This window comes from Pristis pectinata, chromosome 39 (genome assembly GCF_009764475.1).
Source record: "Pristis pectinata isolate sPriPec2 chromosome 39, sPriPec2.1.pri, whole genome shotgun sequence".
In the NCBI taxonomy this organism is placed as follows: domain Eukaryota; kingdom Metazoa; phylum Chordata; class Chondrichthyes; order Rhinopristiformes; family Pristidae; genus Pristis; species Pristis pectinata.
In genome coordinates, this window is record NC_067442.1 from 2514995 (window position 1) to 2585945 (window position 70951).

Sequence of the window (70951 nt, forward strand, 5' to 3'; positions counted from 1 at the left end):
CATGTGTCAGTGATGAGGGTTGAGAGCTTCAAGTTCCTGGGAGTGAACGTCACCAACAGCCTGTCCTGGTCAAATCACATAGATGCCAATGCCAAGAAAGGCCCAGCACCTCTACTTCCTCAGGAGGCTAAAGAAATTCGGTTTCTCCCCTTTGACTCTCACCAACTTCTAAGGGCGCATGATAGACAGCATCCTATCCGGATGTATCATTGCTTGATACGGCAACTGCTCTGCCCAGGACGGCAAGAAACTGCAGAGAGTTGTGGACACAGCCCAGCGCGTCACGGACACCAGCCTCCCCTCCATGGACAGTCTTTACCTCTCGCTGTTTTGGTGAAGCAGCCAGCGTAATCAAAGACCCCACCCACCCGGGTCATTCTCTCTTCTCTCCTCTTCCATCAGGTAGAAGATACAGGAGCCTGAGGGCACACACCACCAGGCTCAAGGACAGCTTCTACCCCACCGTACTGAGACTATTGAACGGTTCCCTTATACGATAGGCTGGACTCTGACCTCATGATCTATCTTGTTGTGACCTTGCACCTTATTGCACTGCACTTTCTCTGTAGCTGTGACACTTTACTGTTATTGTTTTTACCTGTACTACCTCAATAAACTCTGTACTAACTCAATATAACTGCACTGTGTAATGAATTGACCTGTACAATCGGTACGCAAGACAAGTTTTTCCACTGTACCTCGGTACAAGTGACAATAATAGACCAATACCAATACCACAGAAACATCATGCTGCACAGTACCGTCCTTCTCTGTGAGCAGTTACGTTCAGCACTTTCATGCCCTTGAGGAAGTGACTGTGGCTCTGGAGCAGGTCTACCTATACTCTGAACTATGATTCCTTTGCAAATGTGTCTGTGGGTAAACACTTACTGGACCACAGAGGGCAGCTTCCTTGCAGTCAATTCTGCCCACACCCAACCTAAGTTTCACAGAGTCAGCGGTTACAGATTAGGAAACTTATTTATTTACCCAGTTCGCAAGATCTTTTAACTGCACCCAGATCATAACCAGGATCTTGGTTTCTGCATTCTGTGTCACAGTGCATGGTTTTATATATCCACTGAGCTACCAGCTTCTAACCACGTTTTCAATGACCAAAAAACTTAAATGGTTGCTTGTTGACACTGCTGTTAGTAATTATATTCCATAAAATATTATGATACAGGGTTGTATTGCACTGGTTAGCTGGTGGTTACGTTGAGTGTCCCTGGTCAGCTGCATTGTGTGTGCTACCATGTTCTCGACTTGTGCACCCATACGCTGCACTTCGGTAAGATGGAAAGTGTGAAGGTCAGGTCTGATGGTATTCGACCCGCCAGCATCCCATGAGAGGTGAATGCAAGGCAATAGGATGGGTCCGGCATGATCAGGCTAATTCAAAATAGGACTATTACATGGAAATAAGAAGCTCGCTGCAAGACTGTAACATGTGAGCAAATTATTCCCAGATGCTCCTGTCCAGTTGTCCTCCAACCCTCTTTCCCCCCAAAGTCTGGGTTCGAAAAAATCTAAATTGTAAACATTCGGACCAGAACGTGTAAGCCAAAATGAAACTCAACTCAGGCCCCTTGCTGACACGGGACTGAACGTGGAGATCTGTCTTGCTAGTATCTGACGATAACTACAGGCATTAACGATTGGAGAGATTGTCTCCAGAGGTGAGGGACCATCCTGAAGCAAGATTCATGGAATTAAACCCAAACAGAATGACCTTGGCCAAATCATCTCTCCATAATGTGAGCTCTGTAGAATGGGGGCAAATTTGTCAAAAAGTTTGAAACTTTTTATGGGGTGAATTCCATAGAACCATAAAACAGTACAGCACAATACAGGCCCTTCAGCGCACAATGTTGTGCCGACCTTTAAACCTCACCTAAGACTATCTAACCACTTCCTCCCACATATCCCTCTATTTTAAATTCCTCCATATGCTTATCTAGCAATCGAATTTGACCAACGTACCTGCCTCCAGCACCGCCCCAGGCAGCGCATTCCACGCCCCAACCACTCTCTGGGTGAAAAACCTCCCTCTGATATCTCCCTTGAACTTCCCACCCATTACTTTAAAGCCATGCCCTCTTGTATTGAGCATTGGTGCCCTGGGAAAGAGGCGCTGGCTGTCCACTCTATCTATTCCTCTTAATATTTTGTATACCTCTATCAAGTCTCCTCTCATCCTCCCTCTCTCCAAAGAGTAAAGCCCCAGCTCCCTTAGTCTCTCCTCATAATGCATCCTCTCTAAACCAGGCAATTCCTTGGAACGTGAAATGAAATTTCAAATACTCCTCCCTGGTGCTATCCCCAGAGCTTGAGCCCTCTATTCAGAATGGTAGTTCTCGTAACTATCACCTCTTTGATATCCATTCATGTTCGTGTTCTGTGTGGTTTCCGCATCGTTCTCCACATCGTTCTGCGACAGGAATGGAAATGAGCAGAGTGGCAATTAGCAGGATTGGGATTCGGTTTGCTTGAGTCCCAGGAGGATATTCCACCCGCAATTGATGCCGTTGATCATTGACCAGGGTTGGGTTTAATTATCTGACTTCAGTCTCTGGTGAGCTGGGATCTGCGAGGAGAATATTCCAGTCTCTCAGAGAGAGAGGGTTCTGGCTTCAAGACCCACCCGTGGTTTCTAGAGCACAAAAGACAAGGCAATACTTCGGGGCTACTGCTGTGGTAGGGGCATTGCTGAGGGAGTGCCACACTGCTGGAGGGGCTGTTGATCCCTGGCTGTTGTTGGGTTTGATGGTGATTGTTTGATGTGTGGTCACCGGAGCTGCATCGAGAAGAGTGGAGTGCTGCTGTACCCGTGTCTGCCTTGCTTTAGTCTTAGTGGCTTGTGCTTGTTGGTCCTGTGTGCAAGGAATGATTGCGAGACGGGCACCACCTGAGCACTTGGTACGTGAGCCATTCCAGATTGTGTGTGATGCATTTTATAAAACCTACTTACTTCTGTCTTTCTCTCCTCAGTACCATTCGAGATCTTCCCTCTGATGCCGGTCTTGAGGCGATCCCTAAGGGTGTAAAAGCAGAGATGATGGTATGTTACCACACACAGATACAGAAGTGCTCATTGTTGCAGGGAGAGATGATGGGCTCGTATTTCAACAAGCTGAACTTATACAACACCTTTCATGCAGTAAAATATCCTCAGGAGCTTCAGGGAAGTGTATATAAGGCAGAAATTTGATTCTGACCCACATGAAGAGATGTCACAGTCAGTTTTTCTTATTAATTTATGTGCTCACAGGACGTGGTTGTTGCAGGCAGCACCTGCACTTACTGCCCACATCTAGCTGCCCCTGAACCGAGGAGACAGTTCCGAGTCAACCACACAGTGGGCTCCGGAATCAACCCAGTCCAGACTGGGTAACGACGGCAGATTCCTTTACTTCAAGGGCATTAATGAACCCCGTAAATACTGAGGACAATTCCCTGGCTGCCATTAACGAAACAAGTTTTTGTAAATTCCTGGTCTATTCATGCACATTCCCCCAGCTACTGTCGGGGATCCAAACTCCTGCCTCTGGATCCATGGCCCAGAAACCTGGCTGCAAGTCCAGTTCTGTAACCACTGTGCTAAAATGCCCCAGGAGCTTGGAGAAAGACAGAAGAGGATCAGCGAAGGAATTCCAGAGCTCGGGGCCCAGGCACCTGAAGGCCAATGACTGGACACTGCAAGCTGAGGGATGATGGTGAGGCCAGACCTGGAGGAGAGAAGAGGGTTTCAGGGACCGGAGGTGGTCTTGGGGATGGGGACACCCACTTGCCGGCTCTTGAGAATGAAGCAAATCACGGCCGATGAGATGGGCCGATCAGGAATACGGCCCCTGCTGCGGCAGCCAGTGGGATGACTGGAATTGCCTGCGATCTTTGCCCTGCTGCTGTAGGAGGTGAGGGTGAAGAGACAATCATTGGCGACAACGTTCTCTGCTCCATACATCAGGCTCGTTCTCAGAAAGATCCACCCCTTGGATCACTAGACAATACCATTGCCCGCTGGTGGCTGGCCCTTCATCCTCGGAGGACACAGGCAAACAATCCCAATGCTCTCAACCCCACTCTTATGGGTTGGAAAAATCACATGCGGCATTGGAAGTATTAGTATTGGGATTGGTTTATTATTGTCACTTGTACCGAGGTACAGTGAAAAACTTGTCTTGCACACCGATCGTACAGGTCAATTCATTACACAGTGCAGTTACATTGAGTTAGTACAGAGTGCATTGAGGTAGTACAGGTAAAAACAATAACAGTACAGAGTAAAGTGTCACAGCTACAGAGAAAGTGCAGTGCAATAAGGTGTAAGGTTACAACAAGGTAGATCGTGAGGTCAGAGTCCAGCTCATCATATAAGGGAACCGTTCAATAGTCTTATCACAGTGGGGTAGAAGCTGTCCTTAAGTCTGGTGGTACGTGATCTCAGGCTCCTACCTGATGGAAGAGGAGAGAAGAGAGAATGACCCGGGTGGGTGGTGTCTTTGATTATGCCGGCTGCTACACCAAGACAGCGAGAGGTAAAGACCAAGGAGGGGAGGCTGGTGTCTGTGATGCGCTGGGCTGTGTCCATAGCTCACTGCAGTTTCTTGCAGTCCCGGGTAGAGCAGTTGCCGTACCAAGCCGTGATAGGATGCTTTCTATGGGGCATCGATAGAAGTTGGTGAATGTCAAAGGGGGACAAACCGAATTTCCTTAAGCCTCCTGAGGAAGTAGAGGCGCTGGTGAGCTTTCCTGGCCGTGGCTTCTATGTGATTTGACCAGGACAGGCTGTTGGTGATGTTCACTCCTAGGAACTTGAAGCTCCCAACCCTCTCGACCTCAGCACCGTTGATGTAGGCAGGTGCATGTACACCGCCCCCTTTCCTGAAGTCAATGACCAGCTCTTTTGTTTTGTTGCATCCAAGTGCACAGGAGCAAATAATTATCCTTAATACTCCATAATTATTCAAGCACATTGCAAATGCAAAACCATTGTCTGGGTGTGACAGTTTGTGGGATTCTGTGGCGTGCACATACTGGTGTATGAATAGTTCCTCTTCAGCCAATGTCTGGGTTGCTGTGGCTCTTGACTAGGTACACTGGATGGGGTAGATGTGGAGCTGAAATCGCTTTACTACAGAGCTGAGGGAGCATCACATTAGAGCAGGGGTAGGACTGATGAGGTGCCGCTGTGTCGGGAGGGCAATGCTGAGGAAGCGGCACACTGTCAGAGAGGCAGTACCGAGGGGTTGCTGCAGTGCTGGAGGGGCAATGCTGAGGGTGCACCGTACCGGTGGAGCACAGTCCTAACGGAGTGCCCTGCATTTGGACGAGCAGTGCCAAGGGAGCGATGCACTGTCGACACGCAGTACTGAGGACCAGTGTCGAGAGGCAGTACGGAGGGAACACTGTACCATGGGAGAGCTCTTGGTTTGGGTGCACGGTAATGCTGCCTTAACCAGAGACATTAATCTGAGGCTGTGCTGCCACCTTTGGTTGAGTTAGAAGTCTGTGTAGCTGCACTCAAATGCTGTTCCTTCTCCAGTGTCCTGGCCAGGGTTCATCATCGAAAGTCAGATGATCTCGTTAGCTTTGCAGTTCAAGTTTCATAGGCGCACCTACCCAGGGTATAAATGCCACGAAAATTGGCTTTTAGCAGCAACAGCACAGTACAAATATAAACTTAAATTAAATTATACGCAACTGACATGACAAAAAAAACATAACGACATTAGTGCAAGTTGAGAGAGAGATGGAGAGAGATAGATGGAGAGAGATAGATGGAGAGAGAGGGAGGGAGAGGGAGGGAGAGGGAGGGAGAGGGAGGGAGAGGGAGGGAGAGGGAGGGAGAGGGAGGGAGAGAGATAGAAAGAGAGAGATAGAGAGAAAGAGATAGAGAGAAAGAGAGAGAGAGAAAGAGAGAGAGAGAAAGAGATAGAGAGAGAAAGAGATATATAGAGAAAGAGATATATAGAGAGAGAGAGATAGAGAGGGAGAGATAGAGGAGAGAGAGAGAGATAGATAGAGAGGAAGTTAAAGAGAGAGAGAGATAGAGAGATAGAGAGATAGAGATAGACTGATAGAGAGATAAAGAGAGATAGAGATAGAGAGCGAGACAGAGAGATAGATAGAGAGATAAAGAGAGAGAGATAAAGAGAGATAAAGAGATAGAGATAGAGAGGGAGAGAGAGTTAAAGAGAGAGAAGAAATATTGTCCGAGGTGGTGCTGGGGTTTCACAGGTGGGTTCAAGAACCTGACGGCAGTGGGGAAGAAGCTTGAGGTGCGGGTCTTCAGGCTCCCGTACCCCCTGCCTGATGGTAGTATCGAGAAGAGGGCATGGTCCAGATGGCGGGGGTATTTAATGATGGATGCTGCCTTCTTGAGGCAATGCCTCCAGTGGATACTTCCAATGGTGGGGAGGTTATGTGCCCGTGATAGAACTAGCTGAGTCCACTACTCCCCGTAGCCCCTCGAGTTCCTGTGCATTGGAGTTACCACACCAGACTGTGATGCAACTAACCACGATGCAAGTTTGTGGGATCTTGCTGCGTAAAATGTGGAGCATTGCTGTTCACAGACAATAAATGACCTCCATACTTACACTACACAGTCAGTGTGAGGGTCCGCTCCGATGAAACAGATGGGTATCTGACTCTGCCGGTGAGATTTTCCCTGTGACGTTTGAGCTCTGGGGTCAGGGTCAGAACAGCAGTACGTGTCAGAGTGTTGCCCTGCTGAGTTGAGGTGCTTGAGACTGACGGTGGTACATCAGTGGGGGTGACCCAGGTTAAGGTGGGTGCCGTTCCGTCACACGTGGTGTTGAAGGTGCAGACTATGTTCCCTCTCACCTTCTGGGTGAAAGCACCGTTACTCAATTCAACTCTAACCGATTGGTTTAATTCTGTGCCTCCTGGTTTTTAGTTCCTTGGCTAACGGATTTAACTCCTTGTTATTGATTCTGTCGGGACCTTCAGTTTTATGCACCTCAATTAAGTCTCCCCTCAAGCCTCACTCTTCTAAAGAAAACAACGCCAGGCTTTGAAACGCAGAAAGTCAGAGCAGGAGAAAGGCATTCGCCTCTTTGGGAATGCTGCACCGTTCAATATGATCACAGCTGATCATCCAAGTTCATACCCTGTTCCTGCTTTGTCCCCATATCCTTTAGCCCTGAGAACAACACCGAGCTCCTTCTTGAATGTTATTAATGATTTGGCTTCAACTGCTTCCTGGGGTGGAGAATGACACAAGTTCGTGACTTCATTGTCATTGACCAACATGCTATAAAAACACACGGAGGAACGTAATGTCGTTTCCCCCAGACTCACACAACAGAGGACGCACATAGAACAGAAGACATACAATAAACGCAGACAATAAAATTGTACAGCTACAAACAGTGCAAAAAACGGAATATACAGAATACAATTTAGTGCAGGGTTAGTGCAAAGCCGAGTTGGACGAAGAAAATACAGAGCTCAGTGTGTTGCACTAATTGTATAAACATGTTCAGCATCAGCCAAAGTTCTTCTACGCCGTTGTGCAAACCAGGACTTTTGACGTGGCATTCGTCTGAGACTGTCTCCAGGGTATTCAGGAGCCTGACAGCCTGGGGGAAAAATATTGTTGTACAGTCTAGTAGTTCTGGCCCGGATTCTCCGGTACCGCTTGCCAGACGGCGGTGGGACAAATAGGTCGTGGGAGGGACGAGACGGGTCGTCTACGATTCTGCAGACCTTGCGTGTGCATCGTGGGTTGTAGACGTCCAGGATGGAGGGAGAGGTGCTCCAAAGATCCTTCCAGCTGTGCTTTGCAATTCTCTCACCACTGGGAGAAGGCATTTTTCCACATCTCAGTTCTAAATGGGGTACCCTGTATCCTGAGAGAGTGCCCCATGCTGCCGAACTTCCTTGCCATCAGGAACATCTTCCTGCATTTACTCTGTCCAGTCCTATTTGTATGTTGTCAGCTTGTATGAGATCCACCTCTTATTCTTGTCATCTCGAGTAGTTAACATTAGCCTAATTGATGCAACGTTGGGAATCTGTCTGATAAGACCTCCCTGCACTCCCTGCATTGCAAGAATGTCCTTCAACGAGGAGACCAAAACCGCACGCAAAACTCAAGGCGTGGCCTCACCGAGGCCGTGTATAATTACAGCAAGACATCCCTCTTCCTGTACTCGAATCCTCTCACCACGACGGTCAACGTATCACTTCCCACCTTATTCCCTGCTAAACTTGCATGTTTACCTCCAGTGAATGGTTCACAAGGACAACCAGTCATTCCTCACAGTTAGTTTTCCAGTCCTGGCAACATCCTACTGGATCTCCCCTGCACTGTCTCCCGTGCAATCACATCTTTGTGGTAACCAGAACAGGACACCGCACTCAAACTCTGGCCTAACTCGTACTGTATAAGGTTCTGGCGTCACTTCATGCTCTTTTATTCTGTGCCTCAGCTAATAAAGGACATTATCTCATTAGCCTTTTTAATCATCTGATTAACCTACACCGCCACCTTTAAAGATCTGTGGACAAACACTCCAGGGTCCCTCTGTTCTTCCACACAATACCTCCCAATCACTCTGCGCTCCCTTGCCTTGATGCAGGTATTACCTCACGTCTTGGATTAAGCTCCATCCGACACTTTGCTGACACATTCAGAGGCAGTGAAGAAATGAGTCACAGCTCGAGACTCAGCGACGTGTCACTCCCTCAGAGACTGTGCCCAATCTTAAATTAATCCCTGTCAGAGGGAGAACAGACAGCATTTGCATCGGTCTCAACCAACACAGGAGCCAGAGGGCACGTACCACCAGGCTCAAGGACAGCTTCTACCCCACTGTGATAAGACTATTGAACGGTTCCCTGACTCTGACCTCACGATCTGCCTTGTTGTGACCTTGCACCTTATTGCACTGCACTTTCTCTGTAGCTGTGACACTTTACTCTGTACTGTTATTGTTTTCACCTGTACTACCTCAATGCACTCTGTACTAACCCAACGTAACTGCACTGTGTAATGAATTGCCCTGTACGATGTACTGTTATTGTTTTCACCTGTACTACCTCAATGCACTCTGTACTCATCCAATGTAACTGCACTGTGTAATGAATTGCCCTGTACGATGTACTGTTATTGTTTTCACCTGTACTACCTCAATGCACTCTGTACTAACCCAATGTAACTGCACTGTGTAATGAATTGCCCTGTACGATGTACTGTTATTGTTTTCACCTGTACTACCTCAATGCACTCTGTACTAACCCAATGTAACTGCACTGTGTAATGAATTGCCCTGTACGATGTACTGTTATTGTTTTCACCTGTACTACCTCAATGCACTCTGTACTAACCCAATGTAACTGCACTGTGTAATGAATTGCCCTGTACGATCGGTGTGCAAGACAAGTTTTTCACTGTACCTCAGTACAAGTGACAATAATAAACCAATACCAACACCTAGAGCCAGCGTCCTAGAGCTTACTGGAACCTCACTGTACACCATGTCTTTTTTTTAAGTTTATAAGGTTCTTGAACGACTGCACTCCAGTGGGATGGGGATCTCATGGTGCTATTAGGGAGAGATTCCAGGATTTATGGCCAGTGATGATGATGTGAGAGCAGATTATTTCCAGGTCTGGAATAGTGTGCAGTTTGGAGCTGATCCTGCAGGAGGTGGTGTTCCTCTACATTTACTGTCATCGTCCGACTCTGGATTTGTGAAGAGCTGGAGTCACTGCAGTGCATTCTGCGGCTGGTCACGGTGGGCAGAGAGTGGAGGCAGTGGCTGGTTACGGCCTCTCAAGAGCTGTTGGAGCTGTGCTCGTCTCGGCAAGTGGAGGGTATTCCATCACACTTTGGAATATCCTGCTCCTGCTTTACAGAAGAGTGAACTTCTTATTGGTTGTGAAGCACTTTGTAACATCCAGAACTTGTGCTAGGTATGTTAGACAGAGTTGAACGGCACGGAAGTGTGCCCTTCAGCCCATCACGTCCACGCCAACCATTTTGCTCGTCTACACTCATTCCATTTTCTCCACTATGTGTCCGTATCCTTCTATGCCTTGACTATTCCTAAATGCCTTTCCTTCTTGGAAGCATAGGTGTAATGTGAAAGGTCTTGGCTGTCATGTGACACCATCGCGTCCTGGTCGAAAGTGACACCACTGTCAATCAGGGTCCAGCCCCACCCAGCCATTTAGCAGCACACTCCTGACCATTGGTTCCCGTGCTCACCTCTCATACCTGGCCACGACCCATCGGACTCGTCGGATTAGCTGAGCTAGCTCCACCCAGCTCTCCGGCACGATAAAGGATGCCACACGTGCGTGGCTCTTCCACTTTCGATTGCTGCCAGGGTCAAAACCACGTCAAGGGAACCACTGGTAAGAGTTTGCGCTTCCACAGGGGTCTGGGAGCGTCTGAAGTGGATTCCCGGTAGCATAGAGCCGATGCTAGTCCAGGTTCAGGGGGTTCAGGCACCGTATTGTGTTTTTCCCTGACCATTTGTAACTAGTTGTGTGTGTGTGTGTGTGTGTGTGTGTGTGTGTGTGTGTGTGTGTGTGTGTGTGTGTGTGTGTGTGTGTGTGTACGCGCGCACACACATCACCTCCGTTGCAACTCCCCTCACGTTTCGCGGTTACCCGAGTGCGAGCGCGCATCCGTTCCCGTTCATTCTGTTCCCACGTTTGTCTTTGTAAATAAATTCTTTTTATAATCCAAGGACTGTGTCCGGAGTCCTCTGCCTTTGAGACCCAAAAGAACGTTTTTCCACAACAACAGGGAGCTCCGGGGAGGATAGAAAGTGCCTTAAAGGACATATCGGTGGTCTGGAGGAATGGGCAGAAAATTAGGCAGACAAAATCTCACACAGAGAAGTGTGAAATGTTACATTTGGTAGGAGGAATGAGAAAGGGCAATGCGACCAAGAGGGCACGGTTCTAAATACAAGAGATTTGGGGCTATCAGTGCAGATTGATTCAAAGTGGCAGGACAGGTTAAGGAAATGTTTGCAAAACCATGCAGGATCTTGGGCTTTGGAGGCAGAGGGCACAAGAGTACTGCGGGCACCACTTTGGCCACAGCTGGAATACTGCATGCAGTTCTGGGAAGGAGCACTTAAGAAAAGGCACAAAGACTTTAGGGAGAGCGCAGAGGAGATTTATTGAAATGATTCAAGAATCAGGGTCTTTAGTTACTTGGATAGACTGGACCACCGTCGAGTGAAGAGAAACCGTCTCTGTGCACGGAACCAGCCCGAGCCCAGTGCGCCTTCGCACTGCCCGACTGCCGGGAGGCTTTGCCGACCGGCCGGCTGCAGTTCCTGAACCGCCGCATGCGCACTGCCCTCTCACGGGACAGCTGCCGGCTGGAGCCGCTCTTCACTTCCCGGATCCCTGATTCCAGCCGCACTGACCGGGGCTGCATCGAGCTCGGACCATTGGAGGCTCCAGTGGACAAACCTGAGGCAGATGCAGTTTAGTGGAGGCAGGTGCGAGGTCAATCCCTTGGACCCAGGGGAGAGAGATGGGGTTTTCTGAACAGTGCAAAGTCATTTAAGGGTAACCAGGCATAATGGTATTGGTTTATTATTGTCACCTGTGCAGAGATACAGTGAAAAACTTGTCTTGCGTACCGATTGTACAGATCAAAACGGTGTATTGAGGTAGTACAGGGTAAAAACAATAACAGAATACAGAGTAAAGTGTGGCAGCTATAGGGAAGTGCATAGCAGGTAGACAATAAGGTACCAGGTCATAACAAGGTATATTAGGAGGTCAAGAGTCCATCTCATCGTATAAGGGAACTGTTCAATAGGCTTACCACCGTGGGATAGAAGCTGTCCTTGAGCCTGGTGGGACGTGCCCTCAGGCTCCTGTGTCTTCTACCCGATGGAAGAGGAGAGAAGAGAGAATGACCCGGGTGGGTGGGGTCTTTGATTATGCCGGCTGCTTCACCAAGGCAGCGAGAGGTATAGACAAGAGTCCATGGAGGGGAGGCTGGTTTCCATGATGTACTGGGCTGTGTCCACAACTCTCTGCAGTTTCTTGCAGTCCCGGGCAGACCAGTTGCCGTACCAAGCCGTGGTACATCCAGGTAGGATGTTTTCTGTGGTGCATCGATAAATGTTGGTGAGGGTCAATGGGACATACCAAATTTCTTTAGCCTCCTGAGGAAGTAGAGGCGCTGGTGAGCTTTCTTGACCGTGGCATCTACGTGGTTGGACCAGGACAGGCTATTGGTGATGTTCACTGCTAGGAACTTGAAGCTCTGGGAACTTGAAGCTCTGTGAACCATCAATCCTGGCAACAGATCTGGAATGCAAAGTGTTGCTACGGTTACAGAGAGTCTTGAACGATAAAATAAGAGCCTGAGTTCACGCGGAAGTACACAAATCCCTGCGGGAAGAAAATGATTCTGATCTATGCAGGTCAAATTTCCCTTGTATTCTTGCCTGATTTCTGGATTCGATAAATGTCGACAGACTGCAGGACGAAAGTGGACTCAAACCCCTCTCGCGAGCACACCACTGAACACGGACAAGGGATGTTGCTGGGTTTAGAGGAGAGACTGGATAAGCCGAGATCGTTTTCCTTGGAGAAGAGGGGACCCGATATACAAAGTGACGAGGGACATAGAGAAGGAATAACCTTTTCTTCAAAGTGAAAAAGGGAAGCTATTCCTCATAACAGCGGTGTCTCGAGGGCCTAGGTTTAGGTTAAGAGGCAAGTGGTTGATAGAAGATCTAAGGAAGAACACTTTCACCTCCAGGGCGATTGGATTCTGGAACGCACGACCTGATGGGGTGGTGGAGGTAGATCCTCGCATGATATCTGGACGAGCGCTTGAATCACCAAGGCAGAGAAGGCTATGGACTAAGTGCTGGATGAGTATCGATTGTCGGATGGGCATTCCTAAGGGAACACAGCACTATCAGTAGTGTTAGAGAGGCAGGGCTGATGGGGAGCTGGTCATCTGGAGGGGCAGCAGTCAGCATGTTCTGTAACGTTTCTTACCTGGATTATTTTGGAGTCTGCGTCGGTTTCTTCCAACTCGTCTCCCCTTTGCCCGCTGTTTACCTGCACCATTTCATACAGACTCTCGGGCTCAGACCTTCCTGCATTTTCTGCTGGACTGGAAACAGATCTGAGGACAAGATTACTTGGACAGGGAGCAATAAGTGAGGCCGGGGTCGGAGTGAGTGGGGGTGACTGCAGGTCCCCAGGTTGGGTGACATTTCGCCAATTGCGCCCGGCACGTTGTGTGAAATCTCACACGGGGATGAGCTGAGCGGTGACCACAGTCAGTGAGGGTTTTCGGGAGGTCAGAGGCAGATTGGGAGGCTGTGTGGAGGGATGGGAGTCGTTGTGGGGACTTTTGGAGGTGGAGTGAGGAGAGACGACGAATATCAGATTCTTGAACCCTGCAAGAGGCCACTTGGCCCATTTGGACTGTACCAGCTCCACTGCCCTACTGCAAAACCCTGCATATTTTCCCCATCACGGTTTGGTACGGCAACTGCTCTGCCCGGGACCGCAAGAAACTGCAGAGATTTGTGGACACAGCCCAGCACGTCACGGAACCCAGCGTCCCCTCCATGGACTCTTGCTTTACCTCTCATTGCTTTGGTATTGGTATTGGTATATTGTCACTTATGCTGAGGTGGGATAAGTAATGCTGGGGATTTGCACGTGAAAGTGCCTCATCGGAAAGGGCTGTGTGGGGCCCTGGATGGTGGCGAGGGAGGAGGTGTAGGACGGGTGTCCCCCCGCCTGCGGTTACGGGGGACAGTGCCTGGGGAGGGATGAGCGGACCGGGGAGAGGCAGAGAGAGTGGTCCCTGTGGACAAGCGGAGAGGGGAAGGGGAGCGGAAGACGTGGCTGGTGGTGGGATCCCGTTGCACATAGAACATAGAATAGTACAGCACAGAACAGGCCCTTCGGCCCACAGTGTTGTGCCGACATAGCTAATCCCTCCTTACCTACAGAATGCCCCATCCCTCCATTTTCCTCTCATTCAAGCCCCTCTTTAAAAGCCCCCAATGAGTTTGCCTCCACTACCCTATCAGGCAAAGCATTCCAGGCATCCACCACTGTCTGAGTAAAAAAAACTTACCCCTTGCATCTCTTCTGAAACTACCCCCTCTCACCTTAAATGCATGGCCTCTGGTATTGGATCGCTCAATAATGGGAAAAAGGTATTGCTTGTCTGCCCTGTCTATGCCCCTCAGAATTTTATACACTTCCAACAGATCACCCCTCGGCCTCCGCCGCTCGAGAGAAAAGAGCCCAAGTTTATCCACGTAGATGGCAGAAGTTGCAAAGAATGAGAGATAGGATGCGTAGACTGGTGGGCTGGTAGGTGGTAGGTGAGGACCGGGGAACTCTGTGTCGGTTCTGCCTGGTGGGTGGGGGGGTGGGGGGGGGTGGTGGTGTGTGGTGGGGATAAGGGCAAACGTTTGGGAAATAGAGGAGATGCAGATTAGGGCTCCATCAATAACTGGGTGGGGGGAAGGAATCCTGTTTTCTGAAAAAGGAGGACCTCTTGATCTTGATGGTGTTGGTGAGGGTCTGATGTCTGATATTAGAAATCTTACTTAGGAAGTGCAGGGAGAGTCTTCAAAAATAAGGAAGATGTCCAAAGCTCTGCAATGTGGAGGGAAGGTTGCAGGACGGAGAGGCTAGAGGTTCTGGGAGGGAATTCCAGCTCCGGACAGCTGAAGACATGGCCAGGAGTGTTGGAGCGATGAGAGGTCCTGAAAAGCGGATGGTGCGGTTGATGCTACAGGTTCAGGAATGGTGCAGGATGCAGCGGCTTGCAGAGGTAGAGAGCGTGTCTGGGGCTGGGGAGAGTTACAGAGACAGGAAAAGTTTCAGGGGCTGGAGAGTGTTACAGAGACAGAGGTGTGGATGCTGAAGCGGCTTACAGTGATGGGGAGAGTGTAGGTGCCAGAGGGGTTTACAGAGGGGTGTGGGGTCCGGACAGAGTTGGGGAGGGTTATTCGGGCTGGAGGGTGTTATTGAGAGGGAAGCCTACGAGCTGGAGGAGGGTACAGAGATATGGAGGGGTGTAGCAGCCAGAGGGAGTTACAGAGACAGGGACGGGTGTAGGGGCCGGAGGGGGGTCACAGAAACAGGGAGGGGTGTAGGGGCTGGAGGGGCTACACGGGGAGAGGAGTAGGGTTTGGAGGGGGTTAAGCAGGTAGCGAGGGACGTCGGGAATGGAAGATGTTACAGAGACAGACTCCAGTGCAGTTTCTGAGGTAATTGGGAGGTTTTTGAATACTCACTTGCTGGTTCTCCATTGGTTCCTAATGAACCAAATCACAGCCACTGAAGCGACAAGGAACAGACCCCCTCTCAAAACGAGTGAAACGATTGACATCTTGGATGACTGTCCCTCAGCTGAGGTACAAAAGCAAAGCAAAGAATCATTGGTGTCTGTTGGCCAAACCGAGGAGCAGCAGAGAGAGACGATTTCACCGCGGAGCAGCAGTGGTGATTGGGGCGTTGGTCACTGATGGCTGACGCGGCAGGTACACTGCAAGGCCTCTGATTCTCCTCAGCTGTCAGAGATGGAGTCTGATTCATCCCACACACGAAGAGAATGGTTGCAAGAAAATTTAGAGGGGCAGTCCTCAGAGTGATAGTGCCGCGGGAGGGGCGGTGAGGAGGGAGCACCGCGGGAGGGACAGAGAGGAGGGAGAGAAGATGGATGCAGGGTGTTTCACATTGTGCTTTGAGTGGAGGGTCGGGGGGAGGGAACCAGAGCGTATGGGTCAGGGGGATGGGCGAGGTCACCCTGATCCCCCTGAGTCCTTGCAACATCAGCCGACTTTCGTCGGCACCTTTTCCCTTGGCTGGTTTGGGGAGGGGAGGGCACCAGGCGGGATTTCAAGTGTCCGGTCCCAGGGGGATGTTTCCTGTGTCTTCTGGACTTCCGATGCAGCGTGTTGGGTAGATCCGTCCCAACTCCTGGTTCTGCCCAGGGTGGTTGCTGCCCCTCCCCTCGTCCCTGTGGCAGATGGATGAAATGGGAGGGGAGACCATCCAGGTGGAAGGAAGGAAGGATGTGGCACAGTTAGTCAAGCCGCTGCCTCACAAGCACCAGAGACCAAGGTTCACTCCTGACCTTGGGTGCTGTCTGTGCAGGGTTTGTCTGTTCTCGCCTGTTAGTTTCCTCTTGACATTCCAATTACCTTTCACATCCCAAAAACGTATGGGTTGCCCGGGATAAACTGTCCCTCCGTGTAACGATGCAGCTCTACAAAACTCTGGTTAGACCGCACTTGGAGTACTGTGCCCAGTTCTGGTCGCCTCATTATAGGAAGGATGTGGAGGCGTTGGAAAGGGTGCAGAGGAGATTTACCAGGATGCTGCCTGGTTTACAGAGTATGCATTATGAGGAGAGACTAAGGGAGCTGGGGCTTTACTCTTTGGAGAGGAGGAGGATGAGAGGAGACATGATAGAGGTGTACAAAATATTAAGAGGAATAGATAGAGTGGACAGCCAGCGCCTCTTTCCCAGGGCACCAATGCTCAATGTAAGAGGGCATGGCTTTAAAGTAATGGGTGGGAAGTTCAAGGGAGATATCAGAGGGAGGTTTTTTACCCAGAGAGTGGTTGGGGCATGGAATGCGCTGCCTGGGGCGGTGCTGGAGGCAGGTACATTGGTCAAGAGATTGCTAGATAAGCATATGGAGGAATTTAAAATAGAGGGATATGTGGGAGGAAGGGGTTAGATAGTCTAAGGCGAGGTTTAGAGGTTGGCACAACATTGTGGGCCGAAGGGCCTGTATTGTGCTGTACTGTTCTATGATTCTATTAGAATCTGGAGAGCGTTGTCGAGAATGTCTTGGGCATAACATCACAGTGGGATTAACACCACAGGGTTAACGTGTCAATGGTTGACATGAACTCAGTGGACGGAAGGACCTGTTTCTGTGCTGTGTCTCCCTGTGTGACTCAAGCACCTTGAGGCCGTGCCCCCTGGACTCTTTGAGTCCGAGCCTGAGGCTGCTCGTTGGCCAGTCCTGGGAAGTCCACTGACCCCCCAAAGCTGGGTGAGGGTGCAGGCAGGAGGGGGCTGCAGTGGAGATGGATAAGATAAGATATCTTTATTAGTCACATGTACATCGACACACACAGTGAGATGCACCTTTTTGCGTAGTGTGTTCTGGGGGCAGCCCGCAAGTGTCGTCACGCTTCCGGCGCCAACATAGCATGCCCACAACTTCCTAACCCGTATGTCTTTGGAATGTCGGAGGAAACCAGAGAAACCAGAGGAAACCCACGCAGACACGGGGAGAATGTCCAAACTCCTTACAGACAGCGGCCAGAATTGAACTCGGGTCGCTGGTGCTGTAATAGCATTACGCTAACCGTTACACTACCAAGAGTGGAGCTTTTCTGATCGAGCTGGGAGAAACCAAACGAAAACCTGCAGATAAAATTGTCCAACAACATCAGAGGAGGTGCAGAAGGACTTCTAAACACCTCTGTGAGTGGTTGTTTCACTGAGAACTGCTGCTGAAGTTTATCACTGTTTAGGCTGTGTTTGTTGGTGACTGCTACCTACACAGTCCTTCTCACTGCAGCGACTGGCATTTTGCCAGAAGCCGTTTTACTCCTACGGCGGGGAGGGAAGCATTGTTTTGTTTTCCCACTGTCATTAGGGGAACCCCCTCCCTCCTGCCGCGTCGTGCCCCCCTGTCGGTGTGGGAGTAGGAGTATTCCTCGGACGTCTCAGCCTTTTCCGGCCTTCGAATTTCTCGGGACCGGGCAGAGCCTTTCAGATGTTGGAAGTGGCTGGCATCTTGCCAAGGAAGAGCCGTCGAGTGTGGGGTGTTTCCAACTCCCACAACAACAAAACACTCCTTCCACCTCACTATCTGTTTCGGAAAGGCTACTCTGGGGCTGCCGGTGATATTCTCCAGCTTTGTGAAGCCCCACAACATCGAGGCGAGGCGGCCAGACCGACAGGATCTGCTGACGCAATAAGACCTGGGGGAGCGGCGAGAAGTTCCGAACTGTTCCGTCTAAAGACACCACTTACTTCCAGTGACATTATCGGCGGGTACTGCTACCTTGACTTGGCAGCTATCCTTCTCGTGGCTTGTTTCTATTTCGGACTGGGTTACCACCACGCCAGACCGGACACCGGCGAGCCGCCGACCTCCGAGGGGCCACGCAAGAGCCGCAGCCTCCTCGGACGACACCTTGTTTCGGGCGATGGAACTCAAGCGAGGGGTGCAATGCATGTTGCCCCCTGGAATAACCTTGGAAGCGGTTTCGGAGGCCATGGAGGACTTGGTTGGTGCGGGTGGCCTGCTGGCCTCTGAGAAGGAGTTCGGGAAGGAGGTGTTCTGTCTATGGACCAACGACCTGGTGCATCGGGCCCTCAGTAGGGGACTCACTCCTGCAGCTGGAGCTGGTGACCGCTCCCACACAGCAGATTGTCCCTGGATATGTCAGGCCCTTCACTCCCATTGAGGCCCTCCTTCCCCATCTTGCCCTCTTGGGACAGATACGGTCTGACATCACTGCCGTACGGCACAAATTTAAGCGCCACACCCTCCGCACCGTGATCTCTTTCCGGCGCCAGCTGTTTATGCAGTTGGCCCGGGAGGAGGACGTTGAGGGTCGGTTCACTGTACGGTACGAAGGGGCCAGCTACCAGGTGCACTGGAGCTCTGAGCGGCCCCGGTGCCAAGCTTGCGGGGAGGTGGGGCACTTTCGGAGGGACTGTCCCAATTCCCGGCCCAAGGTTTCCACCTCCGGTACAACTGTTCCCCCTCCCCCTCCCCCTGCGGATCAGGTGGGAGAGCCTGAGACTGCGGGCAGCGCGGGCGTGGGGCGGGACGGGGAGGAGCCGATGTGGACCAGGAAGGTGCGGAGGAAGAGCAAGCACCTCTAGAAGCAAACTCCTGGGGACGCAGAGCTCGCGCCTACCCCTGCGCCTCATAACGAGGATCCCACTTGGTCTGTGGGGAGTGCGCAGGTGGTTGGGTTGGTGGAAATCAGGGCTGCCGGAGAACCGGTGGTCCCAATGTCCATGTGTTCCTCCAGCCTAAAGAGGAGGAGGAGTCTTTCTCCCAGTGAGGTGGAGGGTGCAGATGAGCAGGGGTCATCAGAGGGGGCAGGACCCAACGTAGAGGTTAGGCCCCAACCTGATTCCCCAGATGCGGCTTCGTGCCCTGGTGGTCCCCCTGTGGTGGGTGGGGAAGGGAACAGCCCCGGTGACATAGTGCGGGTGGACGTCTCCACTGCCGATGGTGGCGTTGCCCTGAGCATGGCGGCTGAGACAGCCCTGGAACCCCCCACCCAGGATAGCATCTCCTTAGGGGGTGGAATTAATGGAGAGAGCAGTGAGTCGGAGACCAGCCCCTCCCTCTCTCAGGATCTGGCTCCGGGCGGACCCCTAGCATTCGAGTCATCGGGGTCCTCCTCGAGCCCGGCTCCTGGGGCGAGGGATGTTCCCATTGTGCCGGCATTACTGTGCCATGGTTCCCCAGAGGTTTTGGGGGACAGCCCCTCTGCAGCTGTTACCAGTGATGGGACTGAGGCAGAGGTGGAGTCGGCGGGTGGGGCTGAGGTTCCCGCTGCACGGTGTGGGACAGGTGAGCTGGCGTTTGCTGGTTCACACGGGGAGGACACCGAGGACTCTGCCTGCAGTGAGGGGTTGGAAGGGGATTTGTTTGAAAGTGACCTCATGGATATCCTCACCCCTCACGATAGGTCCCCATTGATCCTTGTAAAGGAGATCCAAGAGTTTATTCAGACCTCTGAAGGTGTGAAGCACGGGCCTAAATTAGCCTCCCTACGCTGGGACAGCCTACCGAGGCCGGTTAGGTCACTGCGTGTCGCCCTTCGGCAGAAGGGGAAGGGGAAGCGGGCGACCGGGAACAATAGGCGCCAGCTTAATACCTTCCTGGATGACCTAAAGAGAGACTCCAGGGCTAGAGGTGGTCACACTCCTTCGGAGGGTAGGGGGTCACCAGGTGGCTCTGGCACTCCCCGTGCCCGCAGGGTGAAGAGCGGCTCTGCTCTCACCAGGAAGGGGAAGGGTGCCAGGGCCTAGTGTGCTCCTGACATGAGATACACCATAGCCAGCCTTACTGTGAACGGCAGCAGGGGTTCTCTCCGTAGGTTCCATACTCTCTCTGTCCTCAAGGAAGTGAGATATGCAGAGAGTCTCCTGCAGGAAACCCACACCACCCCAGGAGATGAATCCACCCGGCTCCTGGGGTGACAGGGAGGGGTCTACATGAGTCACCTCAACACCACCTCCAGTGGGGTGGCGATTCTGTTGGCTCCTGGTTTCCAACCAGAAATCGTGACAGTTCAGGACGTTGTTCCCGGCCGCCTGCTCCACCTCGCCGTGCGCCCGGACGGTGTCCCGCTGCACTTTGTCAACATGTATGCCCTCAGGGCGCGGGGTGCTGCAGACGGGCCTGTTCTGTCAGGTGTCCACCTTGCTCGGCTCCATCGACCCCGGGGACTGCATCATCCTCGGGGGGGGGGGGGGGGGATTTCAACTGCACCCTCGAGGAGGAGGACCGCTCTGGCCTCCAGCGTGACCCGGCGTCGGCGAAGACCTTGAAGGAGCTCATGGGTTCCTTTGACTTCGTGGACACCTGGCGGAACCTTCACCCTGACCCTGGCGCCTTCTCGAGGAGGACTAGAGGGGGAGGTTCCCACATAGAGCGTACATTTCTCGGGCGTACGTCTCCCGTGTCTCGGCGGCCTCCATGCGGCCAGTGCCGTGCTCGGACCACCACCTCGTGTGGGCAGAGTTGTCTCTGCCGTGCATGCGGGTGGGGTCTGCGTACTGGCACTTTAACAACCGGCTGCTGGAGGACGGCCGATCCCGGGATTCGTTCAGAGCTTTCTGGACTGCCTGGAGGGAGAAACGGGAGGACTTCTGCTCCCTGAGGCTGTGGTGGGATGTGGGCAAAGCCCAGATCCGGTTTCTATGTCAGGAGTACACTGGGGGGTCGACCAAGGGGCGGGGATCTGAGATCGGGCGACTTGAGAGAGAGCTGCTCGACTTGGAGTCCCGTCTCGGTCTGACCGCTGGGGACCAGAGCCTGTGGCAGGACTACCAGAAGAAGAAGGATGCGCTGAGGGCACTGCAGCTTGAGCGGTCTCGAGGCGCGTACGTGAGAGCACGGATCCAAATGCTGCACGATTTGGACCGTGGTTCACCCTTTTTCTTCTCGTTGGAGAAGCAGCGGGGAGTCCTCAAGCAGCTGGTAGATTTGCTGGCTGCTGACGGCTCCTCCGTCACTGATCTTGCCGGGATCACCGAGGAGATCTGTTCCTTTTACAGGGACTTGTTGTCACCAGACCCGTCCAGTGCGGACGCGTGCGGGGTGGTCTGGGAGGGGTTGCCAATGGTCGGGCCGGAGGTGGGGGAGTGGCTCGGCTTGCCCTTGACTCGGGCCGAGCTGTCTGCGGCTCTTCAGCAGCTCCGGATGGGGAAGTCCCCAGGCCTCGACGGCTTGACCGTCGAGTTCCTTCAGACATTCTGGGATGTCCTGGGGGATGATTACATCCTTGTCCTGGGGGAGAGCTTGGCCACCGGGGAGATGCCCCTTTCGTGGAGGAGAGCTGTCGTGGTCCTGTTGCTCAAGGAGGGAGACCTTCGCCTGTTGAAGAACTGGTGGCCGGTCTCTCTCTTGTACACGGACTACAAGGTCTTCGCTGGCAACGGCCAACTGTCTCGGCTCTGTGCTGCAACAGATCATACATCCGGATCAGTCCTACACGGTCCCAGGCCAGTCCATTCAGGACAACGTCCACCTGGTCTGGGACCTGATCCAGGAGACTGGATCCCCGGCAGTGTTTCTCTCCCTTGACCAGGAGAAGGCGTTTGACCGGGTGGATCACGGTTTCCTGGAGGGCATTCCGCGGGCGTTTGGGCTCGGACCGCACTTTGTGGCCCGGGTCCGGCTTTTGTACTCTGCCGCAGAGTGCCTGGTCAAGGCCAATGGTTCATTAACGACACCCATTTCCTTTCAGAGCGGAGTACATCAGGGATGCCCCATGTCCGGCCAGTTGTACGCCATCTGTGTCAAACCATTCCTGTGTCTCCTTCGGAGGAAGTTGACGGGTCTGGTTCTGTGTGAGCCAGACATGGAGGTCGTGCTCTCAGCCTACGCTGACGACGTACTCCTGACGATGACAGACCCCATCGACCTGCGGAGGATGCGCAAGTGCCAGGAGGTTTTCTCGGCAGTGTCCTCTGCCAGGATCAACTGGGCGAAATGTTCCGGAGTCTTAGTGGATCAGTGACAGTTGGACTCCCTGCCAGAGGAGATGTCTCCATTTGCGTGGACTACCACGCATCTCCTCTACCTGGGAGTCTACCTGAGTCCCTCTGGGGAGACCTGGCTGGCAAACTGGCAGAACCTGGAGACGAGAGTCGTGACCTGGCTGGGGCACTGGTCAGGCCTCCTCAGGGTGCTTTCCTATCGGGGCAGGGTGGTGGTCATAAACCATCTGGTGGCCTCCATGTTGTGGTACCGGATGGTCACCTTGACCCCGCCCGCAGCCTTTGCCACAAGAATGCAGGGGAAGTTAGTGAACTTCTTCTGAGGCAATAGGAAACACTGGGTCTCTGCAGCGGTCCTGAGTCTCCCGTTGGAGGAGGGCGGACAGTCGCTGGGGTGTGTACGTGCATGGCTGGCGGCTCTCCGCCTCAGGACCCTGCAGAGGTTCCTGTACGCTGAGCACCCTCCCTGGTGGCACGTGCTGGCGATGTACTTTCTCCGGCGGGGCTGTTGCCTTCATGAGGTGACGCGGCTACCGCCGGCGGGCGTCAGCCGGGCTGCTCTGCGGAGGCTTCCCAACTTCTGTCAGGACCTGCTGAGAGCCTGGAACATGGTTGCCTCTGGCCGGGAGCCCCCTCTGCTGGCGGAGGGCAGTGCCCCGGCTGAGAGCTCAGATCACTCCTGCCCTACCTCATTGGGTGTCGGTGCGGCTCGGTTGTGTGGAGCGACTCTGGCTTCTTAGTCGGAGCTGCTTGTCAGGCCCAGGCCCTGAAATCTTATCCGGGAGCCGGCCCCACACAACATGAGCCGCCTTTCATCGGCACCCATTGCGCCCTTCCGGGATGCAGGTAGGAGGTACCTGTATGGGCTGCTGCTCTGCACTCTCCACTTCCTAGCCCTTGTCCACCGTCCCGACACGCGATGGCGGTCGGTGTTTCCACCTGGGAGCGAGGGGGGTCCCCAGTGGAAGTCCCTTTACGGGAGTGTACTTCCCATGTACATCGGGGACCCGGGGTGGAGGCTGCTGCACAGGGTGGTGTCCTGTAATAAGTTTCTTAGTTTGTGCACGGATCGCCCAGCCGACTGTCACTTCTGTGGGCTGGAGGAGACCGTGCACTGTATGTACATGGAAGCTGCGAGGTTGCAGCCCCTTTTTGCATATCTGCGGGGGCTGCTCCTCGCCTTCTGGCTGCACTTTAGCCCCCACCTGTTCATCGGTGGTCATCCAGTAAGGAGGGGGGCAAGGAGGGCTGAGGGTATCCTGGTAAACTTGCTCCTGGGGCTAGCTAAGGTGGCTATCTATGGGTCCTGGAAGCGGGTAGCAGAAGGTGCTGGCCAGGTGGACTGCCTGGAGATGTTCCGAGGTTATGTCCGTGCCCGGGTAGCTGTGGAGAGAGAATATGCAGTGTCCACGGGTACCATGGAGGCGTTCCGGGACCATTGGGCACCACGGGGGACAAATGCCATCCTCGGTAGAGATGGGGACATTTTAATTTAGTTTAGTTGTGTTAGTGACTGTGTTTAGTCACTGTTATTGTCTCTGTTTGTAGTTTTGCAGAATTGCAGATTGTGTTTTGTAATAAAGGAATTTTAAAAAAATTAAAAAGAAGGGAAAAAGAAAGGGTCAGACACAGGATGAAGCTCCCCCAACACTGTCCCATCACACACTCCCGGGGTCAGACGCAGGGTGAAGCTCCCTCCGCACCGTCCCATCACACACTCCCGGGGTCAGACGCAGGGTGAAGCTCCCTCCGCACCGTCCCATCACGCACTCCCGGGGTCAGACACAGAGTGAAACTCTCTCCGCACCGTCCCGTCACACACTCCCGGGGTCAGACACAGGGTAAAGCTCCCTCCGCACTGTCCCGTCACACACTCCCGGGGTCAGACACAGGGTGAAGCTCCCTCCACACCGTCCCATCACACACTCCTGGGGTCAGACACAGAATGAAGCTCCCTCCTCACCACCCCTCCCACAGCCCAGCACTCCCTCCTCACCACTTCTCTGTGACTCTGTTGGAATCCCCTGCGTGTACAGTCAGTGTGGGCGATGGGTGAATCCCTGAGTGTGTCTGGCTGAGGGGTGAATCAGACTGTGTGTCGGGGAGATGGCGAGAGAGACACTGTCCGTACTTACACTGCACACCGATGCGTTGGGGTGGAGACTCCTGTTCACCGACAGAGTTCTTCGCTTTGCAGTAATAGACACAGGAGGTGTTCGCCTGGGAAACCCACAGCTGGTAATCCTGAGAATAACGCCACAGATTTGTTGACCGAGAGCCACACACGTTCCTCCAGCTGTAGGCCGGTGCTGGGTTGGCATCAGATTCACACAACAGTGTAATGTGTTCACCAACAACAGCAGCCTGGGGAGAAGTGATTCGCACGTCGGTGGGGGCGTCTGCAGAATGAAACGTCCTTCAGTTAAATCAGACTCCCGGATCCCATGGTAACGGGGGGAGACTGGGGAGCGTTGGGGTTGAATATCGACTGTGTGTTGGCGGTGGGGTGGGTGAACGGTGGTGGGTGGGGCGCCGCTCCAGGGGGCTGCTGTGTCCTGGTTGGGGTTGAGCTTGTTGAGTGCGGCTCATTCACCCCTTGCATTCGTGTGAAGAGCCTTCGGGTTGTTGTTGTACCGCATCCCCCTGCACTGACTAACCAGAGGGGCTCTCTCAGGGTTGTCGCTTCCTGACACACTCTGTGACTATCAGCAACCATTTCCCCCGTCTTATCTCCTGCCTTTAACGTTCCAAGGTCCCTCTTCACCAGAACCAACTCCCCAATATTTACATTAAACCTGATCTACAGCCTCGCACAGTGAGTGCTGCGTTCTCACAGCTCGGGAGAGCCGGGTTCGATTCCGACCTCCGGCACTGTGTGTGTGTGTGTGTGTCTGTGTGTATATCTGTGTGTATATCTGTGTGTGTATGTATATCTGTGTGTGTATCTCTGTGTGTGTCTGTGTGTGTGAGAGAATTGGCCGCTGTGAATCGCGCCCTGGTGTGTGGGTGAGGGGTAGAATCTGGGGGTAATTGACAGAACTGTGGGGGGAATGGGTTACAGGGGGGCAGGGGAAACTGGGGGAGTTATACAACGGTAAACCCCATAATGGGATTGTGCGTCTGTGCGGTGACGGGTCAGAACAACGTCCGTACTTACACTGCACATCGATGCGTTGGGGTGGAGACTCCAGTTCACCGACAGAGTTCTTCGCTTTGCAGTAATAGTCACAGGAGGCGACCGCCCGTGTAACCTGCAGTAGGTAATCCTGAGAATTAGTCCGCAGATCTGTTGGCTGAGAGTCACACACCTTCTTCCAGCTGTAATGGGTTGCTGCTGGGTTGGCAACAGATGTACACGACAGTGTAATATATTTACCAACAACAGCAGCCCCAAAAAAAGTGATTCGCACGTCAGTCGGAGCGTCTGCAGAAAGAAATGTCCTTGTTGAATCAGAATCCTGTATCCCATGGTAACAGGGGGGTGGGGGAGACTGGGGAACATTGGGATTGAATATCAGCTGGGTGGGGGCGGAAGTCTAACAGGCGAAGAAACCTGTGTCACACACTCCCGGGGTCAGACACAGAGTGAAGTTCCCCCTGCACCGTCCCATCACACACTCCCGGGGTCAGACACAGGGTGAAGCTCCCCCTGCACCGTCCCGTCACACACTCCCGGGGTCAGACACAGGGTGAAGCTCCCCCTGCACCGTCCCGTCACACACTCCCGGGGTCAGACACAGGGTGAAGCTCCCTCCGCACCGTCCCGTCACACACTCCCAGGGTTAGGATTAGCCCCTCCCACAGTGCAACACTCCATCCTCACTGACCCTCCCCCAGTGCACCCCCTCACCGACCCTCCTGTGGCACGGCGCTCCCTCCTCACCACCCCTCCCACAGCGCGGCGCTCCCTCCTCACCGACCCTCCCGCGGCGCTCCCTCCTCACCGCCCCTCCCGCGGCGCTCCCTATGCCCTGCCCTGACAGTTCCGTCCTCAGGAGACCGGATCCCCTGACCTTCCGCGCGCACAGGGAACAGGTTGGTGGAACCTTGACTGACGACTGCGGGTCCAGGAGGGGACGGTGGGGATTACTCACACTGCACGTTGATCGTGAATGTCTCCGATCGCCCAGTCCCGATGGCATTCTGAGCCAGACAGTGGTAACTGTTGCCGTGATGTTGTTGGGTAATTCTCTCAATCTGCAACACCTGCTCTTGGCTCATCTGCCATCCACCCCGGTGCCAGGAGTAGCCGGAGACCGGGGGATCACTCCTGGTGCTGACACAGGTCAGATTCAGCCGATCATTTTCCTTAACGTCTGTCGTCTCGCTCCGTACACCGTTGACACGGTACTCAACGTGAACATCCTGCGGTTGATCTGCAACAGGATTCAACACCGAACGTTAACTGTTCACTGTTTGTTCTCTCTGCAGTGTTTTACATCAAGTTTTGTTGCCCAGTGTTATGAGACAGGTTGCTATTTGGTGAATGTCCCTTTAAGGCACCTGGACAGTAGAGGAGTAGTGTGTGTGTGTGTGTGTGTGTGTGTGTGTGTGTGTGTGTGTGTGTGTGTGTGTGTGTGTGTGTGTGTGTGTGTGTGTGTGTGTGTTGCGTGTGTGGCGTTATCAAGACAGCAAGACTATAACAATGTGCTGGCTGTTTTGCTCAGAGAGAGAGTGTGAGAGAGAGACTGACTGACTGCTGGTCTCTGTATCGATAGATGAAGAACAATAGTTGCGTTTGTCACCACAATCCACATGTGGATCTTTGGAGCAAACAAATGGAGTCCACTTTGTCGTTAATCTGTGTTGGGAAACAGGTATTACTGTGAACAAAGCAGTGGAGATCATCGGAGGTTGAGGTGTCCTATGGGTTCCATCGTGGAACATGTGGATTTTGTAAATTCTCTCTACATTCTCTCTTCAGTCAACAGTGGTTTTGCAAAAGCCTTTGCTCACGTTTCACCTGATGACTTGCTGAACTGAACTTTGAGAATTATTCCTAGACTTGGAGTTTGGGAATTTGCCACACACACACTTCGAGTTTAAAAGATTTGGGGTAAATGTTTAATATCTGACATTTTTGCTTTTCTTATCACAAGTAGGTATTAATAAAATAGGTTCTAACACTTATACATGACTCGGTGTGTTTCTATTGTTGCTGGTACGTTACACCAGTAATAGCCATTCGGCCCCTCTACTCATGCTGGGTCATTTGCTCCACAGTAACCCACCCCCTCTTCGTCACTGCCTCCCTCCTCCTCTCCCTCTGTGTATTCCAGCTTCCCTCTACAACCCTCCCCATCGCAGTGAGGTTCATTTCACCCTGGGGAAGGAGATTCTCCAGAATTCCTGGTTGAATTTTCTATCGTTATCTCGCTGAGTCCCCACTTCTCCAGGGGTCTACTCATGGGACACCCTTCTCCACAGAAGCAGCTCAGCTTGTTCAGCGATCCCAGTGAACTGTGCACAGTGCTCCTGGTGTGGTCTAACCCAGGGATACGGAGACTGAAACTGTTCACGGTGCCCCCGGTGTGGGTCTGACCCAGGGATACGGAGACCAGAACTGTGCACGGTGCTCCCGGTGTGGTCTGACCCAGGGATACAGAGACTGGAACTGTTCAGGATGCTCCAGTTTGGTTTAACCCAGGGATATGGAGACGCCAGGAAAGTGCACCACATAAATTCCACTTGTTGTTGTATTCCTTGCCCAAACAAACCAAGGTTATTTCTGTGACATACTTACACTTGCCCATCACCGTGAGTTCCGCTGACCTGCTCTTGCCCACTTCATTGGAAGCCTGACAGGCGTACTTCCCATAATCTTTGTAAAATATGGATGGAAATTGGAGGCTGCTGCTTCTTTCTCCCCGGACTTCAGTTCCATCCCTGAACCAGGTGTACTCCCTGACTGCTGGGTGCGCTGTGATACAGTCACAGCTGAGGACAACTCTGTCTCGTTCCTTCATACTGTGAGTGTCTGTCCCCCAGTTTACCGTCAGTGAGATGGTGACGTTTCGAGGTGGATCTGAAAACGCACAGAATGAGTTAGACAAGAGTCCAGGGAGGGGTGTAGCTGCCAGAGGGGGTCACAGAGACGGGGAGGGGTGTAGGGGAGGGTGGGGTTACAGAGATGGGGAGGGATGTAGGGGCTGGAGGGCTCACAGACATGGGGAGGGGTGTAGTGGCTGGAGGAGTCACAGACATGGGGAGGGGTGTCGGGGCCGGAGGGGGTCAGAGACAGGGACGGGTGCAGGGGCCGGAGGGGGTTCCGGGGGTGGAGGGAGTGGACTTTGAAGCGACACTCGGATGACTGCGGTGGTCAGTCGAGGTGCTTCCGGTCTGTGGCCCACACCGGGGGTATATTCCCTGCAACTTACACTTCACGTCCAGTGAGACCTCCGTTTCCGCTGAAGGTGTCCCTGGTCCAAAATTGGCCGTGCATTTCACTACCGGCTGGGTAGTCCCGAACGTTGGTACATACACCACAGTGCTGGAATAAATCCACTGGTCATCCTTGAAAACTGTTCCTGTCTCCTGAGGACGGGAGAGATGAGGGAGGTGCCACTCAAACACAGGAGTGTCCTCAGGGCAGTAACTGTACACAGAGCAGGTCAGAGACGCACCTTCCCCGTCCACCACATGCTCAGGCACTGTGATCACTGGTTTCTGCAGATCCCCTGTGGAACAAACCGTGCAAACAATGTGTGGCTCTGTGAGGGATAAAGTAGCTCCCCCACCCCCCAGTCTCAGAGCTCCTGGGGTCAGGGCCCACAACCAGGAAGGTATTCCCCAGGGTCACACTGAGGGAGTGCAGCGCTGTGGGAGGGGCGGTGAGGTGGGAGCGCTGTGGGAGGGGTAGCTTGGAGGGAGCGCTGTGGGAGGGGCAGTGAGGAGGGAGTGCTGTGTTGCGGGAGGGGCTGTGAGGAGGGAGCGCTGTGGGAGGGGTGGCTTGGAGGGAGCGCTGTGGGAGGGGCGGTGAGGAGGGAGCGCCGCGCTGTGGGAGGGGCGGTGAGGAGGGAGCGCTGTGGGAGGGGCGGTGAGGAGGGAGCGCTGTGGGAGGGGCGGTGAGGAGTGCAGTGTTGCGGGATGGGCAGTGAGGAGGGAGTGCTGCGCTGTGGGAGGGGCGGCGAGGAGGGAGCACCGCGCTGCGGGAGGGGCGGTGAGACGCTACCTCTTCGCCGCCCCTCCCACAGTGTGGGAGCTGCAAAGGAGTCAACATCGGACAAGTGGGAGACATTCAGAGATGAAACAATGAGAGGTCAGGGCGAACGTATTCCCATGAGGATGAAAGGTTTGGACAGCAAGTCCAAGGAACCCTGAATGTCAAGGAATATTGAGGCCAGGATTGAAAACTATTGAAGCACATGGTAAACATGGAGAACTTCAGGAGTTTAGGATCCGCAGGGAATACGTATAAGAATTAGGGGAGCTACAAGGGGGCATGAAATATCATTCACAGGCAAGATTAATGAAAACTCCAAAACATTTTATAAGTATAGTAAGGGCAAGAGAATAACCAGGGAAAGAATAGAGTCCATTAGGGACCAAAATGTCAATCTGCACGTGGAACCAGTGGACATACGTGAGGTTTGAAATGAATACTTCTCACTTGTATTCACTAAGGAGAAGGACCTTGCGGATGAAAAATTCAGAGAGGGGTCAGTACTAGTCAGGTATTGAATTCAAAAGCCGCGAGGTGATGTTGCAGCTCTATAGAACTCTGGTCAGACCACACTTGGCGGTATTGTGTTCAGTTCTGGTCGCCTCATTCTAGGAAGGATGTGGAAGCTTCAGAGAGGGTGCAGAGGAGATTTAACAGGATGCTGCCTGGATTGGAGAGCATGTCTTATGAGGATAGGTTGAGCGAGCTGGGGCTTTTCTCTTTGGAGAGGAGGAGGATGAGAGGTGACTTGACAGAGGTGTACAAGAGGCATAGATCGAGTGGACAGTCAGAGACTTTTTCCCAGGGTGACAATGGCTAACACAAGGGGACATAATTTTAAGGTGACTGGAGGAAGGTATAAGGGGGATGTCAGGGGTAAGTTTTTTAGAGAGTGGTGGGCAGAGGTTGTGGGGGCAGATACATTAGGGACATTTAAGAGACTCTTAGATAGACACATGAATGATAGAAAAATAGGGGGCAATGTGGGAGGGAAGGGTTAGATAGATCTTAGAGCAGGATAAAATGTCGGCACAACATTGTGGGCTGAAGGGCCTGTACTGTGCTGTAATGTTCTATGTTCGATGTTCTATATTCTGAAACATGTTATCATTGAAATGGAGATATTTGATATCTTAAATATGAATCAATCTTCCAGGTCGGATGTGATTTCAAACCAGCGTAGGACTTGCACGATGAATGGTGGGGCACTGGGGAACGTAATGGAACAGAGGGACCGAGGAGTCCAAGTGCGTAGTTTGTCGAAAGCCACTTCACAGGTAGACAGGGTGGCAAGAAAGGTGTTCAGCACACTGCCCACCATCGAGGACATCTTCAAGAGGCAGCACCTCAAGAAGGTGGCATCAATTACGAAGGACCCTCACTACCCGGGACATGCCCTCTTCTCGTCACTACCATCGGGGAGGAGGTACAGGAGCCTGAAGACCCACACTCAACGATTCAGGAACAACTTCTTCCCCACCGCCGTCAGATTTCTGAACGGTCCATGAACCCATGAACTCTACCTCATTATTCCTTTTTTCGGAACTATTATTTATTCTGTAATTGACAGTAATTTTCTGTCATTGCACTGTACGGCTGCAGCAGAACGACAAATTTCATGACATACACGTCAGTGATAATAAATCTGGTTCTGATTCTGATTTGGGCCTTCAGCAATCAGGGGACTTACTGGATGTATATACAGTACATAGAACTGTACAGCACAGGAACAGGCCCTTCAGCCCACAATGTTGTGCTGAACTAACTAAGCTGATGACTCCTGATCCCTTCTGTCTGCATAGTGTCCATCTCCCTCCACATTCATGTGCCTGTCTAAGAGCCTCTTAACCCCTCTATCGTATCTGCCTCCACCCTCACCCCTGGCAGCACGTTCCAGACACCCACCGCTCTCTGCGTAAAAAAACTTGCCCCGCACGTCTCCTTTGAACTTTCCCCATCTCACCTTAAATGCATGTGCTCCACTACAAACATTTTGAACCCGGAAAAAAGATATCGGCTGTTTCCCATAATCTAATAAACTTCTAACAGGTCTCCCCTCAGCCTCCGCCGCTCCAGAGAAAACAACCCTTGTTTGTTCAACCTCTCCTTATAGCTCATGCCCTCTAATCCAGGCAGCGTCCTGGTGAACCTCTTCTGCATCCTCTCCAAAGTCCCCACATCCTTCTTGGAAGTGGGCGACCAGAATTGAGTGCAGTCGTTCAGATGCGGCCTAACCAGAGGTTTATAAAGCTGCAACATAACTTCCTGACTCTTGAAATCAGTGCCTCGACTAATAAGGGCAAGTGTGTCGTACGCTTTCTTTACCACCCTGTCGACCTGTGCGGCCACTTTCAGGGAGCTATGGACTTGGACCCCAAGATCCCCCTGTACAACAATGCTGTTAAGGGTCCTGCCATTCATTGTGTACTTTCCCTTCACATTTGACTCCCCCCAATACCTGGTACGGCAACTGCTCTGCCCGGGACCACAAGAAACTGCAGAGAGTTGCAGACACAGCTCAGCACACCATGGAAACCAGCCTCCCCTCCGTGGACTCCGTCAACACTTCCCACTGCCTCGGTAAAGCAGCCAGCATAATCAAAGACCCTCTCCCACCCCGGACATTCTCTCTTCTCCCCCCTCCCATCGGGCAGAAGATACAAAAGCCTGAAAGCACGTACCACCAGGCTCAAGGACAGCTTCTATCCTGCTGTTATAAGACGATCGAACAGTCCCCTGGTATGAAAAGATTGGAATTGGAATATTGTTGTCACTTGTACCGAGGTACAGTGAAAAACTTGTCTTGCATACCGATCGTACAGATCAATTCATTACACATTGCATTGATGGACTCTTAACCTCACAATCTACCTCGTTATGGCCTTGCACCTTATTGTCTGCCTGCACTGCACTTTCTCTGTAACTGTAACACTTTATTCTGCATTCTGTTATTGTTTTCCCTTGTACTGCCTCAACGCACTTTTGCAATGAAATGATGTGTATGGACGGCATGCAAAGTTTTTCACTGTACCTCGGTACACGTGACAATAATGAACCAAAAAAATCAGTGTTCCCAAAATATATCAATGATTTGGACGTCAATGAAGGAAGTACTGTTGGTAAATTTTCAGATCACATGGAAATTGGTGGTGTTGTTGGGAGTGACAGGGGCTACAGGCTGATCAAGATCAGTGGGTAAGGTGGGCAGAGCAGTGGCAGATGGAGTTTAATCTGGATAAGATGCATTTTGGGAGGTCTGATAAGTATACCATGTGTGCCGTGAATGATTGGGCCCTGGGCAGTACAGAGGAACAGAGGGACTTCAGTGTACAAACAGAAGGACCCCTGAAGGTACCAGCACAGGTAGGTGGTGAAGAAGGTGTGCAGGAGACTTGCCTTCATTAGATGGGACATGGAATACAGGAGCTGGGAAGTTACAGTACAACGTTATACAACACCAGTCAGGGCCCCAGCGAGAGGACTGTGTGCAGTGCTGGTCCCCACACCGTGGGAAGTAGGTGACTGCACTGGAGAGGGTGCAGAGGGGAGTCCCCTGGGATGGAACATTCCAGTTACGGAGAGAGATGGGAGGGGCCGGGTCTGTTCTCCCTGCAGCGGAGGGGGCTGAGGGGGGAACCTGATAAATTCTGAGGGAAATGGAGAGGGTAGATTGTCGGAAACTTTTCTCCATGACGGAGACGTCTAAAACTAGTAGGTTTACAGTGAGGGGTTTAGAGGGGGTATTTATCCCCCAGATAGGGGGTGTGGGATCGAGACTGGACTGCCTGACGGGGTGGGGGAGGCAGAGGCTGCCACAACACTGAAAGAGTATCTGGACAGGCACTTGAATGGCTGAGGTGCAGGGAAGGGTACAGATTGAGCATTGGGAGATGGGATGGGTGTCGGTGGGGTCGGCAGGGACGAGATGGGCTGAAGGGCCTGTTTCTGCACTGTATGACTCTGTGACTCTACGAGAGAGGGAAGGGAAAGAAAGAGAGGGCAGTGAAGGATGGGGGGAGTGAGGAGAGAGGGGGAGGGGGAGGGGGAGAGAGGGGAACGGGTTGGTACCATGCAGAACTTTAATCCACGAACTCACCAGATACCAGGAGTTTGAAGCCGATTGGATCCGACCATTTACCAGCCGATGCTTCAATCCGGAAATAATATTTGTCACTGTCAGATGCTCTTAAATCCCGGATCTTCAACGAACAGTTTCCACCAGCCATGTTTCCCAGGAACTCGACTCGTCCTGTATAGTCACCACCACTCCTGGCAGAAGTGTGGTACACTCGAGCCCCATGATAGTGATCACTTTTCAACCAGATCCCAGTAGCTGTCGAGTCTCCACTCCCAGATCCACGAATGCGGAACCGGCAGGGGATGATCACACAGGAACCTTCCCGGGCGCGGAGCGAGAGGGGGGTCCACACTGCCCAGCTGTAACTGTCTGAAAGGAACCAAGTCTCAGTGTGGAGCATCAGAAACAACAAAACCAGACAACCCACAACCCCAAAACCAGATGGTGATGAGAGGACAGGAGTAGGGTTTCATCCTGGAGTGGGATATACATCCCATCAGAAATGGAGAGGGGTGTGGGGGCCGGAGGGGTTTACAGACATGGAGGGGTGTAGGGGCTGGAGGTGGTCACAGAGATGGTGAGGGGTGTGTGGGCAGGAGAGGGTCACAGAGATGGGGAGGGGTGTAGGGGCCGGAGGGGGCACAGAGATGGGGAGGGGTGTAGGGGCTGGAGGGGGTCACAGAGATGGGGGGGTGCAGGGGCCAGAGGGGGTCACAGACGGGGGGGGGTGTAGTGGAGGGAGGGGGGGTCACAGAGTCGGGGAGGGTTGTGGGGACCAGAGGGGGTCACACAGATTGGGTGGGGTGTGGAACAAAGACCCAGTGTGGATGACGGGTGAACGGTGGGCTGCACACAAGGTCACAGGGCAGCTGACTGCCGAAGTCTGACAAGGTCAAGTTTGAGGAGCCCACGATACGCACCGTAAACCGGCAGCTTCGTTTTCTCCGAGGTGGCCGTTCCGACTGAATTGGTGGCTTCACACCAGTGCTCCCAGTATCCATAAACATTGTTGACCCGGTGTGTTGCCATCGATACCTCCCTGCTCTGGGTTGTTCCAAGCCCTGACTGATGCCACCTGTACCTTGTTACTGGAGGGTTACTGTCCCCGACCCCACACCTCAATGTCACAGAATCACCTCGATTGATCGGCTTGAAGGGAGAGAGGGTGAGGTGAACAAACCGGGGGGCATCTGTGGAACCAAAGACCCCGGCAGTTAGAGAAAGGATTTACCCCCGAGAGAGAACAGCAACACAGCGCAGCGCTCCGACCTCACCGACCCTCCCACGGTGCTCCCTCCTCACCGCCCCTCCCACACTGCGGCGCTCCCTCCTCACCGCCCCTCCCGCAGTGAATCACTCCATCCTCACTGCCCCTCCCACAGCACAGCGCCCCTTCCTCACTGCCCCTCCCTCAGTGCATCAACCTCTGGTCTGGGGTTTGAACCCACAACCTCCTCACTCTGGGATGAGGGGTCGGGTGTCCCACTGAGCCGAGGTTGTCGTGTGTGTTGCTGGAACACTCAGTCGGTGGGCCCCTGGTGCTGCCCAAACACTCACACTTCACGTTTAAGGTGATGCTTTGGACCAGAGGCTTTCCCTGTGAGGACGTCTGCACACAACGCAGTGTCCTCCCCTGGTCCTGGTGGGAAGCGACAAATCTCAGTGTAAGGCTGCTTCTCCCTTCGTTCTGGACGGTGCCCGCAGTTTCCAATAGTCGGTCTAATCCGTCGGAACCGTTCCATCGCAGGTGCCCAGGGCAGGCGTACTTCACAGAGCAAGTTAACTCCACCTCCTTTCCCTCGACCATCTCCTCAGCTGAGGAAATTCTTGGCAAGTTGGACACGTCTTAGGAGAAACAGAGAGAGGATTAATCAGTGCAAAGTGTGATTGCAGACGACTCCCAGTGTGGGTCTGACCCAGGGATACAGAGACTGGAACTGTGCACGGTGCTCCCGGTGTGGGTCTGACCCAGGGATACGGAGACCAGAACTGCGCACGGTGCTCCCGGTGTGGGTCTGACCCAGGGATACGGAGACAGGAACTGTGCACAGTGTTTCCTGGTGTGGTCTGACCCAGGGATACGGAGATCGGAACTGTGCACAGTGTTTCCTGGTGTGGTCTGACCCAGGGATACGGAGATCGGAACTGTGCATGGTGCTCCTGGTGTGGTCTGACCCAGGGATACGGTGATCAGACTCCAGGGGATTGTTCAGCCTCTTGGTAAATTCCACAGGAGGTGGAAGAGAACATTCTGCCCCTCAAGCCTGTTTTCTGATTGACTCAGCTCTTGTCTGGTTTGAACTTACCAGATATATTGACCAGGACTCCATCTGGCCCGGAATACTTCTCTCCGTCTTTGGTCTTTATTCGGAAGTAGTACCGACCCACGTCCCCGTGGGTCAGACCATCTACTGTCAGCGTGCAGTCCTTCTCGACTTCCCACCCGGGGTGGAGCTGGGTCCGGTGGAGGAAGGAAGAGTTGGACAACCCTTTGGAATCGATGACAAGACTCCCATGGGTCTTATTGTCTTTTAACCACATCACTTCGCTGAGCGGTGACCGCGCGGGGTGATCGAAGGTGCAGGGGATCCGTACGCAGGAGCCTTCCGAGGCCGTGACCGTCTTCGGAGTCCGCACCTCCCACGCCCCGCAGTGAACACCTGGAAAGGCAACAACAACCCTCCTTCAATCAGTGACAACCTCTCGAGGACACTTCACGGGGAGCTACAGGTATCTGCAGACAGAGATCTGGGGTAGATGTGCATCGTCCATCAAGAGTGGCTGAGGGATGGGGTGGCAGGTGGTTAGGAAGTGGGGCAGAATCCTCTGGCAGAGACTACAGAAGTAAAACAAACCTTGGAGAAATATGATGAGAAGACGTTGGGAACACTCAGCAGGTCAGACAGCGTATGAGGACAGAGGTCCGGTCAACGTTTCAGGTCAGATGCGGGAAACAGAGGGAGAGATGTAGTTTTAGGTGGTGCCAGGTTACAGGAAATATCAGCGATAGGGAAAGACTGTAAGCTTGCCATTAAGTAGCCACTTCTATGGTGGTTCAGAAGGCTTGCCTTGATTAGCCGAGGCACTGAATTCAAGAGTGAGGGAGTTACGTTGCAGCTTTATAAAACTCTGGTTGGGCTGCATCTGGAGTATTGCATTCAGTTCTAATCGCCCTGTTACAGGAAGGGTGTGGGGGCTTTGGAGAGGTTCACCAGGTTGCTGCCTGAATTAGAGGGCATGAGCTATAAGGAGAGGTCGGACAAACTCGGGTTGTTTTCTCTGGAGCGGCGGAGGCTGAGGGGAGACCTGGTAGAGGTTTATAAGATTATGAGAGGCAGGGATAGAGCAGACAGAATCTTTTTGCCAGGGTGGAAATGTCTAATATGACAGAGCATGCATTTAAGGTGAGAGGGGGAAAGTTTAAAGGAGATGTGCAGGGCAGGTGTTCTTACACATGGAGCGGTGGGTGCCTGGGGTGGGGGTGGAGGCAGATACGATCGAGGGGTTTAGACAGACACGTGAACAGGCAGGGAATAGAGGGATGTGGACCATGTGCAGGCAGAAGGGATGGGTTAGATTGGCCTCACAGTCAGCACAGATATTGTGGGCCGAAGGGCCTCTTCCTGTGCTGTACTGTTCAATATTCTCTGTTCTTCCATGTTCATAAAGCATTGGTTTAACCACAGCTGGGGTATCGAGTCCAGTTCCGGGGCTTCGCGCTCGATGAGAGATGCAACAGTTACGACTCCACCCTCCCCTCACCCTCTCCTCCGGACCTCCTCTGCTCCCACAAATCATAGAACAGTACAGCACAATACAGGCCCTTCGGCCCACAATGTTGTGCCGACCTCTAAACCTCACCTAAGACTATCTAACCCCTTCCTCCCACATAAATCTGACCAATGTACCTGCCTCCAGCACCGCCCCAGGCAGCGCATTCCATGCCCCAACCACTCTCTGGGTAAAAAACCTCCCTCTGATATCTCCCTTGAACTTCCCACCCATTACTTTAAAGCCATGCCCTCTTGTATTGAGCATTGGTGCCCTGGGAAAGAGGCGCTGGCTGTCCACTCTATCTATTCCTCTTTATATTTTGTACACCTCTATCATGTCTCCCCTCATCCTCCTCCTCTCCAAAGAGTAAAGCCCCAGCTCCCTTAGTCTCTCCTCATAATGCATCCTCTCCGAACCAGGCAGCATCCTGGTAAACCTCCTCTGCGCCCTTTCCAACACCTCCACATCCTTCCTATAATGAGGCGACCAGTTCCTTGCCACAGTTTGACGTTCTATCACATTTACCGTCACGTCCCAGCGGTTGATGTACCTACCCTGGGAGATGGTGAGGAGCAGGAGCAGGGCGGCTGTCATAATCGCTCAGAGGGATCTGGAATAAGAAAAATGGGAATTATTGGCAAAAGGTTTCCGATTCAACCTGGAACCCCCTCCCCCTAGGAACCCCAAATGCATTGTCGTCTGATGTCCTGTGATTCCCCAGTGGAAGGACGGAGGGCCCCGTCGATGGGAATCTCTTCACTCCGAGGTTTGGGAATCCCACCAATTCCTTAGAGGGAGAGGGGGTGGGAATAGGGAGGGAGAGAGAGGGGAGGGAGAGAGAGGGGAGGGAGAGAGAGGGGAGGGAGAGAGAGGGGAGGGAGAGAGAGGGGAGGGAGAGAGAGGGGAGGGAGAGAGAGGGGAGGGAGAGAGAGAGGAGGGAGAGAGAGAGGAGGGAGAGGGAGAGGAGGGAGAGGAGAGAGAGGGGAGGGAGAGGGAGAGGAGAGGGAGAGGAGAGAGAGGGGAGGGAGAGGAGAGAGGGGAGGGAGAGGAGAGAGAGGGGAGGGAGAGGGAGAGGAGAGAGAGGGGAGGGAGAGGGAGAGGAGAGAGAGGGGAGGGAGAGGGAGAGGAGAGAGAGGGGAGGGAGAGGGAGAGGAGAGAGAGGGGAGGGAGAGGGAGAGGAGAGAGAGGGGAGGGAGAGGGAGGGGAGAGAGAGGGGAGGGAGGGAGAGGAGAGAGAGGGGAGGGAGAGGGAGAGGAGAGAGAGGGGAGAGAGAGGGGAGGGAGAGGAGAGAGAGGGGAGAGAGAGGGGAGGGAGAGGAGAGAGGGGAGAGGGGAGAGGGGAGAGGGGAGAGGGGAGAGGGGAGAGGAGGGACAGGGAGGGAGAGAGGGAGGGGGTGGAGAGAGGGGGCTGGCGGGAGGGAGGGGAGACAGGGAGGTAAGGACAGGGAGGAGGAAAAAGGCCCAGAGGAAGAGGTAACTGGGACGTGCTATGTTGGCGCTGGAAACGTGGCGACACTTGTGGGCTGCCCCCAGAACACTCGACGCAGAAGATGCATCTCACTGTGTTTCGATGTACATGTGACTAATAAAGAAATCTTATTTTATCTTCGAATGGTGTGTGATCAATGAGTGTGTCTGTCCCACTCCCTCATCTGCCAACTCTCCCTATCCCTAGCCCCCTCTCTCTCCCACCTCCCCTTCCCCCTCCCCTCTCTGCCTCTCCTCTCCACCCTACAGGAAGGGTGTGGGGGGCTTTGGAGAGGGTGCAGAAGAGGTTCACCAGGATGCTGCCTGGATTAGGGAGCATGTGTGCTCCCCTTTCCTCTCCCCTCCACCCCACCTCCCCCCTCTCTCTCCCCCTCCGTCTCCCTCTCCCCTACCTCCACACCCTTCCGGATTCCTCCCCTCTTACCCCCGAGCTGAGAACTATCACTCAATGTCCCCTATCTACACTCTTTGTTCCTGCTTTCAGGAATTGGACAGAGATTAACCTTCCAAGCCCAGGTAACGGATTTAACGATAAGGAATGAAATGTGAAGGTCTATAACTGAGTTTAAATCATGTGCGCACACCTTGTTTGCTTTGGAATGGACTATCCATCTGTGTAGTGTAACGTAGCACCTAGAACGGGGATCGGGCAAATGGGATTGCTGTAGATGGGGAACAGGGTTAGCAGGGATCTGATGGGCCAAAGGGCCTGTTTCTGTGCTGTACTCTCTGTGACCGCTGTTGAGGGAAGTGCATCTGATATCCATGAGAGATGGTAATCAGGATACTGCAGAGATCTCCACCATAATCTCTTAGCTCTGGGTGATGGTAAATAGATAGAGTAGACAGTCAGCACCTCCTTCCCAGGGCATCAGTGCTCAAGACGAGAGGTCATGGCTTTAAGGATATGGGTGGGAGGTTCAGGGGAGATGTCAGAGGGAGGTTTTTCACCCAGAGAGTGGTTGGTGCATGGAATGCACTGCTTGGGGTGGTGGTGGAGGCAGATACATTGAACAGGTTCAAGTGCTTGTTGGATAGGCATATGGAGGAATGTGAGATAGAGGGATATGCGGGAGGAAGGGGTTAGGTAGTGTGAGGGTGGACTGATGGACGGCACAACATGGTGGACCGAAGGGCCTGTTTTGTGCTGTATGGTTCTATGGTACTAAAGCACACGTGGTTTGAACTCAGCAGTGATGAGATATTGAAGAAGCAATCGTCAGAGACAGGATTTACAGTCTGCTCAAGTTGGTTTGGTGCACAGACATGTTGGAAGCAAACTCTGTTGAACTAATTGTGTGGGCTTCTCTCTGATGAGGTGACAGATTCCCCCCACAGCAACCTCCCGTCCCTCCAGCCCCGATCTGGAGAGAATAAGCCCCAGCTTCTGGGTTTTAATGTGTGCAGTTCTGGTCGCACCGTTACAAGAAAGATGTGGGGGCTTTGGAGAGGGTTCAGAAGAGGTTCACCAGGACGCTGCTTGGATTAGAGGGCATGAGCTATAAGGAGAGGTCGGACAAACTTGGGTTGTTCTCTCTGGAACGTCGGAGGCTGAGGGCAGACCTGATGGAGGTTTATAAGATTACAGGAGGCACAGATAGAGTAGACAGCCGGGATCTTTTCTCCCCAGGTGAGAGGGGGAAAGTCTCACCCATTAAGGTGAGATGGGGAAAGTTGAAAGGAGATGTGCGGGGCAAGTGTTTTACACAGAGAGCGGTGGGTGCCTGGAATGTGCTGCCAGGGGTGGGGGTGGAGGCAGATACGATAGAGGGTGTTAAGAGGCTGTTAGATAAACACATGAATATGCAGGGAACAGAGGGATACAGACCACGTGCAGGCAGAAGAGATTTAGTTGAATTTGGCATCGTGTTCAGCACGGACATGGTGGCCCGTTGCTGAGCTGCACTGGTCTCTGTTCTCTCCACAGAGCTGAAGTCCCTCACCCCGGAATCATTGCCCCAACAGCCCATCTCAAAACCCTGTAACTTCCCTTTTTCGTGGGCTGGCAGAGCTAGTATTTGATTCAGCTTCTCTACAATTTTGTTGATCTATTTATAGAGCCCAGCATCCTGTACCCTTTTAAACCACTTTCTGAAGCAGCCCTTCTGCTTTCAACTAGCTCTGCGCATCAAACCACCTCCAAACCTCTGCGAGTCCTGTTTACTTTTGTGTTCATTTCAACTTCTCTCCTGTCAAAAACTGCGACCAATTTCGTTCCACGGCGCTGAACTCCATCTGCCGCCTCTCTGCCCACTCTCCCCGACCAGGCTGTGTCTCCGTCCTGTTGCTGCCTGCCCCGCAGTTGGGTACGCCCCCATGCTTGGCCGGGCCGGCCCTTGGCGCGGTGTTAATGAACTTGCGTCGCGGCGTCGGTCGCTGGGGAGCCTCCTTCCACCTCAGAGGGCTACAACCCTCTTATTCCGTGACCCAATGCTGACAAGAGGGACAATGGTGAGGGAATATTGTGGGCAATGGGGCAGTGCTGATGGGGCATCCGAAATGGGTTGTTGTCACACTGTGGGAGGGGGCTCTACTGAGGAAGGGGCATTATTGAGGGAGTGTCACCCAGTGGGACCAGTGGTACTGAGTACGCGGTCCCGTTGAACTGAAAATGTGATTGTATAACTCCAAAGGTGCAGCTGTGGAGAATGTTGGGCAGTGGGGAGTGTGGGTTTCATCTGGAGCGGTGGGCTGGGGCAGTTTCCTTCTTGGAAGGACTCTCTTTCACCAAGTGGGAGGGACGGCACTGGAGTTTCATCACATGGACTGTTTGCTTATCTGGAGAAGGATCCCACCACACTGCCCCTTTACGGGACTAATTCCTGGTGTGCCCTGCTGGTTGTGTCACTGTTTATCGCACCTGGAGTGTTTTGAGATTCCTGACTGCGTAGTGCCTTGTCACGGTGGCTGTAAAGGCTCTAAGATGGCGGGGCCTCGGTCCTACGCAGCAGTTGCAGCTCCTGGAGGCATGGCTCCTGCGAAGACGTCACCTTTCAGTCTGTTGACCTTGTAAAAATGCTGCGCGCAGTACTGTGCCTCCGTCAGTCAGTCTGGATGGTGGTTTCCAGGCGATGTCCGAGAATATGGGGGGGGGGGGGGGGCGCAGGGCAAGGGTTGTTGCATTTACCTAGATGTTCGGTAGATTTGTGTTCTTTTTGTGGTCTATAATGGTAGTTGCTTTGTAGTGTGTGTGTAACATGTAGTAAAGACGTCCTGTTTGTAAAAAAAATTATTGGAGAAGATTCTTCAGAATAGGATCTACTCCCATCTGCATATGAGGGATAGGTTATGCCTTGAGTGGGTGATGTTGTGTACATGACTTCGGTAAAACTTTCAACAACGATAGGCCTCCAGCAGTTGAGGTGTACAGTATAAAAGCCAGGAAGTCATGTTACAGCTATGTAAGACTTGGAAAATTGTGTGTAGTTTTGGTTGTCACATTACAGGATGGATGTGGAGGCTTTGCAGCAGAGTTTCACTGGGATCTTCTCTGGATTAGAGAGTAGCAGCTGTCAGGGGAGGTTGGACAGACCTGGTGCGTCAGAGGCTGAGGGGTGACCTGAGAGGCACAGACAGGGCAGGTCGTCAGATTGTTTCCAGAGGGTATAAGCTTTAAAGTGAGAGAGCTTAAAGGAGATGTGCAGGGCACATTTGTTTACACAGAGAGTGGTGGGTATCTAGATCAGGCTTCCAGAGGTAGGGGTGGACACAGATGCAATAGTGCCATTTAAGAGGCTGTTAGAAAGACACACAAGTATGCAGGGAATGGAGAGAGCTGTGGGCCATGTGCAGGCAACAGGGATTGGTTCAGGTTGGTATGATGGTCAGCGCAGATACTGTGGACTGATCCGCTTGTTCCTGCCCTACAGCGCTCTGTGCGCTGTTCGTCAAGGAATAAAGGGAATCCCAGGTGTAGGAGCTGATGAGCTTGTTCGTGGATACCAGCACAATGTCTACACGTCCCACATGGGGAACCATGGGATGTATTCCACAAGCAGGAACCATGGATTGAGAGTTTGAAGACCCACAGCACGTCATCATGAAGCTTTGATGGGACACAGCTGCTGGTTCACTTCTCAACATGTCTGAACCATGACAGTGCACTTTGGATGCTCAAGGAACCACAATGTCACACGAAGAGCAAGATCGCAGAGAACCCAAATGCAGAACACCAGAACGAAAGTGGAGTCAGGATGCTTCCTCGGTACTGAACGCAGAACGGCATACAGAAGGAATCTTGCCTCGCAACTCTGAGTCCCGACACGGAAACAGGGTTTTCCAGGAGGAACAGCAAAACCGGGACTGCTCTACAGTTAACAGCTCTATCAGCCAGGAGATGAAGTATACCCAGAGATAGACCAATAATCTGGCAACCAGTGTTTGTGAAACCAGGGTTCTTATACTAGTCTCCTGATAGAATTCAGGTGTGTGTTATTAGGCAAATAGTAGTGAATAGAAACCATGTGCTGCTCAACAAGGCCCCATCAATGGGAAGAAGGGGCAGAATCAAGAACCAGCACTCGGAACCATGACACAAGGTTCAAGGAGTCACTTTGTCAATGTGGGGAAGTGCATTAAAACAGAGGGAAATTTTTGAGGATTGTTGGGACGAAGTGAATTGCCCGCCCAAGGAAACTCAATGGGCCAACTGGTCCCTTATCTTTCTGAGATATTTGAGGCAAAGGGAGGGATTCGAACTGTCCACAGAGCAGGACCCAGTGAGTGTGGAGAATGCTGGGAGATCTGTACTTGCTCAGAGTGAGTTAGGACACCAGATCTCTGCAGAAAATGGTCCACATCCAACCTCAAAGACCTTCAGCAGGGACTGTTGAAGATTAACATGAGATTACCTTGGAGAAGTGCCAGGAGGAAGTACAATTTCCCGATCATTGTCCGATCCCAGATATTCTGTCAGTTTCTCACCATCAGGATCTGAAAGAGAGAACAGTTCTCTCCTTAAAACCTCTCCTCTTGCCTGGCAGCTCTGGGGGAGACAAACTGTCTTGTGGACAGTCTGTGGATAACTGCTTCACTGTGTAATGGGCGGTTCTTTACAGTGTTGAGAAGGTCAGACATTTATCCAGCTCCTTTTGCAACCTCAGGATTCCCAGTGACATTCACAGACAACAGAGGACTTCTGCGCTGCACTCTGATTGAAAGGCAGCAGCCAATTTGTACAATTTATGTCTTATGGAGTCACCAAGGAGGATTGCAACCACAGGGTGCATTACAGTCGTCGTGTGACTGACCCAGGATCTGTCGTACTGCGAGGTAATGGCTCCACAGTGCTGAGGCAGTTCCAACACTTCCTGTCCTGCTGCCTTCGTGTGTCTTACCAAGAAGGGTTGATGTGACACTGTCCTGTCCCAGAAGCAAATTAGCCACCTGATACTGAACAAAGGAGTGGCATTTCTCCAGTGTAGATTTGAGAGAATATGTGCCCCTACAACATTGCAGTGTTCCCTCAGCACCGACCCTTTTATAATATAAACATATGTCTTTCTTTATTACATATTACACATGCACTACGAATCAACTACCAGCACAGAAAACAAAAGAACACAATTTTACCAAACATCCAGGCAAGGCAACAACACTCACCGCGCAACCCCCAACCACCACCCCCCCTCCACCCAGTCATGGACTCAGCCAGGAAACCACTGTCCAGACTGACTGACGGAGGCACAGTTGTGAATCAACAAATAGTATGACAATATTACTATTACATACGCACTACAAATTAACTCCAGCACAGACCACAAAAGAACACAATGCTACTGAACAGCTAGATCAACGCAACAACACTCGCCTCGCCACCCCAACAGTCTCGGACATGGCCTTGAAACCACCGTCCAGACCGACTGACGGAGGCACAGAACTGCGCACAGCAATTCACAAAGACAACAGACTGAACGTTGACGCCTCCGGGAGCTGCAGCTGCTGCGTAGGACCAAGGCCCCGCCATCTTAGAGCCTTTACAGCCCGCCATGACAAGGCACTATGCAGTCAGTAATCACAAAAACACTGCAGGTGTGATTAAACAGTGACACAACCAGCAGGGCACACCAGTAATTAGTCCCGTAAAGGAGCAGTGCGGAGAAAGGAGAGGTGGGAACCTTCTCCAGATAAGCAGATAGTCCGTGTGATGAAACTCCAGCGCCGTCCCTCCCACAGCGCTCGGAACACAGACACCAACACCTGGCAAAACAGAGTCCTTCCAAGAAGAAAACTGCCCCAGCCCACCGCTCCAGATGAAACCCACACTCCCCCACCGCCCAACATTCTCCACAGCTGCACCTTTGGATTTATACAATCACATCTTCAGTTCAATGGGAGAGCGCACTCAGCACTGCCCCTCCGACAGTGTGGTGCTCCCTCAGTACTGCTCCGCCAACACTACCTCAGTATACATGGTCACTGATACAGACCGTGGGCCCAGCCTCAATAATAAGTAGGAACCTTTGGAAGGATTGACTGCAATGGACGTGGTCAGGGTCCCGCCGTTGGTGATGAGCACCAGCTACTTTGTGGCATTACTTACCCGGGCTTAAACTTGCCTGGAGTCATTGGTCATTGCCTCTGCAGCAGCCTCTGAGCAGGCAATCAGCTGACCAGTGGATAACGCTGGTGTTAAATTAGAATGGGGAAACGAAATGAGGAAGTGTCCCTTCTGCAGGCCAGTGACTAATGTGGGAGCCCCACACTGGTTGGGGGTGGGTAGATGGTGGTGCTGAGGGACACTGATGGCCTTCATGATCTCCACCCTGCCCCAATTCTAACCCCTCACTTATCCACTGATCACCATCACTCCACAAGGGACCCAGGTGCTGCTGGACATCATGATCTGAAATTCCCGTTTCACCTGTAGGATGATATCCCTCAGTGCAATCCTCTTTATCTTTCCTGCCCGACGTCGAGCCATGTGGGATCCCACCATCCTACGCTGATGGCTTGGTCATCTGGCGTTGGCCCTCCGACAGAGGCACCAGTGTCCATGCCTTCAGCTGCCCGAGCTCTGGAATTCCCCTCCTAACCGTCTCCACTTCCTGCTCTCTCTCCTTTAAACAGCCCACTTTGAGTTTCAGGTCCCTTGTCCCAATATCTCCTGATGTGGAATGATGCTAAACTGCATCTGAGAAAACCCCCTCCCCTCCCAGATGACTGGGGTATGGGGGAATAGTTCAGTACAATAAAAACCTTGAGTAAATTCAGTGGCTGCTGGTGATGTCAGACGAAGATCGATATCGCGGAGAACCCGAATGCGGAACACCGGTCCGAGACTGGAGTCGGGATGCTTCCTCAGTACCGAACGCTGGATGACGAACCGAAGGCATCTTGCCGTGGGACTCTGAGTCCCAACACAGAAACAGGGTTTTCTAGGAGAAACCACAAAACCAGGACTGCTCTAGAGTTAACAGTTCCAGAGACGAAGTATACCCAGAGATAGACTAATAATCTGGCAAGCTAGCGTTTGTGAAACCAGGGTTCTTATACTAGTCTCCTGATGGGACTCAGGTGTGTGTCATTGGGCAAATAGTAGTGCACAGAAACCACGTGCTGCTCAACAAGGCCCCATCAATGGGGATAAGGGGCAGAATCGAGAACCAGCACTCGGAACCATGACAGTACCCCACCCCCACTCAATGGGAGCCTCCAGGTGACCCACTAGGCTTATCCGGATGGTTCTGATGGAATTCATGAATGAGGGAGGGGTCCAAAATGAAGGAGTGAAGAACCCAGCAACATTCCTCCAGACCGTATCCCTCCCAGTTGACCAAGTATTGCAGACTCCTGCCCCGGCAGCACACATCCAGTAAATGCTGGATGGTTGGTTGGTACGCTGGGTGGTTGTCAACGATCCGGGGGGTCACAGAGGGGGCTCGGCTAGAGGGCACAACAGACTGCTAACCACCGGCTTCACCTGGGAAATATGGAAAGTAGGATGTATCCTCAGAGCTGTAGGCAATTTGAGCCGGACCATTCTGGGATTGACAATCCGCTCAATCTCAAAAGGTCTCAAGAAACGAGGGGCGAGTTTCTTGGGCTCATCTTTGAGGGGGATGTCCTTAGCTGAGAGCCAAACCTCCTCCCCAGGCTGGTACTCCGTGCAGGAACCCAACGACGATCGGCAATTCTCTGGTTGCAGTCGGCAGAATAGAGCAGGGCTGCACGTGTCCTCCCAGACCTTGCGGCGATGGCAGAGGTGGTCCTGAACTGAGGGCACAGTGATATCCCCTTCATGTATGGAGAACAGAGGGGGTTGGTAACTGAGTGAGCATTCGAAGGGGGATCTTCCAGGGACAGTGCAGACCAGAGAGTTGTGGGCGTACTTGACCCAAGCGAGGTGGGTGTTCCACGTAGACAGGTCGTTTGCCGTTATGCAGCGTAGTGCTGTTTCCAAATCTTGATTTGCCCCTTCCGTCTGGCCTTTCGTCTGTGGATGGAACCAAGACGATAGGCTTACAGACGTTCCGAGGGCCTGCCAAAAGGACATCCAATACTGCAGAGACGAACTGGGGACCCCGGTCGGAAATAATATCTGCAGGGATTCCATGGAGGTGGAAGACGTGTTGGACGACCAGGTCGGCTGTCTCCTGAGCTGTAAGGAGTTTGGGAAGGGCCACAAAATGCACTGCTTTGGAGAATCAGACCACTATGGTGAGGACAGCTGTGTTCCTGTGAGAAGGGGGCGGTCCTGTGACAAAATCCAGGGCGATATGGGACCACGGACGGCTAGGTACGGGTAAGGGACGAAGCAGTCCAGCAGGTGGTCGGTGGAAGGCTTTTCCAAGGGTGCAGACAGTACAGGCAGAAACAAAGTAATGACTATCAGCGTCCATGGAGGGCCACCAGAAGTGTTTCTTCAGGAGGAAAAGCATCCTATCAATCCCCGGATGGCAGGTGAAACGAGAAGAATGTCCCCACTGAAGAACCTGAAACTGCATGGACTTGGGTACAAAGAGGCGGTTGGGTGGTCCATTACCTGGGTCAGGTTGGGTCTGTTGGGCTTGCTTGACTATGGCCTCAATCTCCCAGGTGAGGGCCACCACCACACAGGACTGGGGTGGGGGGGGGGGCGCGGGGAAGGATGGTCCTCCTCAGTAGTGTATTGCTGAGAGAGAGCATCGGGCTTCCTGTTCTTGGACCCAGGACGATAGGTTAACGTAAACCTGAACCTGCCAAAGAATAATGCCCACCGGGCTTGGTGGGAATTCAGGCATTTGGCAGTTTGGATATGTTCCAGGTTCTTGTGGTCTGTCCAAACGATAAACGGATGCTCTGCTCTCTCTAGCCAGTGCCTCCACTCCTCTAACGCAAGCTTGACTGCCGGTAACTCCCGGTTCCCCACGTCGTAATTATGTTCAGCGGGGGACAACCAGCAAGAAAAAAAAGCACAAGGGTGCAGTTTCTGATCCAAACCGGAGCGTCAAGAGAGTGTCGACCTCCGCAATGAATTGACTGGAGGGGTCTGGTTAGACCAGGATGGGGTAGGACGTGAAGCGTTCCTTCAGCTCCGAGAATGCAGAGTCAGCTTCGTCCCAGCGAAACGGGGTCGTAGGTGAAGTGAGCTGAGTAAGGGGCGCCGCCACCTGACTATAATCCCTAATGAAACGGTGATAGAAATTCACAAACCCCAGAAACCGGAGTTGTTTACGTGTTGTGGGTCAAGGCCATTCCGCCGCCGCCCCGGATCTTCTCAGGATCCGCCCTCACTCGTTCGCTCTCAATGATGCATCCTAAGAAGCTGACGGAGGAGACACGGAATTCACGTTTCTCAACCTTGATAAGGACCGTTTTCCCCAAAGCCTCCGGAGGACCTGACGGACATGCTGGGTGCGTTCCTGCTTGAGAAGATCAGGATGTCATCCAGATAGACAGACACAAATCGATTTATGAAGTCTCGTAGGACATCATCGATCAGAGCTAGGAAAACGGCAGGAGCATCGGTGAGGCCAAATGGCATTACCGGGTATTCGAAGCGGCCGAGAGGGGTTTTAGGTGCTGTGTTCCATGTGTCTCCTTCCCTTATTCTGACAAGACGGTAGGTGTTTTGTAGATCTAATTTAGAGAATATGGTGGCCCCGTGAAGTAGTTCAAAAGCAGAATTGATGAGCAGTGGGTATTTGTTCTTGACAGTTATGTTATTTAGGCCCCAGTAGTTGATACACGGACGCAGTGAACCATCCTTCTTCCCCACAAAGAAGGACCCTACACCTACTGGGGAGGAAGAGGAACAAATAACGCCTACTGAGAGAGATTCATTGATATACCCTTCCATTGCTTCCCTCTCTGGTCGGGACAAGTTATATAACGGACGGGTAGGTAGCAGAGCTCCGGGGAAGAATGTCGATTGTGCAATCGTCTGGCCGGAGTGGGGGCAGGGAAAGAGCCTGTTGCTTGCTAAGTACTTGCCCCCAGGTCATGAAACTCCACTGGGACCCTGGACAAGTCTGGGGTTTCAGCAGCTGACGAACTAGGGGTAGCCTGTACTGGAGAAAGGGCCGACTGGTGTAGCAGAACGGACTCCAACTGACTATCCTGCTCGTGGCCCAATCGAGGTGGAGACTGTGGCAGCTCAACTAGGGGTACCCAAGGACCATCAGCGTCTGCAGGGAGGTTATCAGGTGGAATGGGACCTGCTCCCTACGGTCCCGTGATCAGCAATGACAGCGGAGGTGTACGGTGCGTGACTCTGGTCAACAGTCTGCCATCTAGTGCCCAAACTTCTAGAGGGGTACTCAGTGGCTCCCAAGGAATCCCGGCCCAGGAAGCTATGTCTTTGCCCAACAGATCTCCCTCGGCGCCAGAGTCCACCAATGCAGAAAGGGACAGGGACTGTTGGAGGTGCATTATGGTAGCTGGGATCAGCGTCCGGTTCTGGGGGACAAAAGGGAAAGTTGCCTGGCTCACCAGGACACCCCTCTCTACTGGTGAACCCTCCCTTTCGGCCGAAGGGAGCAAATGGCAAGAAAATGGCCAGGCTGACCACGACAGAGGCAATTCCCAGCTCTTAACCTCAGACATCGTTCGGTGGGAGAAGGGTGGTTTCGTCCCAGCTGCATTGGTTACTCTCCCAGGATGGAGCAATCGACCAGGTCAGGAGCACCTCTAGGAGTGGAAGGACCAGAGAGGCTCGGGCTAGGAGAGGCTGGGAAGGTGAGCTGTGGGATGAACGGAGGTGTTGGACGGACCATCCTCTCGCTGCCATTCCCAGAGTCGGTTGTCCAGCCTGGTGGTTAGGGAGATCAACACATCCAGGCTGGTTGTCTCATCCCTTGCCATCAACTCATCCTTTACCCCGTCGCCGAGGCCTTGCCGAGAAAACCCCCGGAGAGCCTTATCATTCCACCCCAAGTCAGCCACTAATGTCCAGAACTCCACGACACTGCTGGAGCCCTGACAGAGGGCGAGTAGTTGCTTGGCTGCCTCTCTACCCCTGGCAGGATGGTCGAAGACCTTTCTCATTTCTGCAATGTGTGAAAAGAAGAGCAGGTCTCCGGCTGATTGTCCCAGATGGCAGTGGCCCATCCTAACGCACTTCCTCACAACATCCCCACGACAAATGCTATCTTGGATCTATCGGTGGTGTACATGGAGGGCCACTGCTCAAACACTATGAGCATTGTAGCAAGAAGGACCAGCACTTCGCCAGATCCCCAGTGTAGGGTTCTGGGTCAGGTATGTGCAGTTCCTTGGGTGGTTAGGTCATTGAACCATAGGGTGATGCTCTTACAGATTGTCCAGGCTGGTCAGATGGAGTTCCCAGAGCAGAAGAGCAAAAAGTCAGCTGACCTGTTCACTGATCTGCCCAACAGTCACTGATAGGGTAAAGAAGTAATCTCCCAGAGCTGCTGGTCATGCCAGCCCAGAAGTGCATCCTGGATGGTGAAGGCCTCTTGCAGGGCATTCATGTCCACTGGGTCCATGTTGGGCCAGATTATTCTGTCACAACATCACAAAGATCAAGATCACAGAGAACCCAAATGCAGAACACCAGAACAAGACTGGAGTCAGGATGCTTCCTCAGTACTAAATGCAGAACCAAAGGAATTTTGCCTAAGGGCTCTGAGACAGAGTCCCAACACAGAAACAAGGTTTTCTAGGAAGAAACCAGGACTGCTCTAGAGTTAACAGCTCTAAGCAGCCAGAAGACTTTAAACCCAGAAATAGACCAATAATCTGACAACCAGTGTTTGTGCAACCAGGGTTCTTATACTAGTCTCCTGATGGAACTCAGGTGTGTGTCATTAGGCAAATAGTAGTGCATGGAAACCATGTACTGCTCAACAAGGCCCCATCAATGGGGCTAAGGGCCAGAATCAAGAACCAGCACTCGGAACCATGACAGGTGATTGAGGTATCTCCGGATGTTCTGACACCTGGGGAACGAGCTCTCATTGTCCCTCGTGTTTGGACACCTGGTTGGAGAGAACTTGTACTGATGCCAACACAGGTAGGAGCCGAGGTAAACTACGGATCCAGCGTAGTTCGATGTCTCTGATAATCAAATCATTAAATAAATCTGGAGTTTTAAAGATAAAATCTAGTCTTAGTGACCATAAAACTATCAGATAATTTGGTTCACTCATATCTGCTCTCCTTACCCTGCTGAGAGGTGAGTCCAGCACCACCGCTGTGGCTGCTCCTGAACTGCCTCTGTCTGGGGGCGATTGACGGTGGGCAATTAATGCACTTATCTCTACATCCGGTGAACGGATTGATAAAACGCCACCTTGGTTGGAACAGCACCCATCCTGCAGGGATGTGGTCACTGCTCACGGAGGTTGCCTGGAGCTTCGTGATCAATGAGTGAGTGTCAGACTGATTCCGATCCAGCCCATCGTGCGTCTTCGGACCTCACACGATTTCTCATTGAAAGTGTCTACACAGGTAGACAGGGGGCAGGCACAATAGTGTAGGGGCAGACACGGCAGTGTAGCGATTAGCGTAACGCTATTACAGCGCCAGCGACCTGGGTTCAATTCCGGCCGCTGTCTGTAAGGAGTTTGTACGTTCTCCCCGTGTCTGTGGGGGTTTCCTCTGGGTGCTCCGGTTTCCTCCCACATTCCAAAGATGTACGGGTTAGGAAGTTGTGGGTATGCTATGTTGGCGCCGGAAGCGTGGCGACACTCACGGGCTGTCCCCAGGACACTCCACGCAAAGAGACGTATTTCACTGTGTGTTTCAACGTGCATGTGACTAATAAAGATATCTATCTTAAGAAGGCTTATGGAAAGCTTGCTTTCATTAATTGAGGTATTGAGTATTGGACTCAAGAAGTTACGATGCATCTCTATAGAACTCTGGTTAGGCTGCATTTAAGTATTGTTTGCATTTCTGTTCATCTCACTACAGGAAGGGTGTCGAGGCTTTAGAGAGGGTGCAGAGGAGGTTTACTAGGACGCTGCCTGGATTAGAGGGCATGTGCTATCGGAAGAGGCTGGGCTCTCTTCTCTGAAGCGGCAGCGGCTGGGGGGGTGATCTGTCGGAGGTGTACAAAATTATGAGAGGCATAGATAGGGTGGACAAGCAATATCTTTTTCCCATTATTGAGTGATCCAATACCAGAGGGCGTGCATTTAAGGTGAGAGGGGGTAGGTTCAGAAGAGACGTGAGGAGTAAGTTTTTTACTCAGAGAGAGTGGTGGATGCCTGATAGGGTGGTGGAGGCAAATTCACAGGGGGCTTTTATCAGGGGCTTGGATGGGCACATGAGTGAGAGGAATATATGGGCTTTCGTTAGGTAGGAGGGATTAGTTACATTGGCACAACATTGTGGGACGAAGGGCCTGTTCTGTGCTGTACTGTCCTATGTTCTATTTCTCCCTTGCGCTCCCTTCTCACCACACAAGGCTTATGGACATCCATTTGGACAGACCCTCAAGCTTCAAGCCTGCTTAACAACATCCTGGCTGAGATGACGGCACGGTAGCATAGTGGTCAGCACGATGCTTTACAGCGCCAGCGACCCGGGTTCAAATCCAGCCGCTGTCTGTAAGGAGTTTGTACGTTCTCCCCGTGTCTGCGGGGGTTTCCTCCAGATGATCCGGTTTCCTCCCACATTCCAAAGACGTACGAGTTAGGAAGTTGTGGGCGTGCTATGTTGGTGCCAGAAGCGTGGCAACACTTGCGGGCTGCCCCCAGAACACTCTATGCAAAAGATGTGTTTCACTGCTTCGACGTGCATGTGACTAATAAAGATCTTATCTTATGACTGTAACTGCAACTCCTGGATTCCCATCTACCCCCGATAACCTTTCACTACCTCTTGCTGATCAGGTAGCTATCTACCTCTTGTCTTAAAAACTATTCAAAGACTCTGCTTCCACGGGAGATCCACAGTCACAATCCTCTGACGGAAGATATTCTTCACTGCTGTTCTCTGCACTGGGAATGTTCTCCCGAGGCCACCCAATGTCATGGGATGAGGGCAGCGGACGCTCGGGAATGCCGTCCAGGATGGTATCCTCCACCCCCCCGCCCCTCGGAAATCGCTTTCCCTTTGTCACTGCTGGGTGTAAATCTTGGAACTCTTGTCCCCAACAGCAGCGCGGGAGCACCTTCCCCACACGGACGGAGGTGGTTCAAGGAGGCGGCTCAGCCCCAGCCGTCAATAAACACTGACACTGCCCGCTTCCCGCGGACCCATGAGTACAAAATATTCTGGACTGCTGAGAGGTTAATTAGGGTTTGGCGCACACACCGACCTGAGGGACTGCTGACAAAAGGGAAATTAAACAGAGGGAAGAACTATTTTGAAGATCTGATCATCAAAGTCGTCTGTAAGGAGAAGGTCACAGAAAAACGAGGTACAGGCACTGCATAAAATGATACAGCATTGTTTATTTTTCCTTTCCTGCCCTTGTTCCCACTATTTACACCTCCAGAGAGATAATTAACAAGTATTCACCATCCGCGAGGTGATGTTGCAGCTCTGTAGAACTCTGGTCAGACCACACTTGGAGTATTGTGTGCAGTTCTGGTCGCCTCGTTATAGAAAGGATAGAAACATAGAAAACCTACAGCACAATTCAGGCCCTTCGGCCCACGAAGTTGTGCCGAACATGTCCCTACCTTAGGGATTAGAGAGGGTGCAGAGGAGATTTACCAGGATGTTGCCTGGAATGGAGAGCATGTCTTACGAGGATAGGTTGAGCGAGCTAGGGCTTTTCTCTTTGGAGAGGAGGAGGATGAGAGGTGACTTGATCGAGGTGTACAAGATGATAAGAGGCATAGATCGAGTGGACAGTCAGTGACTTTTTCCCAGGGCGACAGTGGCTAACATGAGGGTACATTATTTTGAGGTGATTGGAGGAAGGTATAAGGGGGATGTCAGGGGTAAGTTTTTTTTTACACAGAGAGTAGTCGGTGTAGGCAGAGGTTGTGGGAGCAGATACATTAGGGATATTTAAGAGACTCTTAGATAGCCACATGAATGATAGAGAAATGGAGGGCTATGTGGGAGGGAAGGGTTAGCTAGATCTTAGAGCAGGATAAGATGTCGGCACAAAATTGTGGGCCAAACGGCCTGTACTGTGCTGTAGTGTTCTATGTTCTATCTATACTCTCCTGGACAGGATCAACAACCTTGGTCTCCACCCTGTCACCGACAACCCCTTTGCTGTCTCCACCTTCCCCTCTTTGCAACCTGAAACACCTTTGTTTTTTCTTTAAACATTTCCAGTTCTGAGGGAAGGTCATCGACCTGAAACACTAACTCTGTTCCTCTCTCCACAACGGATGTCTCACCTACTGAGCATCTCCAACACTTTGTTTTTTTTTCAGGTTGTCTGTATCTGCAGTTTTTGGGCATTTGGACGGCAGATCCTAATCTCACTTTAAAATTCTGAAAGGCTACGATTGCAATTCTGCAAGCAAGGCTCTTTCATCCACCTGTGATATATGACAAATTATACACTTGCAGGTCCCAATGTCTCCATCCACGCTTCTAATGGCAAATGCCCATGTGAACACTTCTGTAATAGCACCCTCCCACCAGCAGTGTTGCTGCCTCACCCATCTCCAGTGCTTCAGCCAATTCTGCAAAGAACCTCCCAATGTCCAACAACTCTCAGTTCCCCTGCTGCCTACCTCAAACTTTTCTCATCACGAAGCTTTGAATGGTAGAATAAAACCAGAATATTGCATGAACACAAGCAGAACACTGCAAGACTTTAAATCAGCGAGCAAATTATCCCCAATCTGTCCAGGTCCAATTCCCTTCTCCTTCTCCTTCCCCCCACCCCCTCAGCTCCCCGACCCTGATGTCTGAACATTTGAACCCATCATCTATAAACGGGGACATGAATCACAGAATGAAAGTTGACTCAAACCCGTCCCATGCACGGGATTGAACACAGGCAGGCACAGTAGAGTAGCGGTTAGCGTAATGCTTTTACAGCGTCAGTGACCCGGGTTCATTTCTGGCTGCTGTCTGCAAGGAGTTTGTATGTTCTCCTCGTGTGTCTGACTGGGTTTCCTCCGGGTGCTCCGGTTTCCTCCCACATGTACGGGTTAGGAAGTTGTGGGAATGCTATGTTGGCGCTGGAAGCATGGCGACACTTGCAGGCTGCCCGCAGAACATTCTACGCAAAGAGATGCATTTCACAGTGTGTTTTGATGTACATGTCACTAATGAAGAAATCTTATCTTATAATGATTGGAGAAGAGAAATAGTCGTGAGCAGTGAGGGACTGTCCTGAAGCAGGTTGCATGGAATTACAACCAGTAAGAATGATCTTGGTCATATCATAGTTCCACAATATAAAGAATTGGAACTAACTTCACGGAACTCTTCTCTTTGGAATCGTCTTTGCCAAGAAGTCTGGAAGTATTTTTGTGGAGGTGAATTCTTGGAAGGTAAAGTGGAATTTCAATCGCTCCTCTCCAATGGTGTCCCCAGAGTGCACATTTCCCATTCCTGATACAATCATATATTCGCATAGACCGCTTCCTCGTCAAAGCGGCAGTTTACATACAGATCGTGATCTTGATATTGATTCAGGCTCAGTTTGTTTTTTGGATCCTTCTCCTGCAACAGAAGTAATGAGCAGGGTGACAATTTGTCACGATGTCACACGAAGAGCAAGATTGTGGAGAACCCAAATGTGGAACACCATGAGACTGGAGTTGGGATGCTTCCTCGGTACTGAACGCAGAGCAGAAGGAATCTTGCCTCAGGACTCTGAGACAAGAGTCCCAACACAGAAACAGAGTTTTCTAGGAGAAACAGCGAAACCGGGACCGCTCTGAACAGCCAGGAGATGAAGTATACCCAGAGATAGACCAATAATCTAGCAACCAGTGTTTGTGAAACCAGGGTTCTTATACTAGTCTCCTGATGGAACTCAGGTGTGTGTCATTAGGTAAATAGTAGTGAATGGAAACCATGTGCTGCTCAACAAGGCCCCATCAATGGGGATAAGGGGCAGAATCGTGAACCAGCACTCAGAACCATGACACAATTAGCCCCAAGAGGACTTGATCTGAGTCACAGTGAAACACTCCAACCGCAGCTAATGGCATTGATTAGTAAAACTGATTAAGGTGCGTTCGAACTGGTGGTTTCAGTCTGTTGGCGACAACCAAAGGTCTCTGAACTTTTAATGTTAACTGTGGTTTCAAGTCCCAATCCTGACTCTTCAGCACAAGATCAAGGTTTCTTCCCCAAGATCTCACGATGAGAGAGATCGTCCCAGGAGAAATACGTTGTTGTTTATCATCTACATTAATGATTTATATGATAACGTGGTAAACTGGAGCAGCAAATTTGTAGTTGACACCAAGATTGGGGGCGTAGTGGGCAGCAAGGAAGGCTATCAAAGCTTGCAGCGTGATCTTGATCAGCTAAGTAAATGGGCTGAAAAATGGAGTATTTACCAGGATGCTGCCTGGATTGGAGAGCATGTCTTATGAGGATAGGTTGAGTGAGCTAGGGCTTTTCTCTTTAGAGAGGAGGAGGATGAGAGGTGACTTGATAGAGGTGTACAAGAGGCATAGATTGAGTGGACAGTCAGAGACTTTTTCCCAGGGCGACAGTGGCTAACATGAAGGGACATAACTTTAAGGTGATTGGAGGAAGGTATAAGGGGGATGTCAGGGGTAAGTGTTTTTACACAGAGAGTGGTGGGTGCGTGGAACGCACTGCCGGCAGAGGTTGTGGGGGCAGATACATTAGGGGCATTTAAGAGACTCTTAGATGGACACATGAATGATAGAAAAATAGGGGGCTATGTGGGAGGGAAGGGTTAGATAGATCTTAGAGCAGGATAAAATGTCGGCACAACATCGTGGGCCGAAGGGCCTGTACTGTGCTGTAGTGTCCTATGTTCTAAATATTGACAGAGGGTAGAGAGACAGAGGACGACAGATGCTGGAATCTAGATGAAAACCACAATGATGCTGGAGGAACTCAGCAGGCCAAGGCAGCATTCGTGGAGAAAAGCAGGCGGTCAACGTTTCGGGTCAGGGCCCTTCTTCAGGACTGAAGATAGGAAAAGGGGAAGCCCGATGTATAGGAGGGAAAAGCAGAGCAGTGATAGGTGGGCAACAGAGGGGAGGCGGGATGGGCACAGGGTGGCGATAGGTAGATGCAGGTAAGAGACAGTGATGGGCAGGTGTGGGGGAGGAGGGGAGAGCAGATCCACCGGGGGACGGGCCAAAGGAAAAAAAAGGGGGTAGAAAAAAGAGAGAGAGGCTGGGAGTGGGAAGAGAAGAAGAGGCGTGGTTGGAGGGGGGGATTGTGGTGGGGGATTACCTGAAGTGGGAGAATTCAGTGTCCATGCCGTTAGGCTGCGAGGCTCCAAGACGGAAAATGAGGTGCTGTTCCTCCAGTTTGCGCTTGGAATTCTCCTGGTGGTTGATGGAGGATCGTTGGGGTCTGGGATTCACCGCCAGGTGAAGGCGGAAACCCTCACCACGTTTACGCAGTGCTTGGACGTGTGTTTGTGGACGCTGTTTATCTGGTGTGATGTGCCTGTGATGCCGCTGCAAGTAAGTTCTTCACTGCACCCGTGGACTTGGACGTCTGACAATAAACTAGAGTTTGAGGAGCCGTAATCTGCAAGTGACAGACCAAGTGCTGGGAGCAGAACCAGGTTGGAAACAGCATGAAAGTGTTGGGCTGAATAGCCTCCTTCGCTGAGTCTGTGAATGAGTGTGGGGCAATCTGCAGTACATAGAAGTTTCCATCTCTCAGCAAACCAGTCCACTAGCCACCTGTATTGTGAAGGGTCATAGCTGCCACGTGACAGCGCTGCCCCCTACCTGGTCGGAAGACACACCACTGCCAATCAAGGTTTGGCCCCGCCCCACCCATCAGTGCACCCCTGACCATTGGTCCCTTTAAGTACCTTTGTACTTGGCCTTGGGCCATTGGCCTTTGTAATCGATTAGTCCTTGCTGGCACCAAGCCATTGGCCCCCTGTAAATTACCTGGGCTGGACCCCCCCCCCCCAGCCCTCCAGCACTATAAAGGGCACCAAGTGCGCTCGGCTTCCCCTCTTTTGCCATCTTTGAGGGACCACCCTGCTTCACTCCAGGCTGAGTACCGTGGAATGGCGCTGGACAGATCGTTGGCAAGGTGTGCACTGTTAAAGGGTTGGGAGCATTTTAGTTAGTGTCCCCAGGAGCACAGAGCCGTGCCCTGCACTGAGTCAAGGGGTGGCGGGTATCGTATTGTTTTTCCCTGATCGTATGTGCCTAGTTCGTTGTGTGTGTGTGTATTTTATCCCTGGGGTGATTTTTCCACGCTCGCTATAAACCGTGCGCGTGCGTGTTATTCCTGTCACCGTTTTCCCACATCCGTCTTTTGTAAATAAAATCATTTACTGCCAGACTGTGTTCAGAGTCCTTGCTTTTGAGACCCATCAGATCTGTTTTCTCACTCACAACACCACCCCAACCCCAGGTCCAGAGAAGATCCCACTGCCTTCTCCCCAGCGTCTTGGGGCCAAAATTAATTCCTCAGCTGACAGGTGAGCTGGGTCATGGTCACATAGCTGATTGTGGGATCTTGCTGTGTGTAAACTGGTGCTGTGTTTCCTACTACAGTGATTAAACTTCGGCAAAGCCTTCTGGAGGGCTTTATGCTGTCCTGAAGTGGTGAAAGAATGGTATTGAGATGGGATGTTTCCTTCCAACACTTCTCAGAAGGTGCGGGGCTCACCTCGCCACCTCGTGAAGTCCCTGAAACTGTATCACAAGGGAGAGAGGGTGTGCGGTACATTCGCTGGCTTGGGATAGTGGGGATGTAGCTCAGTGGAAGAGCGCATGCTTTGCATGTCTGAGGGCCCTGGGTTCAATCCCCGGCATCTCCACCCTGGTGGCAGAGAATTTTGGGCAGGGCACGGTAGTGTAGCAGTTAGCGTAACGCTATTACAGCGCCAGCGACCCGGGTTCAATTCCAGCTGCAGTGGGTGAGGAGTTTGTATGTTCTCCCCGTGACTGCGTGGGTTTCCTCCGGGTGCTCCGGTTTCCTCCCACATTCCAATGACGTACGGGTTAGGAAGTTGTGGGCGTGCTATGTTGGCGCCGGAAGCGTGGCAACACTGGCGGGCTGCCCCCAGAACACTCTACGCAAAAGGTGCATTTCACTGTGTGTCTCGATGTAGATGTGACTGACAAATATATCATATCTTATCCCCTCCAATCACAATGTCTCAGTCTGTGCCGTCGAGGAATAACTGTTGTCGGGACATCACTCCGGGAGAGGTTTGTTACCTGGGCCATTTTGGGCTGCGCGCGGTGCGTCTTATAATGTTCCTCTTTCCTCAGCCTTGTCCCCACCGACACCATCTCGGATTTGTCCTCTGACCCTGGCTTTCCTGCATTTCCCGCTGGTCTGAAAACAATAGTTCGAGGGGAAAAAAAAAACATCTTCTGGTGATTACAGAAATGTCAGTGGATTTTTGGGAGATTCCTGCATTTCGAGAACGTACTGGTAATGAGGAAGAGGAGAGAGTGTAAACACGGCCCCCTTCACAGAGTCCGGAGGTGCCAATGTGTTCCTTGTCACTTCAGGTGACTTTACAACAACCAGCTGCCTTTATGCAGTGCCTTTACCTCAGTAAAGCATGCCATGGGATCCACAACAGTAAATCAAACAGAAATCTGACTCCCACTACATCTGGAGATAACAAGAGAAGTGATCTAAAACTTGGCCAAAAAGGGACATCTTTGAATATAATAAATTAAACTAGGAGCAAGCCATTGACCTCCTCTACATCGGTGGGACCAAACGCAGACCAGGTAACCGTTTCGCAGAACACCCGCGCTCGGTCCATAACCGTGACCTGCGTCTCCCCGTTGCCGGTCACTTCACCTCCCCCTCCCACACTATCAGTGATACGTCAGTCCTCGGCCTCCTCCACTGCCGGGAGAATTCCAGGCGCAAACTGGAGGAACAGCACCTCGTTTCCCGTCTTGGAACCTCGCAGCCTAATGGGATGAGCATTGAATTCTCCCACTTTAGGTAATCTCCACCCCTCCCTTCCCCACAACACCCCCCACCCCCCACCGTGCTTCTTCTCTTCCTCCCTCTCCCAGCCTTTTCTCCCTCTCTCTCCTTACCTTTGACCCGTCCCCTGGCAGATCTGCTCTCCCCTCCTCCCCCGCACCTGCCCATCACTGTCTCTTACCTGCATCTACCTATCGCCACCCTGTGCCCACCCCACCTCCCCTCTGTTGTCCACCTATCACTGCTCTGCTTTTCCCTCCTGTATACTGCGCTTCCCATTTTCCTATCTTCAGTCCTGAAGAAGGGTCCTGACCCGAAATGTTGACTGCCTGCTTTTCTCCACGGATGCTGCCTGGCCTGCTGAGTTCCTCCAGCATCGTCGTGTTTTTCATCTGGATTCTGGCAGCTGCAGTCCTCTGTTTTCTCTGGGGCCACAAGCCTGCTGTAGTCAAGAACCCCCAGAAGTCAGCAGGAACTTGGGGAGCAGATGTGTCGAGAAATTGCACGTAGTTGTGGGAATTGTAGTGCCAGTGGGAGATTTCAATTCTCCCCGTATCGATAGGGCCACTCAGAGTGCAAAGGGCCTGGATGGGGCAGAATTTGTGCGTTGCGTCCAAGACAGTTTCCTGTGGACCTACTGGGGAAGGAACAACACTGGATGTCCCCTTGGGGCCAATTAACTGAGGTGGAAGTTGGGGAGCACTTTGGGTCCAGTGGCCACAATTTAAATCTATTAGTTTTAAAATAGAACATAGAACACTACAGCACAGTACAGGCCCTTTGGCCCACAATGTTGTGCCGACATTTTATCCTGCTCTAAGATCTATCTAACCCTTCCCTCCCACTTAGCCCCCCATTTCTCTATCATTTATGTGTCTATCTAAGAGTCTCTTGAATGTCCCTAATTATCTGCCCCCACAACCCCTGCCAGCAGTGCGTTCCATGCACCCACCACTCTGTAATACCCCTGACATCCCCCTTATACCTTCCTCCAATCACCTTAAGATTATGCCCCCTCATGTTAGCCATTGTCACCCTGGGAAAAAGTTTCTGATTGTCCACTCGATCTATGCCTCCTAACATCTTGTACACCTCTATCAAGTCACTCTCATCCTCCTCTCCAGAAAGAAAAGCCCTAGCTCGCTCAACCTATCCTCATAAGACATGCTCTCCAATCCAGACAACTTCTTGGTAAATCTCCCCTGCACCCTCTCTAAAGCTTCCACACCCTTCCTATAATGAGGCAACCAGAACTGAACACAAATACTCCAAGTGTGGTCTGACCAGAGTTCTATAGAGCTGCAACATCACCTCGTGGCTCTTGAACTCAATAACCCAACCAATGAAGGCCAACACACCATACACCTTAACAACCCTATCGACCTGCACGGCAACCTTGAGGGATCAATGGACGTGGATTCCAAGATCCCTCTGTTCCTCCACACTGCTCAGAGTCCTGCCATTAACCTTGTATTCAATAAGGAGATCAGAACTGTACGTAATGTTCCAGGTGTGATCTCACCAAGGCCCCCTACAATTGCCATGTGACACCTTCACTCTCTTAATAAAGGCCAATACACCGTTTGCCACACCGGCTCGTTGACCTCAGTGACCTGTATACAAGGGCACACCCGTGTCCCTTTGAACATCATCACAACCAAATCTCCCACCATTTAACGAATAATTTTGCTTTCCTGCTTGCACAGCAAAGTAGATCTTTCCACACTGTATTAGCCTGACACATACTTGCCCACTCACTCACCTTGCCTGGTTCACATTACCAAACTTGAGAATATGACACGTGGTCCCCATTGCCGAATCACCGAGATGAGATGAAGCAGTATCCCCCTACTCACAACCTGAGAAAGATCTGTGGAAGTCCACTTTTTGATTTCCCATAGCCAATTCACACTTGGCGTTAGTATCTTACTCCCAATTCTGTAATGCACTTTATCAAGACCCTTCTGAAAATTCAAATATCTTGCATCTGCTGGTTCTCCGTTATCTAACATACTATTCACTTCCTCAAAGAATTCAAGTTGATTAAAGATATTAATACTTCAAAGAAACGGGCTCTTGGGGTGCATCGTGTCTCTGCTGATCAAGTACCCATCTCTACACTCATTTACTAGCACTTGATCTGAAATCTTCCCCGCCTTAGTGATTCAAGTGCTTGTCCAGATACTTACACAGAACACAGATGTTACGAGCCAGCTTGTTATTTAGTGAATGTCCCTTTAAGGCACCTGGACAGTAGGGTAGTTGTGTGTGTGTGTGTGTGTGTGTGTGTGTGTGTGTGTGTGTGTGTGTGTGTGTGTGTGTGTGTGTGTGTGTGTGTGTGTGTGTGTGTGGTGTCATCAAGACAGCAAGATAACAACGTGCTGGCTATTTTTGCTCAGTGAGTCGAAGAAGAAGTGAGTCGGAGAAGGGAGAGAGAAAGACATTGCTGGTCTCTGTATCGACGGATGAAGCACAATAGCTGTGTCTGTCACCACAATCCACGTGTCGATTTTTGGAGCAAACAAGTGGAGTCCACTTTGTTGTTAACCTGTAGTGGGAAACAGGTATTTCTGTGGGCGACCACGTCTCGAATGCCTTCAGGGTGGCAGATACTTCGGAACCATGCAGTGGAGATCATCGGTGATTGAGGTGTCGTATGGGCTCCGTCGTGGAACATGTGGATTTTGTAAATTCTCTCGACATTCTCTCTCCATTTTCTCTTCAGTCAACGGTGGTTTTGCAAAAGCCTTTGCTCACGTTTCACCTGATGACTTGCTGAACTGAACTTTGAGAACTATTCCTGGACTTGGGGGTTTGGGAGTTTGCCACACACGCACTTCGAGTTTAGTTTTGGGGTTAATGTTTGATATCTAACGTTTTTACTTATTATTACAAGTAGTTATTAATAAAATAGTTTTTAACACTTATACATGACTCGGTGTGTTTCTATTGTTGCTGGTATGTAACACAGAACAGTACACACAGGACAGGCCCTTCGGCCCCCAATATTGTGCCGAGCTAATTAATCCAAATGACTCCTAAATAATCTAATCTCTCTTCCCCGAACATTGTCCGTATCCCTTCCTTCTCTGGATATTCACATGCCTATCTCTTAAACACTCCTGTGCCATCTTCCTCCACCACCACCCCTGGCAGCACATTCCAGGCACCCACCACTCTGTGTAAAAAAACTTGCCCCCGCACATCCCCTCTGTACTTTCCTCCCCTCACCTTAAATTCATGCTCTCTAGTACTGGACCTATCAATCCTGGGAAAAAGATACCAGCTGTCTACTCTATCTATGCCTCATTTAATTTTATAAACTTTTATCAAATCTCCCCTCAGAGAAAACAGCCCTGGCTTGTCCAATCTCTCCTCAATTGCGCACGTCCTCCAAACCAGGCAGCATCCTGGTCAACCTCGTCTGCACCCTCTCCAAAGTCTCCACGTCCTTCCTATCGTGGGACGGCCGGAATTGATCTCAATACTAAATGTGGCCTAACCAGAGTTTTATAAAGCTGTGACGTAACTTCCTGACACTTGATGCCTCGACTTATGAAGGTAAGCGTGCCTTATGCCTTATTCACCAGCCTTTCAACTGCGTGGCCACCTTTAGGGAGCCATGTCCCTGGAGCCCAAGGTCCTTCTGTACATCAAGGCTGTCAACGATCCTGCCATGAACTGTGTGCTTTCCAACACGTTGGATCTCCCAAAGTGCAACACCTCACACTTGCGCAGGTTAAACTCCATCTGCCGCTTCTCCGCCCATGTCTGCAATTGATCTACATCCTGTTGTATCCTTTGGCAACCTTCCACACTGTCTGCACCACCACCAATCTTTGCAAACTTAATCACATTTGATAAATTTGCTCAAGTTCTTTGAGGATGGAACAAGCAGAGTCCACAGAGGGGAACCTGCAGAGGTGGGTGTTTGGATTTCCAAGAGGCATTTGACGTGGTGTTAGTTAAAAGGCCACCGCGCAGGGGCCCATGGTACTGGAGGACGTGCGTGAGCAGGGATTGGAAACTGGTTATCGCAGAGAAAGTCTCTGCCTCCACCACCCCCTCAGTCAGTGCGTTCCGGATTCCAACCACCCTCTGGGTGAAAAAGGATTTTCCACAGATCCCCTTGAAATCTCCGACCCCTCACCTTAAACCTGTGTTTTCATTATGGGGATATCTTTCCCACTATTCACCTGATTGGAAAGCCCTTATGATTTTACCTCTGCTCCAAGGTAAACAAACCTAGCCCATCCATTCTCCCCTCATAACTAAAATCTTCCGTCCCAGGCAAGGAGCTGGTGAATCGCCTCTGCAGTTTCTCTGGTGCAATCATCCTTTCTGTAGAGTGGCAACTACAATACTCCGGCAATGTCCTAACCAAAGTTGTCTCAGGACTTCTAGGTTCTGACACTCTATGCCCAGCTAATAAAGACCAGCATCCCATGTGACTTCTTATCTACTTGTGCTGCCAGATGCTTAAAGATCTATGGACGTCTTTCTGTTCCGCAATCTATCCAAGGGCACTACCGTTCATGGTGTATGTCCTTCCCCTTATAAGAACTCCCAGAAATGCACCATCTTGCATTTATGGGGATTAAATTCTATCTGCCGTTGCTCAAACTTTCTAATCAGCTGCTGAATACTGTTCTGTAATATAAGACAATCTATCGTCCCCTAACCAACAACACTGCCAAGTTTTGTGGCACTTGCAAATTTACTACAGCAAAATTCTACTAAACTGGAATGCTCGGGACTGTAATCTTGCCTGGTCAGTTCAAAGGGACTGCAGGAAAATAGGATGGAATGTTAACGAGAGTGCAGGAAGTGAAGACTCTGGTGCGTTGGAGGGTGTGGGGAAACCAGGACCCCAGAGTGTCAGAGGGAGGGAGGGAAACAAGGCCCCAGTGTGTCAGAGGGAGGGTGGGAAACAGGGCCCCAGTGTGTCAGAGGGCGGGCGGGAACCAGGGCCCCAGTGTGTCAGAGGGAGCTTGGGAAACAGGGCCCCAGAGTGTCAGAGGGAGGGCGGGAAACAGGGCCCCAGAGTGTCAGAGGGAGGGCGGGAAACAGGGCCCCAGAGTGTCAGAGGGAGGGAGGGAAACAGGGCCCCAGTGTGTCAGAGGGAGGGCGGGAAACAGGGCCCCAGTGTGTCAGAGGGAGGGCGGGAAACAGGGCCCCAGTGTGTCAGAGGGAGGGCGGGAAACAGGGCCCCAGTGTGTCAGAGGGAGGGAGGGAAACAGGGCCCCAGTGTGTCAGAGGGAGGGAGGGAAACAGGGCCCCAGTGTGTCAGAGGGAGGGCGGGAAACAGGGCCCCAGAGTGTCAGAGGGAGGGAGGGAAATAGGGCCCCAGAGTGTCAGAGGGAGGGAGGGAAATAGGGCCCCAGAGTGTCAGAGGGAGGACGGGAAACAGGGCCCCAGAGTGTCAGAGGGAGGGCGGGAAACAGGGCCCCAGTGATTCAGAGAGTGGGAAGCTAGAAGGATGGTCTCGGTTACTGAGACTGCAGGAGATAACAGATACTAGGAAGGATGTAACAGCTGGTGGTTGTAGACATAGGGAGGGTACGAAGGTGGATGTTTAGGGGTCGGCAGGGGTGGGCTACAGAGAAGGAGATAGGCAGGTAGTGAAGGTTAGGAGTGGAATTCCAAGCTCTGATCCTGGGCACAGCCTGAGCAGTGGAAATCAGGTGAACCATTGAGAGGCCGGAGTTGGAGGAGAGAGGAGGGTCACAGAAGCTGGAGTAGATCTTGGGAATATGGATATTTATTTGGTCAATATTTCATACACCCACCTGTCGGCTCTCCGTCGGGACTGCAGGATGAGGCAAGTCACTACCGACGTGACAATGAGGACGACAGCCCCTGCTGCGGCAGCCAGTGAGACGACCAGCATCTCCTGCAAGGATTGCCCCGCTGTTGTAGGAGCCAAGATCAAGAGGGCAATTACTTGGCAATTCCCCCTGTGGGTCGGACGGGCAGTGTTGGAGGAGAACAGTACTGTGGGAGGGGCGATGCCGAGGGAGCGCCAAGGGAGGGGGCAGTGCTGAGGAAGTGCCGCACTGTCAGAGGGGCAATACTGAGAGAGTGTCACACTGTGGGAGGGGCAGCGCCAAGGGAGCACTCTGGGAGGGGCAATGCTGAGGGAGTGCCGTGGGAGGGGGCAGTGAAGGGGGAGAGCCTCATGATGGGAGGGGAGGTGCTGAGGAAGCGCTGAACTGTCCAAAGGCCAGCGCTGAGGGAGTGCTGCGTTGCTCGAGGGGTCATGCTGAGGGAGTGCAGCACTGTCAGAGGACCAATGATGAGGGAGTGCTAGACTCAAGCCAAACTTGAGGCAGTATTGCACACTGGAATAGTGTCACAACAGTGTGTGCACAGTATTTAGTAAGCTCTGTACTATGGGAGGGGTGACAGTGAGGAAAGGCTGTGTTGTCTGAGGGGGTGTATTGAGAGATAACTACATTAACAGAGGGGCAGTACAGAGGGAGTGCTGCGCTATCTTAAGATATCTGATTCCGTACTTACACTGCACAGTCAGTGTGAGGGTCCGCTCCGATGAAACAGATGGGTATCCGACTCTGCAGGTGAGATTTTGCCCGTGATGTTTGAGCTCTGGGGTCAGGGTCAGAACAGAAGTGTATATCAGAGTGTCTCCCCACTGAGTTATGCTGCTTGAGACTGACGGTGGTACATCAGTGGGGGTGACCCAGGTTAAGTTGGGCGTCGTTCCATTACACGTGGTGTTGAAGGTGCAGCTTATGTTCATAGGCTTTCCTGCAACTATTTCAGCAGGGAATATCGAAGGTTTATCTGTAAAATCTAACAGAGACATGGATCCTTTCAGATAAACATCACCAATGCATCAGTTCAACATCTCTTCCCTCCATCCTGGACAACACACGATGCACACGCAAGGTCTGCAGAATCATAGATGACCCCTCATCCCTCCCATGACCTATTTGTCCCACTGCCGTCTGGCAAGCGGTACCGGAGCATCCTGGCCAGAACTACTAGACTGTACAACAGCTTTTCCCCCAGGCTGTCAGGCTCCTGAATACCCTGGAGAGAGTTTCAGACAAATGCCGTGTCAAAAGCCCTGGTTTGCTCAACGGCGTATAAGAACTTTGGCTGCTGCTGAGCATGTTATACACTTAGTGCAACACACTGAGTTCTGTATTTTCTTTGTCCAACTTGGTTTTGCACTAACTCTGTACTAAATCTGTATTCTGTATATTCCGTTTTTTTGCACTATTTGTACTTGCACAATTTTTTTGTCTGCGTTTATTGTATGTCCTCTGTTCTACGTGTGTCCTCTGTTGTGTGAGTCTGGGGGAAACGACATTTCATTCCTCCATGTGTTTTCATAGCATATGGGTCAATGACAATAAAATAACTTGAATTTGAACTTGAACTTGAAATCCCAGTCCCACAAGAGAGGGTACGATGGTCTGGGGTGGGTGAACAGTTTGGGGCTCACTAGAGAATTGGGGGGGGGGTGAGATTTATACAGATGTCATGAAGCGGGGTGGATGGCATTGATGTAGCCATCAGTTCGATGGGGAATTCAGGAGAAACTTCTTTCGCCAGGATTGGGAAGAACGTGGACCCCACTCCCACAAAGAGGGGTTGAGGTTAACAGCAGATACAGGTTTGTGGGGAACTGGATCAACACACGGGGACAGGGTGTGAGGAGATGGGGACACGGGAGGGAGATGTTGCTGTCGGATCCGGTTGTCTTTGAATCCACAGGTTCTTTCGGGAGTCCAGGAATGAGTTGGAAACAACTTGGTGCTTCACAAAGTTTTATCAGAAAAGTTTAAAACAAAGAAACAGAGCACACGGCACGAGCTTTTACCGCTGGGGGATGAGCCGACACACAGGAACTAAAATGAGTGAGGGCGAGGGGGAAGAGAGAGCGTGCGAGATAAGAGAGAGCGAGATATGATAGAGCAAGATAAGAGAGAGCAAGATAAGAGAGAGCAAGATAAGAGAGAGCAAGATAAGAGAGAGCAAGATAAGAGAGAGAGAGAGAGCAAGAGTGCAAGTTAAGCAAGAACAAAAACCGACACCTTATACACCCGAGGTAAGAGGTACTCCTGAGATAACTATGGTCCAATCAGAAAATGCCTGTTGAATACGTTGGCAAAAATCAACCAGTGAAAAAATACTCATTCACCTGGGTAAAGATCACACCAGGGAAGAAGTGGTTACACCTTGTACAACCACCAGAGGAAGATCAAACACTATCCATGTAAAAATTAGCTGAAAGAAGAAAAAGACCCCATGGTGATAAAACTATTGAACGGTTCCCTTATACAATGAGATGGACTCTGACCTCACGATCTACCTTGTTGTGACCTTGCACCTTATTGCACTGCACTTTCTCTGTAGCTGTGACACTTTACTCTGTACTGTTATTGTTTTTACCTGTACTACCTCAATGCACTCTGTACTAACTCAATGTAACTGCACTGTGTAATGAATTGACCTGTACGATCGGTGTGCAAGACAAGTTTTTCACTGTACCTCGGTACAAGTGACATAATAAACCAATACTAATAAGTATTAACCAGTGGAATCCAACAGTACGGAGGAGGAACACTGACATTGGACCGAATGGATTTGTGTCTGTGCTGTGGACCAAATGCAACTTCATGTGACCCCGCCGATGGAAGTCCACAGCTGGCGGGGCAGAGGTGTGTTGATGTTGGAGTACTGAGGGAGAACCACGCTGTCGGAGGGACAGTGACGAGGGGGCGTCCAACATCTGGAGGGGTGTTATTGTGGGAGAACCACGTTTTCAGAGGGGCAGGTAGTGAACGGGCCGGCAGAGTCCACCCCTCTGCTCTAAACACTCTCATTCTGAACACCCTGGGTATTGGCGGGGGCCGGTGGACGGACAGGTCCCCCCCCGACCCCCCCATCGGCTGCACCCGCTCACTTCTCTCAGATCTCTGGCCCTGTTTCATTAACCCCTTGTCCACAGCAGGATGGAGACAATATGCCTTAACGCTTCAGCGAGCACCTGAAACAGGGGAGCCGGTCATTTTACCCTCTGCCATGTCTCAGAGCTGAGGTGGAAGGCATTGCCTGGTTACTGATAGTCCAGTGATGTCAGACTGATTTGTGATTTGTGTTAACAGGAAACGGTGCAGTTTATGATATCTCCCCACTGACTGTTGAACAATTTACAAGGATGTTGCCTGGATTGGGGAGCATGCCTTATAAAAACAGGTTGAGTGAAATCGGCCTTTTCTCCTTGGAGCGACCGAGGAAGAGAGGTGACCTGATAGAGGTGTATAAGGTGATGAGAGGCATTGATTGTGTGGATAGTCAGAGGCTATTTCCCGGGGCTGAAATGGATACCACAAGAGGACACAGGTTTAAGGTGCTGGGGAGTAGGTACAGAGGAGATGTCAGGTGTAAGTTTTTTACTCAGAGAGTGGTGAGTGCGGGGAACGGGCTGCCGGCAACGGTGGTGGAGGCGGATACGATAGGGTCTTTTAAGAGACTGTTAGATAGGTACATGGAACTGAGAAAAATAGAGGGCTATGGGTAAGCCTAGTAATTTCTAAGGTAGGGACATGTTCGGCACAGACTTGTGGGCTGAAGGGCCTGAATTGTGCTGTAGGTTTTCTATGTTTCTATGTTTCTAATTATACAGAGCACTCACCGGTAACGTTGAGCTGTGTTGGGGGGAGGTAGCTGTACCGATTCGGGCCTTTAAAGTCAATTCTGAAGTAATAATGACCTTCATCTTCCTGCGTGATGTCGTCTATAACCAGGGAACAGTCGCCGTCTTCCAGGTGTCCAGACAGCCGGGTCCGACGGCGAAACCTCGGGGACTCAGCATCGGGATTCCGGGAGTGAAGGGCAACAGCTCTGGCCGTGCACTCGTCTTTCATCCAGATTCCATCTCCGGCTGTGTTGTTCAGGTTGGATGGGTAACTGTAACGGCAGGGAATCCGGGCGCACAGACCCCTCTGCGCCGTCACATCTCGCGGAGTGTCCACTCTCCAGTTTTCTGACGCCGGAGCTGAGGAAGGGGGGAAAGTGGGAATCTTTAGCACCAGGTGGCTTATGGACCCACCGGGTTCAGGCAAACCTCCAGACCCAGATCCCTCATGACAGGTTGTGCACACTTGGTGCTCACGACATGGACCCCCCTACCTCGGGGAAGGCAAACACGGATCGGGTGATCCTGTGCAGCACCTGCACTTAGCTCACAGGAGCGACTCTACTGCAAATCCTCATCCCGCTCCCAACTCTGACCTGTTGCCCCCGATACTGTCCAGTGAGGCCCAATGCAAGGAACAGCACCTCACCTGCACACATACCACCAGGCTTAAGGACAGCTTCTACCCCACTGTGGTAAGACTATTGAACGGTTCCCTTATACGATGAGATGGACTCTGACCTCATGATCTACCTTGTTGTGACCTTGCAGCTTATTGCACTGCACTTTCTCTGTAGCTGTGACACTTTACTCTGTACTGTTATTGTTTTTACCTGTACTACCTCAATGCACTCTGTACTAACCCAATGTAACTGCACTGTGTAATGAATTGATCTGTAATGGATGGCTTGCAGGTGGTCCAACCTCTTGCACAAACCCTCAGGTCCCCACTCCAGCTTAAACCCCGAATCTCAGGTTGACACATCCTGTGTTACTCATGAGATGGTGCCAGATTGTTGGAGAAATGGTACTGAGGGTAGCTGCA

The 70951-nt window shown here is 51.8% G+C and overlaps 1 protein-coding gene and 1 non-coding gene across 5 annotated transcripts; one reads left to right on the forward strand and one right to left on the reverse strand.

Annotated features, from left to right (window-relative positions):
- Positions 1-11595: 11595 nt before the first annotated feature.
- Positions 11596-45360, reverse strand: LOC127587228 (B-cell receptor CD22-like). 4 transcript variants are annotated; one of them, XM_052045486.1, is made up of 15 exons: positions 45322-45360; positions 43631-43712; positions 37848-37903; positions 35826-36179; positions 35077-35364; positions 34440-34709; positions 33538-33888; positions 28657-28956; positions 28023-28304; positions 26374-26655; positions 25437-25703; positions 24415-24678; positions 15294-15408; positions 13021-13138; positions 11596-12318 (listed from the first exon to the last, which is right to left on the reverse strand). In XM_052045486.1, the coding sequence occupies exons 3-15, from the start codon at positions 37885-37887 to the stop codon at positions 12301-12303; spliced, it is 2949 nt and encodes a 982-aa protein (XP_051901446.1). In that variant the 5' UTR covers positions 37888-37903; positions 43631-43712; positions 45322-45360; the 3' UTR covers positions 11596-12300. The 4 variants fall into 4 exon arrangements, with proteins under 4 accessions (XP_051901446.1, XP_051901445.1, XP_051901443.1 ...); XM_052045485.1 differs by having other exon boundaries at positions 13021-13150; XM_052045483.1 differs by having other exon boundaries at positions 13021-13165.
- A 13664-nt stretch (positions 45361-59024) lies between these two features.
- Positions 59025-59097, forward strand: trnaa-ugc (transfer RNA alanine (anticodon UGC)). The gene has a single exon. It is a non-coding gene; the product is annotated as a tRNA-Ala (tRNA).
- Positions 59098-70951: the final 11854 nt, after the last annotated feature.

Coding starts and splice junctions, on each gene's coding strand:
- LOC127587228 (XM_052045484.1), bottom strand. CDS start 37,887: ATGACAGCCGCCCTGCTCCTGCTCCTCACCATCTCCCAGG. Junction 36,180..37,847: donor GCTCCTCACCATCTCCCAGG/GTAGGTACATCA, acceptor TTGCCTTTCCAG/GTGTTCACTGCGGGGCGTGG. Junction 33,889..34,439: donor AACGAAGCTGCCGGTTTACG/GTGCGTATCGTG, acceptor GGTTCCTTTCAG/ACAGTTACAGCTGGGCAGTG.